The following is a 72,089-nucleotide window of genomic DNA, read 5'->3' on the forward strand; positions in this document are numbered from 1 at the left end:
GCATGTCTTGACGGCTCCTGCCAGCTATCCCGTGGATGGTATCACGGAGTCTCAAAATTGCCACATAATGGCGCGATGGATGACTTTGAAGGTCAAGGCGGCTGTTGGCCAAGTTTATCCTAGTGGACCCGGCACAACTTATCATTGCCACCCGATTCCAAAAGGATATGCTAAGGTGATGGTGGATGAAATAATGGAGGGATTTGAGGACCTCGTGCTTGACCACCCTACCGGTGAAGGGGAGACTAGGCTGGGTTCTGCTCTGAAGACTCCATGCCTATGGAAGAAGGAGCTCATCAACCTTTTGAACTGGACGCCTCCGCCTCCTCCTCCTGCTCCGGCGAGTCAGGGCACTCCGCCTCCTCCACCGCCTCCTCCTCCGGTGAGTGACGATCAGGGCACGCGTGGCGGCACTCCGCCTCCTTCTCCGGTGCATGGAGGCACTCCGCCTCCTTCTTCGCCTGCGCCGGCGCTCCCGAGCAGCCAGCAGCATCCTCCTTCTCCGCCTCGCCAGCAAGGGTGGAAGAGACCCGCCGCCGCCCCGGCTGCTCCGGCGCGTCGTACTCCTTCTCCTCCGCCTCGTAAGCAAGCACGAAAGAAGACAGACGCCGCAGCCGCTCCGTCTGCTCCGGCGTCTAGCAGCACAACCAGAGGCGGGAGGCAATACAAATATGGTCCATCCTCTCTCAAGCCTCTAGAGAAGTTACCGTACGAGAGGTCCGAGGAGGAAAACGATACGATTGTGCGGACCCACGTGAAGGAGTTCTTTGAAGGGGTGAAAGCAAAGAGACATCCACCTCCGGAGGAGAAGGTAGATCCGGTGAAAGCAAAGCGCACTATCGATGCCCTGAGGAAACCACCAAAATCTCCGTCGAGAACCAACTATGAGCGCATTACTGAACAGACATATCTCCAAGCCCAGCGGTCGGGAACTACTATCAGTGCTAAAAGGTCAAAAGAACGAGCAAAGGTCAAAAGACAATATGAAGTGCGTAAGCAATAATATTCACAATTTCATTTTATTACACCATCATTTCTGTTGAGTTTCATTCATATATATGTATTAATTAACCCCCTTCTTCAAATTAGACGTGGCAGATGCGGAATGAACTCCTAGAACCAGATCGCATGAAAGCAATTCAAGAGGAATTGGCGGGATTCTTTCTTGACCACGTCATCAATAAAGCCGGAGAATACCATGTGAAAATTGATTTCAAATGCTAGGGGTTTGTAATTAAGAGATCTTATACATATTGTACATGTATGTAGCCAGTAGCGTCGGATACATGATACGCAAACTTGTTGTTCGACCAATCTCTCGGAGAAGGAGAGGTCGATCGATCACTTCTCTCGGTATGCATGACGAACTTCTGTACTGAATGGTTCTCTTGATCACTTATATAGTACGTAGCGTCGACCAAGCACGGACATAAGAAAGAACACTTCTCTCTATTAATTAGCTAGCTAACACAATATATGAAACACCTAAATTAACCCCCCAAAACCCCCAGCCTCCCCTCCTTTAAAAAAAAACCCAGCCACTGGAATGCTGACGCGTGGATGCCTTTTGGTCCCGGTTGGAGCCACCAACCGGGACCAAAGATCCCCTCACTGGGCTCGGCGCATAGGGCCACGTGGAGGCACATTGGTCCCGGATCTGGATTGAACTGGGACTAATGGGTGGAGGTATTAGTAACGGCCCATTAGTCCCGGTTCATGAACCGGGACTAAAGGCCCTTTCGAACCGGGACTATTAGGTGTTTTTCTACTAGTGAAAGGTGGCGGTCTAGATATGTAGAGCAGGGCGAGCTGGCTATGAAGCTATGTAGTAGAGCAGTTCATGGACCTCGCTATGAAGCTAGCTAGGGAGTCGTACTCGGATCGAGGTCGCTGTAGTTCCGATGGAGAGTACTACCAGCGAGCGCGCGCGGTCTCGACGAGCATGCATATGTGCACACTATGGTTTCCTTTTTCGTGTGTGGTACTAGCATCGCTTTTCCATCTACCCCTGCCATCACCATAGCTGCCAACGGGAAACAACCGCCAGATCCATCTCACCCGTCTTGCATCTCTGCGGCTCAGTAAATCGATTGGGAAAACTACAAGCACCAGGTGGCTGGTACGAATGCGCGTGCGTCCACGAAAATAACCGTTTCAGCACGTCAACACTAATGGTAAATCGACCGGTCTGGCGTGAAGCAACCAAAAGCACTTTGTGCAAAACCGTGCTGGCAATTAAGGTCTGAAAATGGCATCAGAGGAACCCCCACACGGCTCGCCGGGGTCGAGTCGCCGTGTTAATCAAAACGCGGGGATGAGATGCGATGGATGTCGCCAAGACGGAGCAACGGGACGACCGTCGAGGCCGGGCCGTCGCTTTCCGTTTTCGACGGCGACAACGAGGCGGTGCTCCAACGGGCTGTGCCGTGTAGCACCAACGCTGACGTTTTTAACGTTGGTGGGAGAGGCTCGTACGTAGTACGACGACGGCGACATGGCCTGATCATCCACGCACGCAAGCTCACCCTGGGATTTCCGTGGCAGACCAAGCATGAACCGGGGTGGGTACCACAAAGCAAAGAGACTCGTGTGACCATCGATTTTGAGCGGCCCATGTGAATGAATGAACAACGGAGATGCTCATTGGTGGATGAGGGTCAACACATACAGATCACATGATAGATGCTCTCCAGCTACCAACATTAGGGCCAGTTTTATTTGCTGGTTTCTAAAATAAGCTCGAATAAACTACCCCTTACCTAGCTTATTTTAAACAAAATATGTAAGTGGCAACCGTGTGGCAGATTGCAAAACTGCCACAAGCATCCAGCAACGTCAGTTTCGGCCGCCCTCCCGATCTCCTTCCTTTCGTGCACGTCCTTGCGATCTCCTTTCTTTTTCGCACATCCTCCCGATCTCCTTCCTTTCCTCGTGATCTCCTTCCTTTCCTGCATGTCCTCCTCGCCTATGACACTCATTGTTGAACAAGCTAAGAAAAATACTGTTTTTGACATGTTTTGCCTTTAATATTTTAGCACTGAAAAACCTTTGTTTCTCCTATCAAACCTGGCACATAAACTTTTCCCGTGATAAATTCTCCATCACCACCACGACAAATGACGCGCCACCAACATGATAACTTTTGTATACCATGCAATACATTATGTGTAAGTAGCATGGTCATAAGCATTGAAGGCGTGATAACTTTGGTGAAAGCATCGTGGTAACTTTGATCATTGGGAAGAAATTTGTTGAACCCCGACCCCCGGTAATTTCTGTAAATAGCATGATAACATTCACGCCATAGACCTGATAATTTAGATACAAACATCGTGGTAACTTTAACCATTGGGAAAGAAAAATGTGAAAAGATGCCAGATAATTTATATGTAAATAGATGGTAATATACGCAGTGCACATCTGATAACTGAGGTAGAAACACCATGGTAACTTTGACCATAGGGAAGATTTTTTTTTGAAAAGATACTCCGGTATCTTCTGTGTAAATAGCACGGTACTATACCTCCCTCCCCTGATATTTTATGTGTAAATAGCATGAAAACATATGCATCACGATAACTAAACACCATGATAAGTTTTTGACCGTGGGGGGAAATTTTGCTGAAACATACCCCTGATAAATTTTGTGTAAATAGCATGATATTTTAAGCACTGCGGGCTTGATAGGTTACCAAGAATCACCATGATAGCCTTTTGTCCCGGGAAAGAGTTGTTCAAAACATCCCCGATAATTTTTGTGTGAATAACATGATAATATAAGCACCGCATAACCGATAACTTACAATATAAACATGATGGTAACTTTTTACCAAAGGAAAACAAGTTATTAAAAATATACACTCGCCTCGCAGGGCCTCTTAGATGAACACAACACATTATGTGGTACGGAAAAGCCACATAATATTTAGTGTCATGAGGGGCACACGTGCTCGTGGGTTGGCCCAAAAAAACGGCCCACTTTGACCCGCTATAGGCGTGATAATTTACGCAAAAACATCATGTTAATTTTTGACCTATGAAAAAAGTTACCGAAACACACCCAGGTTTTGGGTGTAAGTACCATGATAATATACGAACTGTAGACCCGGTAACTCATGTACAATCCCCCATGGTAACTTTTACCAGGGGCGAGGTTGATGTACACATACCCTGATAACTTATGTGTAAGTACCACAATATTTTACACATCGAAGATCTTATAACTTGTGTACAAAACACAGTGGTAACTTTGAAAGGGGTGGTGTTGTTGAAACATAGTACCCGGTAAGTTCTATGTAAATAGCACGGTAATTGATGCAACACAAGCCTGATAAATTGCATGCGAATACCATGGTAACTTTGTCCTAAGGGAAAATATTGGTAATTTTCTGTACTTTCTTTGTAGTAATACAATTGTAAAAAAAGGGATCAAAACGATTAGTTTCTTTAGTTTGAGCAACAAATACCTGAGGGTGATTTGGTTGTGGTGGCACGCTTTGGTGCCAAGGAGGTGTGGGTTTGAATCCCACATGCACAATTTTTTATCATGTGGTAGACGTGAAGAAGTGCCAGTTTTCTCAGGGGTGGGCGCGCGAGATGTGTGGGAGAAGCAGGTTTCTCGGGCGAGCCTGCAGGGTTGTTCGGGAGAAGGTGGGGTCGAAGGAAGGGGAATTGGGTGGTACTTTAAAGTGAAAGAAGTAGAGGTGTGGCAGTTTTGCTTATATGGCACACATGTGCCAAATATCACAGTCATATTTTAAAAACCCAACCAAAATTTAGGCTTCTAAAAATAAGCTGGGTAGGTAGCAACTTATTCTAGAAGCCCAAAAAAACTATCAAAAGAACCGGCCTTTAGTCGTTGACACATGAGACCCACTGGTCAGAGCGATGCGTCGAGGGAGGAGAATATCGACGCGTATTTTCGATACCTCCTAGAGGAGATAAGAGAAGATTCCCGGAAGCATTGGTCGGACAATGCGAGCCAAATATCTGAAATCTGAAACACTGTAGGTGATCTGGACTAGAAATTATGGCTGTCCTTGTCTTGATAGCTGGACATGTCATGAAAAATGGAACCGAGTACTGGCCTGATACATGGTTCTTATGGAGTACCGATCGGTACATGCACGTAGCCAAATTGCTGGCTCTCAGCGATCGGTCAGACACGTATATGTGGGTGCAATGAAGATAAATGAAAGTTATAGCATGGAGGATTGCAATGTGTCGATGTACAAAAGTAAGGGCTTTCGTTTTGATCACTTTACCTGTGCACAGGCAGTCAGAACCACGCGCCATGACCACACATAGCAGGGCAAAGGAGGGAGCCTGGAGAGAAGCCGAAGGCACAAAAGCAATCAGCGCAACACCAGAGACCGAGACCATAGAGAGCAGATGGACGAAGCATGTTTCCTTGGCAAGTCCCTTGCCGGGGCAGCTCGCCCACACCAGCGGAGTGAGCCACCCTCAAACCCACGGTCTCCAACACCATCGACCACGTTGGGACAGGGCTCGGGAGGCACCTCCATGGTGGCATGCAGATCTTTGTGAAGATAAAGAATATTCCAGATCAGATGAGGATTGGAAGGCAACGATCCTCGACAAGGTTCTTGCCGATGAAACCCATAAGACACCCGACAAGATCCTTGTCGGGGACGACAGCACGCCACGGCAAGACCCTTGCCGGGCCACCCGACAAGACCCTTGCCAAGGGCGTCAGCGGGGCCACTGTCAGGCTCGCACCAACCAAGTCTCCACCGTCGTTCACATGCAGCTGCCAGCCCAACCAGCTGGGCAGGCACCTGCGTGGCAAGATGCAGCTTCCAGGCCAACTCAGCACGCGCCTGCGTGGCGGCATGCAGATCTTCGTGATGGCTCCACCACCGCGCCACCTCAGCTGCTTGCCTGCCTACATGGCACTGCATGCATCGCTGGCCAGGACGCGTGTCGAAGCGAGGAGGAGCGGCGACGGACGGGACGGGCCTCGCTCCCGTCCCCGATAAAGTAAGAGGACACCTAAGCTACACATTAAATACGTCTTGTCGTGTAATACGAGCGATAAGCTGGTAGCACTGTAGGCCTTTCCACCTCCTGTGTGCCACAGTGGCAGCCCCTTTCGACTATAAAAGGAGGCCCATGGCGTACTGGAGGGGGATTCGGCTCTTTTGAACCACGCAACCACCATAGCGTTCAAGAGGTCAAGAACACTCAATACATCCACCAAAGCAGGACTAGGATTTTACGCGGTCCTCGCGGCCCGAACCTGGGTAAACGATCCTTGTGCTGGTTACTAATCATGCTCTTCTCACAATCCCGCACCCCGCAACCATAGAAGGAATCCTCGTGATCCCGTAGGTGTCGTTTTCCACCGACATCTTTGGCGCGCCAGGTAGGGGGCGCAATTGTGAGAATCTGGTCTAGTAGTTGGCCTAGCAGTTCTTCATCGCCACGGCTCCCGCGAAGAAGGCGGCCAAGATAGTGGCGCTGCCTGGGAGCGCGAAGGATGCCAGGCGGCGACGAGAAAGCTAAGTCATGCCAAACTTTAAACTTTTCTCCTTAATATAAGGTTATCGTCCTCGGAGATTCTGCCTATGTATGGAGAACCTGTACGCAGAGGGGCCCTCCCGCAATTGGCAACACCCTTGTTCTGTTTTGAGTCCTCTCAACAGCTCAAGCGGCCGCGTCGAGAGCGGCAGGGTAGCCTTCCGCAATTAGCAACGTTAAGGGCGGTAAGGTTGTTCATCCGGCAGCAAGCACACCCGACAGGCCAATGGGGATCCGTCCTCAAGACGCCGCCCTGGGTTTACGTGCCGGCAAGCCTACCCAGTTAGCGTAGGGTGGATATACAAGGGAAAACCGAACATGAAAATAACATGTATAATGTCAGAAGTACTGCAGAGTTATATTACAGAAATTGCCGCCGCGGTTCTAACTAGAGATAGCAATTGTCTTGGTCATGAACCTGCAGCGGCGATAAGAAACAGGGTGCTGATGACCCACAAGTGTAGAGAATCTATCGTAGCCTTTCGATAAGTAAGAGTGTCAAACCCAACGAGGAGCAGAAGGAAATGATAAGCGGTTTTCAGTAAGGTTTTCTCTGCAAGCACTGAAATTGTAGGTAACAGATAATTTTGTGATAAGATAAATAGTAATGAGCAACAAGTAAATAAAGTAAATAAAGTGTAGCAAGGTGGCCCAATCCTTTATGTAGCAAAGGATAAGCCTGGACAATTTCTAATAATGAGAAAGGAGCTCCCGAGGATACATTGGGAATTATCGTCAAGCTAGTTTTCATCACGCTCAAATGATTCGCGTTCGGTACTTTGATAATTTGACATGTGGGTGGACCGGTACTTGGGTACTGCCCTAACTTGGACAAGCATCCCACTTATGATTAACCCCTATTGCAAGCATCCGCAACTACAAAAGAAGTATTAAGGTAAACCTAACCACAATATTAAACATATGGATCCATATCAACCCCTAACGAAGCAACACATAAACTAGGGTTTAAGCTTTTGTCACTCTAGCAACACATCATCTACTTATTACTTCCCCATGCCTTCCTCTAGGCCCAAATAATGGTGAAGTGTCATGTAGTCGACGTTCACATAACACCACTAGAGGAAAAGACTACATACATCTCATCAAAATATCGAACGAATACCAAATTCACATGACTACTAATAGCAAGACTTCTCCCATGTCCTTAGGAACAAACGTAACTACTCACAAAGCATATTCATGTTCATAATCAGAGGAGTAATAATATGCATAAAGGATCTGAACATATGATCTTCCACCAAGTAAACCGATTAGCATCAACTACAAGGAGTAATCAACACTACTAGCAACCCACAGGTACCAATTTGTGGTTTTGATACAAGATTGGATACAAGAGATGAATTAGGGTTTTGAGAGGAGATGGTGCTGGTGAAGATGTTGATGGAGATTGACCCCCTCCCGATGAGAGGATCGTTGGTGATGATTTCCCCCTCCCGGAGGGAAGTGTCCCTGTCAGAACAGCTCCGCCAGATCCCTAGAGTGATTCCGCCAAGGTTCCGCCTCATGGCGGTGGAGTTTCGTCCCGTAAGCTTGCCCACGATTTTTTTCAGCGTAAAAGTGATGATATAGCAGAAGATGGACGCCGGAGGCCCACCAGGGGGCCCAGGAGATAGGGGGGCGCTCCCTATAGGGAGGGGGGCGCCCCCCTGTCTCCTGGACATGGTGTGGGCCCCCTGGCCTATTTCTTTCGCTCAGAAATTCTTATTAATTCCAAAAAGTTGTTTCGTCAAGTTTCAGGACTTTTGGAGCTGTGCAGAATAGGTTTCCAACGTTTGCTCCTTTTCCAGCCAGAATTCCAGCTGCCGGCATTCCCCCTCTTCATGGTAAACCTTGTAAAATAAGAGAGAATAGCCATAAGTATTGAGATATAATGTGTAATAACAGCCCATAATGCAATAAATATTGATATAAAAGCATGATGCAAAATGGACGTATGAACTCCCCCAAGCTTAGACCTTGCTTGTCCTCAAGCGGAAGCCGAAATCGAAAAATATGTCCACATGTTTAGAGATAGAGGTGTCGATAAAAATAAAATACAGACATGAGGGCATCATGATCATTCTAATAACAGCAACATATATAGATTTTGTCATATGATTTCCTATGCTCAAGTAACAAGCAACTCACAATGTCAAGTATGATTGGAAAACTTCATTGGGAGGTAACAAACTATAATCTAAGTCATTGAAACAATTGCAATTTATCGTAACATCAGAAAGATTCAATAAAAGAGCTTTTCAGCAAGCTCACATACTCAATATCTCGTAGTCTTCTACAATTGCTAACACTCACGCAATACTTGTGGTTATAGAGTTTCAGCCGGACACTGAGAAAGATAGGGGCTTATTGTGTTGCCTCCCAACGTATTCACCTTTAGGTGAGGTCAACAATAATAGCCCATGCTAACTCACATCCAATTGGATATATATCATGATCTTTCAAACACGAGGAGCTTGCCAAAGGATAAAATGAAAAAGGGAAAGGTGAGGATCACCTTGACTCAAGCATAAAGTAAAAACATAAAGTAAAAGATAGGCCCTTCGCAGAGGGAAGCAGAGGTTGTTATGCGCATTTAGGGTTGATGCGTAAAATCTTAATGAAAAAGAACGCCACTTTATATTGCCCCTTGTATGTGGACCTTTATTATGCAGTCCATCGCTTTTATTACTTCCACAACAAGTTCGTCCAAAGCTTATTTTCCCTGCACTAATAGGTCATACATAATTAGAGGGCAATTTTTATTGCTTGCATGGATGACAACTTACTTGAAGGATCTTACTCAATCCATAGGTAGGTATGGTGGACTCTCATGGCAAAACTGGGTTTAAGGATATTTGGAAGCACAAGTAGTATCTCTACTTGGTGCAAGGAATTTGGCTATCATGAGGGGGAAAGGCAAGCTAAACATGTTTGGAAGGTCAATGACAATATACTTTAACTGAGGTGTCGGAAAACATAAACCATTACGTTGTCTTCCTTGTCCAGCATCAACTCTTTTAGCATGTCATACTTAATGAGTGCTTCACAATCATAAAAGATGTCCAAGATAATATATTTATATGTGAACCCCTCTTTCCTTATCACTTCCTATTAATTGCAACGATGACCAAGGCTACGTTCATCAACTCTCAACAATTTTTTATGCCTCATACTTTCTATGTTTGATGTTATCACTATCCATAAGATCAATATGAACTCTTTTATTCTTTCTACTTTCTCAAGATCATAACACATAGCAAAGCCCTTGACTCAGCTCTAATCTTTATTATAGATAGCTCACGGACTCGAATACATAAAGAGATCACAAAGCAAAACTCAAACTACTTGATATCAAAACTACTAGATCAAGATACTACTAAAAGGATTGAACTAAATAAAGCGGTAAAGATAGGAGTGTGATGGTGATACGATACCGGGGCACATCCCCCAAGCTTGGCAGTTGCCAAGGGGAGTGCCCATACCCATGTGATTATGTCGGAGGTGGTGAAGTAGGAGTTGTTGATGACGGTGAATAATCGCACATTGAGCGTAAAAGTTCCTCCAACTTGCGGATAATGCCCTTAAGCCCAGCAATATGATCCTTCAACAGAATATTCTCCTATGTGAGATACTTGTTCTGTATGCGAGCTAACTCAATCATCTTGAAAGCTTCAATCTCTGTTGGAGTAAAGAGGTTAGGTAAAGGTTGAGGGATATCTTCTCCTTTCACCGCCGGAGCTTGAACCTCCATGGCTTTCTTGATCCCTTCATCCTTGTTGATCTCTTCTGGTTCTTCTCTTTTCAGCTCTATCTTCAAAAGCCAAGCATACTTGTCTTCATGGTTGAAGGAGGGTGAAGTCATGGTGCTATAAATCTACAACAGAAACAACTCGAAACAAAAACAGAGGATATTGGCGTGATACGGTGGTCAGAACCTTCGGGAGTATATATAATGAATTTTTACCGACCAAAATACGTAACGTGCAAGAAAACGGAGTCTGGGAGGCACACGAGGTGCCCATGAGATAGGGGGGCGCACCCTATAGGGGGGGCGCGCCCTCCACTCTTGTGGGAGCCTCGTGTCCCTTTCGGACTACTTCTTTCTTCCTAAAATTCTTAAATATTCCAAAACTGATAAAAATTGCCATTGGAGTTATTTTGGAGTCGGTTTACTTACCGTACCACATACCTATGCCTTTTTGGAGTCTGGAACGTTCTGGAAAGTGTCCCTTATGTATTCCTCATGGGTTACGGTTTTAATAATATTAGTTTCAACATTGATAGGATTACCTGACATAGAGTGTTTAATTCTTTGACCGTTTACCACCCTCGGACTTGTGCCTTTGAAGTTGTTGATTTTTATAGCACCAGAATGATAGACCTCCTCGATAACGTAGGGACCTTCCCATTTTGAGAGAAGTTTTTCTGCAAAAAATCTTAAACGAGAGTTGAATAATAACACATAATCTCCTACGTTAAACTCACGCTTTTGTATCCTCTTATCATGCCAGTGTTTGACTTTTTCTTTGAAAAGCTTGGCATTCTCATATGCTTGGGTTCTCCATTTATCAAGTGAGCTAATATCAAATAACCTCTTCTCACCGGCAAGTTTGAAGTCATAATTAAGCTCTTTAATAGCCCAATATGCTTTATGTTCAAGTTCAAGAGGTAAATGACACGCTTTTCCATAAACCATCTTATAAGGAGACATACCCATAGGATTTTTGTATGCAGTTCTATAGGCCCATAATGCATCATCAAGTTTTTTGGACCAATTCTTTCTAGATCTATTCACAGTCTTTTGCAAAATTAATTTGAGCTCTCTATTGCTCAACTCTACTTGACCACTAGACTGCGGATGATAAGGAGATGCTATTCTATGATTGACATCATACTTAGCAAGCATCTCACGGAAAGCACCATGAATAAAATGTGAACCACCATCAGTCATAAGATATCTAGGGACTCCAAACCCCGGAAAAATAACTTCTTTAAGCATTTTAATAGACGTGTTATGATCAGCACTACTAGTTGGAATAGCTTCTACCCACTTGGTAACGTAATCAACAGAAACTAAAATATGTGTATAACCATTAGAGGCAGGAAAAGGTCCCATATAATCAAAGCCCCAAACATCAAACAGTTCAATAACAAGAGAATAATTCATAGGCATTTCTCGACGTCTACTAATGTTACCTATTCTTTGACATTCATCACAAGATAAGACAAACTTACGAGCATCTTTGAAGAGAGTAGGCCAATAAAAACCAGATTGTAGTACCTTGTGTGCAGTTCTATCTCCAGCGTGGTGTCCTCCATAAGATTCAGAGTGACACTTACATAGAATCTGTTCCTGTTTATGCTCAGGCACACAACGTCTAATAACACCATCTACTCCTTCTTTATAAAGGTGTGGATCATCCCAGAAGTAATGTCTTAAATCATAAAAGATCTTTTTCTTTTGCTGGTATGTGAAACTAGGCGGTAAATATTTAGCAACAATGTAATTAGCATAATCAGCATACCAAGGAGTAGTACGAGAAGCATTGATGACCGCTAATTGTTCATCAGGAAAGCTATCATTAATTGGCAGTGGGTCATCAATAACATTCTCTAACCTAGACAAGTTATCTGCAACAGGGTTCTCAGCTCCCTTTCTATCAATAATATGCAAGTCAAATTCTTGGAGAAAGAGAACCCATCTAATGAGTCTAGGATTAGCATCTTTCTTTTCCATAAGATAATTAATAGCAGCATAATCAGTGTGAATAGTGACTTTGGAATCAACAATATAAGGTCTGAACTTATCACATACAAACACAACTGCTAAGAACTCTTTTTCAGTAGTAGCATAATTTCTCTGGGCAGCATCAAGAGTCTTACTAGCATACTGGATAACATTCAATTTCTTATCAACTCTTTGCCCTAAAACAACACCTACAGCATAATCACTAGCATCGCACATAATTTCAAAAGGTAAATTACAATCAGGTGGCTTAACAATAGGTGCAGTGATCAAAGCTTTCTCAAGCACTTCAAACGCTGCTACACAATCATCATCAAAAACAAAAGGAATATCTTTTTGCAATAAATTAGTCAGAGGCCTAGAGATTTTAGAAAATTCCTTAATGAACCTCCTATAAAAACCGACATGACCAAGGAAACTTCTTATACCTTTTATGTCCTTGGGACATGGCATCTTTTCAATAGCATCAACTTTCGCTTTATCAACTTCAATAACGCTCTCGGAGAATAATTCATAGGCATTTATTGCTTGCACCGATGACAACTTACTTGAAGGATATTACTCAATCGATAGGTAGGTATGGTGGACTCTCATGGCAAAACTGGGTTTAATGATATTTGGAAGCACAAGTAGTATCTCTACTTGGTGCAAGGAATTTGGCTAGCATGAGGGGGAAAGGCAAGCTCAACATGTTTGGAGGGTGAAGTTATGGTGCTCTAAATCTGCAACAGAAACAGCTCGAAACAAAAACAGAGGATATTTGCGTGATACGGTGGTCAAAACCTTCGGGAGTATGTATAATGAATTTTTACCAACCAAAATACGTAACGTGCAAGAAAACGGAGTCCGGGAGGCACACGAAACTAGTGCAGAACCGGGCAATAGCACCGGTTCGTAAGGCCCTTTAGTGCCAGTTCCATAACCGGCACTAAAGTGTGGGCACTAAAGGCCCCCCCTTTAGTACCGGTTCAGCACGAACCGGTGGTAAAGGGCAACCATGTGGCACGAGCCAGCTCCGGGGGGCTGGAGCCCTTTAGTACCGGTTGGTAATACCAACCGGTACTATAAGGTTTGGTTTTTTTAGTTTTATGATTTCTTTTTCATTTAATTTTGTGTTTCCATTTTAATTCTTTTTTGTTTGCTGGTATTTTACGATACTACACATTGTACACGTTATGCATATATATATATATATATATATATATATATATATATATATATATATATATATATATATATATATAAACAGAATTTCTAGTAGAACCAATCATGCATATATATATCATCAATGTCTCATAAACCACCATATTAATTAATTCACACATACACAAATGTATAGCTATATACAATTTCTCCTACATATGCATGTTGCCTTCGGAGCCAATGTCATTAGCCTAATTGGTGCCTTCGGAGCACGATGACAATTGGAAGTGGTTTTCATGGGGGCGGTAGCGGGTAATAGTATTCTCCCTTCGGATTTATGACCTGGTCGAGCAAAAATCCCGCTATTTCCTCTTGAAGTGCTTCTACGCGCTCCGTTTCTAGGAGCTTCTCCCACACCTCTCTGAATTGTTAAGAAGGATATCAATATGCATGTGTATTAGTTGTGTGACTAGATATCGATAATGGTGTAAACATTGTGAATAGTGTTCTGACAAGCGTACCCATTCCTGTCTTTGAGATATGCTCCTTTTGGACGCCATCATGCGAATGTTCTCGCAAACGCAGAATGCACACAGATCAGTCCCCTGCGCCTGCTTCAGGGCCTTTACAAGAATGGAATTTGATTAGATAACAATTAATCAAGCATGATAATTAATTAAAGAGATGGCAGCTAGCTAGCTAGCTAGTACTACTTAATTACTTACCTTGGGTCGAAACCATTGAAGCTTTTTTTCCATTCGCCTTCCGTGACGCTGATGAACCTTGCCCAAGCCCTGCCCGCCGACAAAGAAAATGAATAAAGGGGTTATTAAATAGTTCATATCATGAAATGACGAACTAAATAGCCCAAGATATATAGTTAATAATGATTGAAATTACCTGTTGACTATCCCAAACAACATGTTATAGTCAGTTTTTGCTTTGAGTAGTGAGTCCAGTATTTCAACTGTTCCGTCGTCAACTTTAATGATACACAAGACCCAGTGAAATCTGCATGCACACACGTTTGCATGTCTTAATTAAGCGGGCATATGTAAGCAAAAACATGTAGCTAGCTAGTAGGCAAAAACAGAGAATTTGTAGTACAAGACAGTGTGACTCACTAGAAGTTGTAAGGAAGTAGTATATCTTCATTGTATTTGAGGCGCTTCAAGAACTCTAGCATGTTGTCCTCTACGTCCTTTTGATGATGTGGATTTATCCGCCATGTGTATTCATTAACGGTGTTTGGGTCAATGAACCCAATGCCATAGCGTCCACCTTTTCTCATTTCATACATCTTCATCCTGCATAATACCACAGAAAAGAATATAGTGAGGATAATTACAGGTAATGATTGATCAAAAGGATCACTACAGCTAGCTTGAGACTTAAATTACAGAAAGAAATCACTTACAGACAATAGCAACTGACGATAGATTTGTCGAGTGCGTCTTGATTGTATAACTGAAACAGTTCAGAATACTCAACGGACAGAGCTTTCTCATGGAAGTAATGCTCCTCCTTGACATTCACCATGAGGGACAATCGATCTGAAATCTTGGTAATGTTCATGTACCATTGATGCAATTCATACATTCTCGTTGGGAGGTTCTTGACCTTGTCTGGCTCGACCAAAGGTTGGCCCCGGACATATTTCCGTTTTATTTCATCCTCTCTAAGCACAGGCATGGGCTCGATCTCGAGGAGTTGTCCAACAGTGATGTTGAGAACTTCAGCCTGCATTATATGGTCCTTGGTTATTACCACATTGCCCACCTCGGGAACGTAAACTGTTTGCCCACAATAATATTGGGCGCGCGTACTGTCACGTGTTGTTGGCACAACAAGCGAGGGGATCGATTGCGCCGCCTGTTCTCCCAGCTGGGGAATGGTTTTCCCGCATTTTTTGACAGCTGCTTGTTGTTTGCTCGATCCCGAGCTCGCCTCCTTACGTAGACGTGCTCGATTTAACTTCCTGATGTGGCGCTCATAGTCTGTGTCAACAGGCTTGGGAGCTGGTGGTTGAGCCATACGAATGAAGTGGTCAATCGTTTCCTCAGGCACTTTCTCCCTTGGCGGTGGTGGCGGTTTCGGTGCAAAATGGGCTTCCACCTCGGCCTTCGATATGGCTGCGTTTTCCTCCTCGGACTTGTCATAAGCCCTCTGCGGAAGAGGCGTGAGGCTTGGACCATATTTATATCGCTTGCCTCCGCCTGTACTTCCTGTACTACCTCGACTCGTACCGCTACGCACCATAGCTGCGGGGTGTCTCTTCTGCGATTGCTGAGGCGGCGGAGACGGCTGACGGGGCTGAGTTGGACGAGGAGTGGCCTGAAGCTGTGCCAGACTTGGAGGAGTGGCCTGAGGTTGTGCCGGACTTGGAGGAGGAGTGGACGTCTGACGCTGTGGCGGACTTGGAGGAGGAGGAGTGGCCTGACACTTTGCCGGACTTGGAGGAGGAGTGGCCTGACACTTTGCCGGACTTGCAGGAGCGGGAGTCTGCTGACTCGATGGCGGACTTCGACGAGGAGTCGGCTGACGCGGTGTCGGTGGCCTTCGAAAGATGATGCAATCCTTTTTCCATAGGATGATACAATGTTTGGCCTCTCCGAGAAAGCGCTCGTCGTCACCTCCAGGAATGTCAAGCTGTAGCTCCGAATATGGTGGGTCCACCACCTCATCAACCAAGACATGAGCATAGCCCGCTGGAATCGGGTTGCAATGGAAGGTTGCCTCGGGGGGATTTGTAAAAGCAACGGCGTCCGCCACCTTCATGGATATGTTCGTTATTTTGACGTGTAGCTCGCATTTAGTGTTCTCCGTGATGTCATCCACGAGGTATCTACCCAGCATTGCGTCGTCCGGGGCGGAACCCACGCTGCTTCTCGGCATGGATGGGGCGGTGCTATCCAATGCTAGATCATCCGCTAGAAGCTGCAGCTGCTGAGACCCCCTTTGCTGGGTAAGTGAGTCGATCTGCTCCTGCTGCCGCTGGAATTTGACTGCCAATTCCGCTTGACTTGCTTCTAGGCCTTGAAGGCGTTCATAGTCCCGCTTCCTCTGCTCCTCCTCCATCTTCCTCTTCTTCTCCTCCGCAATCTTCTTTCTCGCACAGGTTCTGTAGTCGGTGTTCCAGTCTGAAAACCCCTCATACCACGGAATAGTGCCCTTGCCTCGTGTTCTTCCCGGGTGTTCAGGATTTCCCAGGGCACGCGTAAGCTCGTCGTTCTCTCTGTTGGGCTGGAACACCCCCGATCGTGCCTCTTCTATTGCAACAAGTATCGCATCGTCGGCTCCCTTCAGACTTGCCTTCGTCGAAACATTGCCTGTCTTCGGGTCCAACTCCCCCCCATGCGCATAGAACCAAGTCCTGCACCTGGGGGGCCAGCTCTTAGTAACCGGAGTGACACCTGCATCCTCCATCTCTTTCTCAGACTTATCCCACTTAGGCATTGCCACCGCATAGCCACCTGGCCCCAGCTTATGGAACTTATCCTTTTTTTCGGCATTCTTCTTGTTTATTCTCGACCGTTCCTTAGCTAATTCCGAATCCTTGAATTTCACGAAATCGTCCCAATGAGCACGTTGGTTCTCTAGTGTTCCCTCGAATACTGGAGTCTTCCTTCCTCCCTTGACGTACTTGTCCCATTCACGATTCTTGTGGTTCTTGAATGCAACCGCCATCTTCCTAAGAGCAGCGTCCTTGACTTTCTGCACATCTGCTTTTGTGAAATGATCTGGTAGGGTGAAATGTTCCATGAGAGTATCCCAAAGCAGATCTTTTTGATTCTTGTCGACAAAAGTAACATCTGGACGTGGCTTTGCTGGCTCTCTCCATTCTTGAAGTTTGATCGGGAGTTGGTCCTTCACAAGAACTCCGCACTGACGAATGAACTTGTCCGCAATCTTCTTAGGCGCTAATGGTTCGCCATTAGGTCTGACTGCCTCGATATTGTACTTTACGCCCTCCTTCAACTTTTTGTTCGGGCCTCGTTTCGTCCTTTTGCCTGAAGATTTGCTCGATCCGGATGGCTGAAAGAACAAAGATCCATTCGTTAATATATCTTCAAGTCATTTAAAACATGTGATGATCACCAGATGCCTGCTTATATAAATATACCTCGCCGGTCTTTGTTGTTTCAGGATCAACATGTTCTTCGTCATCGTCATAATCATAGTTCATGACTTCATCAATTCGGTCGTCGCGATCGAATATAATATCACCCTCTCCGGTGCTGTTTAGAAATTCGGAGCCGTCATAATCTTCTTCTTCATTCTGATCATCATCTGGCCCGCGTATCATATCGAACATGGTCTGTTCTCCCTCTCTGTCGGTATTGTCTGCCATAGCTTTTATTTAACTAATCCAAAAGAAATATAAAACAATTTAGTATTCAAATTACATCGTCTCGAATAATAGATATAATCTCGAATACATCGTCTAGAATAATAGATATAATCTCGAATACATCGTCTCGAATAATATATAATATTGAATAGTACATCACTGGCTAGGTAGCTAATTAAAGATCGAATACTACAGAAGAATCTCGGACACTCGTGGTTCCTGCGGCGCGGGCGGTGGACACCCAAAGAGAAGGAACCCTCACAGGATCATAGCTGAAGTGAGATCCCCGAAGAAACTGCCAGGTATTGGAGAACCTTCCGCCTTCTAATGCAACCATGTAGCGATGGACGTGCTCGTCCTCCTCCCTGACACGGCGACGTACCACCTCCGGCGGGGCCGGGTCCCTCCGCACCGAAACTGGCCCACGCGAACGCCACCAAACGAGATCAGGGCCGACAACGGGACCCGGGGCCGGGTTCCTCATCAAGCGGCGTGCCCCTCCAGGCAGCACCTCCCAGTGCCAGCCCGGCGGAGCCCAGTCCCGGACATGGGTCAGTCGAACGTCGTCGCGGATGGGTCGACGGCGAGGATGTGGGCCGGGCATCGTTGAGAACAAATACTAGCTATATGCCCGCAAAAAGTAACATTTTTTTAATGATTGGATTTTGATAACTAAAATTTCTAACATTTCTATATAACACTAATTATGCTATCATCGCATATGTCAAAAATCTATATACTATTTCATACTAATTAAGCATCTAACACTAAAAACAGAAAACACAACTTCTATACATCCATTAAAAAACTGAAAAACAACATTATATAAAAAATTTCCATACTAATTAAACACTAATTATATCCATCTAACATGCATTCATACATATATAATAGTGAAAAAATAATAATCTAAATAATCTAAACTAATTAAACATACAAAATATGTATATACATGCATTAATTCATACATATGTACGTGTGTGTGTGTGTGTTCATCATGCTTGTGTGTGTGTATGGGCTCGGGGAGGGGCGGCGCCCATGGTGGCCGCCGGGGGCGAGGGAGAGAGGTTAGAGGGGGAGAGCTCATAGCGGGGCGACGGCGACGGCGAGGCGACGGCCGGGGGCGGTGACGGGCCAGGGCGTGACGCGGGGGCGGCGACGCGGGGACGGCGCGACAGGGACGGGCCCGGGGCGGCAACGGAGACGAGGGCGGTGACGGGGACTGGGGCGGCGACGGCGACGGGGGCGGCGATGGCGACGGGGGCGGCGACGGTGACAGCGTCGACCGAATGTGGAAACAGAGGAAGAAATGAAATTTTCGCAACTGTTGTATATGTAGGAGAGGCTTTTAGTACCGGTTGGAGCCACCAACCGGTACTAAAGGCCAACTTTGGCCAGGCGAAGAGGCGGGAAGACGAGGCCTTTAGTACCGGTTGGAGCCACCAACCGGTACTAAAGGGTGGTCTTTAGTACCGGTTGGAGCCACCAACCGGTACTAAAGGCCTCGCGCTGCCACCCCAAAGTTTAGTCCCACCTCGCCGGGCGAAGGGCAGCCGCACTGGTTTATAAACCCAGCCGCGGCTACCACTTCGAACTCCTCTATATAGCAGGCTTGTGGGCCTAAACTCTGCGCGCTGCCCTGTGAGTCTGCTGGGCCTTTAAGGCCTGTAATTACACACCTGTGGCCTATCAAGCCCACAGGGCAGCGCCCCAATTTTTTTTATAGTTTTTTCTTTTCTGCTTTATTTTCTTCTATTTATTTTTGCGTAGTTTTTTGTATAGTTTTTTATTTTCTGTTATATTTATTTTCTTCTATTTATTTGTGAGTAGTTTTTCATCTAGTTTGCCAAAATTCAACATTTTCAGAGTTCATTTTGTAGTGATTTTCAATTTCACGGTCATTTTGTAAAGGATTGAAAAATAGCAAATATAATTTTTTTCTTTTCTGATTTATTTTTTTTTCTTTTTATTTCTGAGTAGTTTTTTCTTTTCTGCTATATTTATTTTCTTCTATTTATTTCTGAGTAGTTTTTTATATAGTTTTTTTTCTTTTCAGCTATAGTTTTTCTTCTTTTCTGCTATTTTTTCTTTTCTGCAAAACTTGATGGTCAAAGTCTGGAGTTATAACTTAAAAAAAGAAATGTCGACGTGCAATTAGTTTTTGCCATAACAAAGAAGTCCGGAGTTGTAATAAGTTATTAAAAATAAAAAAGAGGTGCAATGCTCATTAATTTGCTTCAAGCCTTTCGGAATAGTGTAAACTACACTGCGCATAGCTCCGTGCAGTCTACCATATTCCTGAAGGCTTGAAGCTAAGCAACGTGAGCATTAAGCCTCTTCTTCATCGTCTCTGCACTCAGGGCTTATAAACCGCTCCTAGTCCCTCTCACTTCGCGAGGTGGGACTAAAAAAACAGCTTATGTCTGGTTCATCCATGAACCGGTACTAAAGGTGCTCATGGGGCCCCAGCCTTACCTGACACAACCTCATTAGTACCGGTTCGTGGTACAAACCGGCACTAAATGGTGATGGTGGGGCCATAGCCTGACCGGAGGCTGACACAGCCTCTTTAGTACCGGTTCGTGGCATGAATCGGTACTAAAGGTTCGCCACGAACCGGTGCTATTGATCGCCGCCATGAACCGGCACTAGTGTACACATTAGTGCCGGCTGAAATTCCAACCGGCACTATTGTGCTTCACATTTGACCCTTCGCCACGACCCGGTACTACTGGGCCTACGTGTTCTTTGCTGCCCTGTGGGCCCACTTGGCCTTTGCAGGCCTGCATCTTGGCCCAACAACAGGTTGGGTTTCTAGTCGTATGTAGGCCGCTCTGGCCTAGTAGGCGGGTTTTTTTTTTGCTTTATTTTTTTTTGTGTTGTTTTTTTGCTTTAGGTACAAAAAATTACAAACTTTTTGTTAGTGCCCGTAGTTTTCAAATTTGAATAGTTTAAATTTTGAATTATTTGAAATTAGTGTGAATCACTAGTTTGTGAATAACTTAACTTTAAAAATTAGTGAAGGCATGAAAGAATTTGTTTGCACATAAAATTTCTTCGCGTTTCAAATGCCGAAACACATAACTTCCCTAACTATTACAGAGATTCCCCTCTGGGTGTGAAACATAGAAGAGAGTGATGATAGTGAAGCCGATCACATCCCAGATCTTTGGGTGTGAAACTTTTTCTTCGCGTGTGTCCCTTTGCGCCTCAACGATGGAAAATCTTCATCATTTAACGGGATGCTCGGGTCAATATTCACTGTGAATGGAGTAATTTCATCAAACTTTTCATAATCTTCTAACTTGTCTGTCTTGTCATCCACTCCCACGATGTTTCTCTTCCCAAAAAGAACTATGTGCCGCTTTGGCTCATCGTACGATGCATTCGCTTCCTTATCTTTTCTTTTTCTTGGCTTGGTAGACATGTCCTTCACATAGAAAACCTGTGCCACATCATTGGCTAAGACGAATGGTTCGTCTGCATACGCAAGATTGTTGAGATCCACTGTTGTCATTCCGTACTGCGGGTCTTCCGTTACCCCGCCTCGTGTCATATTGACCCATTTGCACCAAAACAAAGGGACCTTTAAACCACGTCGATAGTCAAGTTCCCATATGTCCTGTATATAATCATAATATGTTTCCTTTCCCGTCTTGGTTTCTGCATCAAAGCGGACACCACTGTTTTGGTTGGTGCTCTTCTTATCTTGGGCGATCATTTAAAATGTATTAACATTTATCTCGTACCCTTTGAAAGTCATTATATTCAAAGATGGTAACTGGGACAGCAAGTACAGGTCATCTTCAATAGAGGTGTCATGCATGGTACGTGTCTGCAACCAGTTGGCGAAACTCCTGGTTTGTTCACGTGTAATCCAGTCATCAGACCGCTCCGGGTGTTTGGAGCGTAGCAAATTCTTGTGTTCATCCATATACGGAGCCACCAAGGCGGAATTCTGTAGAACTGTGTAGTGTGCTTCAGTGAGAGAATGTCCGTCCATACATATTATTTGTTCCCCTCCTAGCGTGCCTTTTCCATCTAGTCTGCCCTTATGCCGTGATTCAGGAACACCAATCAGCTTAAGGTCAGGAATAAAGTCAATACAAAACTCAATGACCTCCTCATTTTGATGGCCCTTGGAGATGCTTCCTTCTGGCCTAGCACGGTTATGAACATATTTCTTTAAGACTCCCATGAACCTCTCAAAGGGGAACATATTGTGTAGAAATACAGGACCCAAAACGTTAATCTCTTCGCATAGGTGAACTAGGACGTGCGTCATGATGTTGAAGAAGGATGGTGGGAACACCAACTCGAAACTGACAAGACATTGCACCAAATCATTTTGTAACCTTGGTATGATTTCTGGATCGATTACCTTCTGAGAGATTGCATTGAGAAATGCACATAGCTTCACAATGGCTAGTTGAACGTTTTCCGGTAGAAGCCCCCTCAATGCAACCGGAAGCAGTTGCATCATAATCACGTGGCAGTCATGAGACTTTAGGTTCTGGAACTTTTTCTCTGCCATGTTTATTATTCCCTTTATATTTGACGAGAAGCCAGACGGTACCTTAATACTGAGCAGGCATTCAAAGAAGATTTCCTTCTCTTCTTTGGTAAGAGCGTAGCTTGCATGACCCTGATGTATGCCGTCTTCTCCGTGCATATGTTGCTGGTCCTCCCGTGCCTCAGGTGTATCTTTTGTATTCCTATACACGCCCAAGAAGCCAAGAAGGGTCACGCAAAGATTCTTCGTCACGTGCATCACGTCGATTGCGGAGCGGACCTCTAGGTCTTTCCAATATGGCAGGTCCCAAAATATAGATTTCTTCTTCCACATGGGTGCGCGTCCGTCAGCGTCCTTCGGAACAGGTTGTCCACCAGGACCCTTTCCAAATATCACCTTCAAATCCTTGACCATATCATGTACATCAGCACCAGTACGGTGGCGTGGCTTCGTCCGGTGATCCGCCTCACCTTTGAAATGCTTGCCTTTCTTTCTTATGGGATGTCTGCTCGAAAGAAATCGACGATGTCCCAGGTACACATTCTTCTTACAACTATACAAATATATACTGTCGGTATCATCCAAACAGTGCGTGCATCCGCGGTATCCCTTGTTTGTCTGTCCTGAAAGGTTACTGAGAGCAGGCCAATCATTGATGGTCACGAACAGCAACGCCTTTAGGTCAAATTCTTCCCCCATGTGCTCATCCCACGCACGTACACCTGTTCCATTCCACAGTTGTAAGAGTTCTTCAACTAATGGCCTTAGGTACACATCAATGTCGTTGCCGGGTTGCTTAGGGCCTTGGATGAGCACTGGCATCATAATGAACTTCCGCTTCATGCACAACCAAGGAGGAAGGTTATACAAACATAGAGTCACAGGCCAGGTGCTATGGTTGCTGCTCTGCTCCCCAAAAGGATTAATGCCATCTGCGCTTAGACCAAACCATACGCTCCTTGCGTCATCTGCAAACTCCTTCCCGTACTTTCTTTTGATTTTTCTCCACTGTGACCCGTCAGCGGGTACTCTCAACTTTCCGTCTTTCTTACGGTCTTCTGTGTGCCATCGCATCACCTTGGCATGCTCTTTGTTTTGGAACAAACGTTTCAACCGTGGTATTATAGGAGAATACCACATCACCTTGGTAGGAATCTTCTTCCTGGGGCGCTCGCCCTCGACATCACCATGCTCATCGCGGCTGATCTTATAGCACAATGCACCACATACCGGGCAAGCGTTCAAATCCTCGTACTCACCGCGGTAGAGGATGCAATCATTAGGGCATGCATGTATCTTCTGTACCTCTAACCCTAGAGGGCAGACAGCCTTCTTTGCTTCGTACGTACTCTCGGCCAATTCGTTGTCCTTTGGAAGCATATCCTTTATCATTACCAGCAACTTTCCAAATCCCTTGTCAGATACACCATTCTCTGCCTTCCATTGCAGCAATTCCAGTGTGGTGCCCAGCTTTTTCTTGTCACCTACGCAATTCGGGTACAACAATTTTTGTGATCCTCTAACATGCGCTACAACTTCTTCTTCTCCAAATCACTTGCGTAGTTTCTCTTTGCATCGGCAATGGCCCGACCTAGATCATCAACGGGCTCATCTGATGCCTCTTCTTCAGCTTCTTCCCGCATTCCCGGCTCAGCTTCTTCCCGCATTACCGGCTCAGCTTCTTCCCCCATTGTTGTATCATCGTATTCAGGGAACCCATGGCCAGGATAGCTATCGTCGTCCTCTTCTTCTTCATTGTCTTCCATCATAACCCCTCTTTCTCCGTGCTTGGTCCAAACAATATAGTGGGGCATGAAACCAGACTCAAACAGGTGGACGTGAATGGTTCTTGACGTAGAGTAATTGCGACCATTCTTACAGCCAGCACATGGACAAGGCATAAAACCATCCGCCCGCTTGTTTGCCTCAGCCGCAAGCAGAAAAGTATGCACGCCCTCAACGAACTGGGGGGAGCATCGGTCATCGTACATCCATTACCGGCTCATCTTCATTACACAACACCGAATAGACCAAATTAATACAAGTTCATACATAAAGTTCATACAACACTTAAATGCAACAAACAAATAACTCTCTAGCTAAAGCATTTAAATGCAACAACAAATGCGATCAAGATCGCAACTAAGGTAACAATTGATCCAACAGCATAATGATACCAAGCCTCACTATCGATGGCATATTTTCTAATCTTTCTAATCTTCAAGTGCATTTTCTCCATCTTGATCTTGTGATCATCGATGACATCGGCAACATGCAACTCCAATTCCATCTTCTCCCCCTCAATTCTTTTCAATTTTTCTTTCAAGTACTCGTTTTCTCTTTCAACTAAATTTAACCTCTCGACAATAGGGTCGGTTGGAATTTCCGGTTCACATACCTCCTAGATAAAAATATCTATGTCAACTTGATGGGCATAATTTGTCATAAACACGAAATGCAACAAATAGTTAAAAGAGAATATACCACATCCGAATCATAACAAGGACGAGGGCCGACGGGGACGGATATCAAAACCATGGCACTATGTATAACAAACAACGTACGGGTAAGATAATTATTATACGAGTAACTATATATCCAAATCACACAAACATGAATTTTTTATATAAAATTTCATGAACAAGAGGCTCACCACAAGGTGGTGCCGGCGATGGGACGGTGGGGGCGATCGACGGTGGTTACGACGGAGATTTCGAAGGCACTAAGTAAACCACACCTACATATGCAAACTAAGTGTTATTTTGACCTCAAATTGCATATAAATCAAATACTACCACATATAATTCCTCCCAAATTACTAAAACCCACAATTAATCACTATATAAACCAATGCAAGAGCTAATCTAGCAATGAGAGATGAAAGGACAAAGTTGCTAACCTTGGTGATCATTTGAATGGATGAGGGCCTGCAAATCTTGACAAATTTGGGAAAATTTTGTGATGAACTCGAGAGGAAGAAGGGAAGAACAGAGGAGAGGGAGAGGGGAAAGGGGGAAGAACAGAGTGCGGGTGGACGAAGGGTTTATATAGGACGACCTTTAGTACCGGTTCGTGCCACGAACCGGTACTAAATGTGCTGGAAGGGCCCCACTCTGACAACATCCTGCCACCACTTTCTTTAGTACAGGTTCGTGGCACGAACCGGTGCTAAAGGTTTGCCACGAACCGGTACTAAAGAGCTCCTCCTGCCTAGCCGTTGGAACCGGCACTAATGGACACATTAGTGCCGGTTCTGTTACAAACCGGGACTAATGTGTCTCACATTTGACCCTTTTTCTACTAGTGCGAGGTGCCCACGAGACAGGAGGCGCGCCCTACAGGGGGGGGGGCGCCCTCCACTCTTGTGGGAGCCTCGTGTCCCTTTCGGACTACTTCTTTCTTCCAAAAATTCTTAAATATTCCACAACTGATAAAAATTGCCATTGGAGTTGTTTTGGAGTCGGTTTACTTACCGTACCACATACCTATACATTTTCGGATTCTGGAATGTTCTGGAAAGTGTCCCTTATGTATTCCTCAGGGGTTATGGTTTCAATAATATTAGTTTCAACATTGATAGGATTACCTAAAATATAGTGTTTAATTTAATTCTTTGACCGTTTACCACCCTCGGATTTGTGCCTTCGAAGTTGTTGATTTTTATAGCACCAGAATGATAGACCTCCTCGATAACGTAGGGACCTTCCCATTTTGAGAGAAGTTTTCCTGCAAAAAATCTTAAACGAGAGTTGAATAATAACACATAAACTCCTACGTTAAACTCACGGTTTTGTATCCTCTTATCATGCCAGCGTTTGACTTTTTCTTTGAAAAGCTTGGCATTCTCATATGCTTGGGTTCTCCATTCATCAAGTGAGCTAATATCAAATAACCTCTTCTCACCGGCAAGTTTGAAGTCATAATTAAGCTCTTTAATAGCCCAATATGCTTTATGTTCAAGTTCAAGAGGTACATGACACGCTTTTCCATAAACCATCTTATAAGGAGACATATCCATAGGATTTTTGTATGCAGTTCTATAGGCCCATAATGCATCATCAAGTTTTTTGGACCAATTCTTTCTAGATCTATTCACAGTCTTTTGCAAAATTAATTTGAGCTCTCTATTGCTCAACTCTACTTGACCACTAGACTGCGGATGATAAGGAGATGCTATTATATGATTGACATCATACTTAGCAAGCATCTTACGGAAAGCACCATGAAAAAAATGTGAACCACCATCAGTCATAAGATATCTAGGGACTCCAAACCTCAGAAAAATAACTTCTTTAAGCATTTTAATAGTAGTGTTATGATCAGCACTACTAGTTGGAATAGCTTCTACCCACTTAGTAACGTAATCAACAACAACTAAAATATGTGTATAACCATTAGAGGCAAGAAAAGGTCCCATATAATCAAAGCCCCAAACATCAAACGGTTCAATAACAAGAGAATAATTCATAGGCATTTCTTGACGTCTACTAATGTTACCTATTCTTTGACATTCATCACAAGATAAGACAAACTCACGAGCATCTTTGAACAGAGTAGGCCAATAAAAACCAGATTGTAGTACCTTGTGTGCAGGTCTATCTCCAGCATGGTGTCCTCCATAAGATTTAGAGTGACACTTACCTAGAATCTATTCCTATTCATGCTCAGGCACATAACGTCTAATAACACCATCTACTCCTTCTTTATAAAGGTGTGGATCATCCCAGAAGTAATGTCTTAAATCATAAAAGAACTTTTTCTTTTGCTGGTATGTGAAACTAGGCGGTAAATATTTAGCAACAATGTAATTAGCATAATCAGCATACCAAGGAGCAGTACGAGAAGCATTGACGACCGATAATTGTTCATCAGGAAAGCTATCATTAATAGGCAGTGGGTCATCAAGAACATTCTCTAACCTAGACAGGTTATCTGCAACGGGGTTCTCAGCTCCCTTTCTATCAATAATATGCAAGTCAAATTCTTGGTGCAAGATAACCCATCTAATGAGTCTAGGCTTAGCATCTTTATTTTCCATAAGATATTTAATAGCAGCATGATCAGTGTGAATAGTAACTTTGGAATCAACAATATAAGGTCTGAACTTATCACATGCAAACACAACTGCTAAGAACTCTTTTTCAGTAGTAGCATAATTTCTCTGGGCAGTATCAAGAGTCTTACTAGCATACTGGATAACATTCAATTTCTTATCAACTCTTTGCCCTAAAACAACACCTACATCATAATCACTAGCATCACACATAATTTCAAAAGGTAAATTCCAATCAGGCGGCTGAACAATAGGTGCAGTGATCAAAGCTTTCTTAAGCACTTCAAGCACTTCTACACAATCATCATCAAATACAAAAGGAATATCTTTTTGCAATAAATTAGTCAAAGGCCTAGAGATTTTAGAAAATTCCTTAATGAACCTCCTATAAAAACCGACATGACCAAGGAAACTTCTTATACCTTTTATGTCCTTGGGACATGGCATCTTTTCAATAGCATCAACTTTGGCTTTATCAACTTCAATACCTCTCTCAGAGAATAATTCATAGGCATTTATTGCTTGCACCGATGACAACTTACTTGAAGGATCTTACTCAATCTATAGGTAGGTATGGTGGACTCTCATGGCAAAACTGGGTTTAAGGATATTTGGAAGCACAAGTAGTATCTCTACTTGGTGCAAGGAATTTGGCTAGCATGAGGGGGAAAGGCAAGCTCAACATGTTTGGAAGGTCAATGACAATATACTTTAACTGAGATGTCGGAAAACGTAAACCATTACGTTGTCTTCCTTGTCCAACATCAACTCTTTTAGCATGTCATACTTAATGAGTGCTTCACAATCATAAAAGATGTCCAAGATAATATATTTATATGTGAACCCCTCTTTCCTTATCACTTCCTATTAATTGCAACGATGACCAAGGCTACCTTCATCAACTCCCAACAATTTTTATGCCTCATACTTTCTATGTGTGAAGTTATCACTATCCGTAAGATCAATATGAACTCTTTTATTCGTTCTACTTTCTCAAGATCATAGCACATAGAAAATCCCTTGACTCAACACTAATCTTTATTATAGATAGCTCACGAACTCGAATACAAAAAGAGATCACAATGCAAAAGTCAAAACTACTTGATATGAAAACTTCAAACTACTAGATCAAGATACTACTAAAAGGATCGAACTAAATAAAGCGGTAAAGATAGGATTGTGATGGTGATACGATACCTGGGCGCCTCCCCCAAGCTTGGCAGTTGCCAAGGGGAGTGCCCATACCCATGTAATTATTTCCTCGGAGGTGGTGAAGTAGGAGTTGTTGTTGATCTCTTCTGGTTCTTCTCTTTTCAGCTCTATCTTCAAAAGCCAAGCATCCTTGTCTTCATGGTTGAAGGAGGGTGAAGTCATGGTGCTCTAAATCTACAACAGAAACAACTCGAAATGAAAAGAGAGGATATTTGTGCGATACGGTGGTCAAAACCTTCGGGAGTATATATAATGAATTTCTGCCGACCAAAATACATAACTTGCAAGAAAATGGAGTCCGAGGGGCACACGAGGTGCCCACGAGACATGTTGGCGCGCCCTACAGGGGGGCGCCCTCCACTCTCGTGGGAGCCTCGTGTCCCTTTCGGACTACTTCTTTCTTCCTAAAATTCTTAAATATTCCAAAACTGATAAAAATTGCCATTGGAGTTGTTTTGGAGTCGGTTTACTTACCGTACCACATACCTATGCCTTTTCGGAGTCTGGAACGTTCTGGAAAGTGCCCCTTATGTATTCCCTGGGGGTTACGGTTTTAATAATATTAGTTTCAACATTGATAGGATTACCTGAAATATAGTGTTTAATTCTTTGACCGTTTACCACCCTCGGATTTGTGCCTTCGAAGTTGTTGATCTTTATAGCACCAGAATGATAGACCTCCTCGATAACGTAGGTACCTTCCCATTTTGAGAGAAGTTTTCCTGCAAAAAGTCTTAAACGAGAGTTGAATAATAACACATAATGTCCTACGTTAAACTCACGCTTTTGTATCCTCTTATCATGCCAGCGTTTGACTTTTTCTTTGAAAAGCTTGGCATTCTGATATGCTTGGGTTCTCCATTCATCAAGTGAGCTAATATCAAATAACCTCTTCTCACCGGCAAGGTTGAAGTCATAATTAAGCTCTTTAATAGCCCAATATGCTTTATGTTCAAGTTCAAGAGGTAAATGACACGCTTTTCCATAAACCATCTTATAAGGAGACGTACCCATAGGATTTTTGTATGCAGTTCTATAGGCCCATAATGCATCATCAAGTTTTTTGGACCAATTCTTTCTAGATCTATTCACAGTCTTTCGCAAAATTAATTTGAGCTCTCTATTGCTCAACTCTACTTGACCACTAGACTGCGGATGATAAGGAGATGCTATTCTATGATTAACATCATACTTAGCAAGCATCTTACGGAAAGCACCATGAATAAAATGTGAACTACCATCAGTCATAAGATATCTAGGGACTCCAAACCTCTGAAAAATAACTTCTTTAAGCATTTTAATAGAAGTGTTATGATCAGCACTACTAGTTGGAATAGCTTCTACCCAGTTAGTAACGTAACCAACAACAACTAAAATATGTGTATAACCATTAGAGGCAGGAAAAGGTCCCATATAATCAAATCCGCAAACATCAAATGGTTCAATAACAAGAGAGTAATTCATAGGAATTTCTCGACGTCTACTAATGTTACCTATTCTCTGACATTCATCACAGGATAAGACAAACTTACGAGCATCTTTGAAAAGAGTAGGCCAATAAAAACCAGATTGTAGTACCTTGTGTGCAGTTCTATCTCCAGCGTGGTGTCCTCCATAAGATTCAGAGTGACACTTACGTAGAATCTGTTCCTGTTCATGCTCAGGCACAGAATGTCTAATAACACCATCTACTCATTTTTTATAAAGGTGTGGATCATCCCAGAAGTAATGTCTTAAATCATAAAAGAACTTTTTCTTTTGCTGGTATGTGAAACTAGGCGGTATAAATTTAGCAACAATGTAATTAGCATAATCAGCATACCAAGGAGCAGTACGAGAAGCATTGACGACCGCTAATTGTTCATCAGGAAAGCTATCATTAATAGGCAGTGGGTCATCAAGAACATTCTCTAACCTAGACAAGTTATCCGCAACGGGGTTCTCAGCTCCTTTTCTAACAATAATATGCAAGTCAAATTCTTGGAGCAAGAGAACCCATCTAATGAGTCTAGGCTTAGCATCTTTCTTTTCCATAAGATATTTAATAGTAGCATGATCAGTGTGAATAGTAACTTTGGAATCAACAATATAAGGTCTAAACTTATCACATGCGAATGCAACTGCTAAGAACTGCTAAGAATAATATCAGGTCTAAACTTATTTCTCTGGGTAGTATCAAGAGTCTTACTAGCATACTGGATACCATTCAATTTCTTATCAACTCTTTGCCCAAGAACAGCACCTACAACATAATCTCTAGCATCACACATAATTTCAAAAGGTAAATTCCAATCAGGTGGCTGAACAATAGGTGCGGTGATCAAAGCTTTCTTAAGTGTTACAAAAGCTTCTACATAATCATAATCAAAGACAAAAGGAATATCTTTTTGCAGTAAATTAGTCAGAGGCCTAGAGATTTTAGAAAAGTCCTTAATGAACCTCCTATAAAAACTGGCATGACCAAGGAAACTTCTTATACCTTTTATGTCCTTGGGACATGGCATCTTTTCAATAGCATTAACTTTGGCTTTATCAACTTCAATACCTCTCTAGGAGATCTTGTGCCCCAAGACAATGCCTTCATTAACCATAAAGTGACACTTTTCCCAATTCAGGACAAGACTAGTGTCTTCGCATCTCTGCAAAACTCGATCAAGGTTTCTCAAACAATCATCAAAAGAGGATCCATAGACGGAGAGGTCATCCATGAATACCTCACAAATGTTTTCACAAAAATAAGAGAATATATCCATCATGCATCTTTGAAAGGTAGCAGGTGCATTACATAAACGAAAAGGCATACGTCTATAAGCAAAAGTACCAAAAGGGCAATTAAATGTAGTTTTAGATTGATCCTTCGCGGACACAGGTATTTGAGAGAAGCCAGAATAACCATCTAGAAAGCAAAAATGTGTGTGTTTGGATAGCCTTTCTAGCATTTGATCAATAAAAGGTAAAGGTAATGATCTTTCTTAGTAGCTTTATTTAACTTACGGAAATCAATTACCATCCTATAACCTGTAATAATTCTTTGCGGGATCAATTCATCTTTATCATTAGGAATTACGGCAATACCTCCCTTTTTAGGGACACAATGGACAGGTCTTACCCATTCACTATCAGCAACGGGATAAATAATACCTGCCTCGAGGAGCTTTAGTATCTCCTTTCTTACCAGTTCCTTCATCTTGGGATTTAATTGTCTTGGAGGATCTCTAACTGGTTTGGCATCGTCCTCCATATTAATTTTGTTTGACATAACATGGGACTAACGCCCTTAAGATCATCCAGAGTATATCCAATAGCAGCTCGGTGCTTCTTCATAGTTTTCAATAGTCTTTCTTCTTCTTTCTCTGAAAGGTTAGCACTAATAATAACAAGATATATTTCTTTTTCATCAAGATAAGCATACTTAAGATTATCAGGTAATGGTTTAAGTTCAAACATGGGATCACCCTTGGGTGGAGGGGGATCCCCAAGAATTTCAATGGGAAGGTTATGTTTCAGCATATGTTCCTGTTTAAGGAATATTTCATCTATTTCTTCCCTTTCCCTCATAAACATATCGTTTTCATGGTCTAGCAAATATTGTTCTAACGGATCAGTTGGAGGAACAACAATGGAAGCAAGACCAATAATCTCATCCGTACTAGGTGGTTCCCTTTCACGAGGTTGTCTACTAAACTTAGCGAAATTAAACTCATGAGACATACCATCTATGCCAACAGTGACAATATTCTTTTCACAATTAATCTTAGCACTAGCAGTATTGAAGAAGGGTCTACCAAAAATAATGGGACAAAAGGCATCTTGTGGGGAAGCAAGAACAAGAAAATCAGCAGGGTGTTTAACCTCCCCACACAAAACTTCAACATCTCTAACAATCCCAATAGGTTTAATGGTATCCCTATTAGCAATCTTAATAGTAACATCAATGTCTTCTAATTCAACGGGTGCAACGTCATGCATAATTTCTTTATAAAGATCATAAGGTATCACACTAGCACTAGCACACATATCACATAAGCCATGATAACAATGATCTCCTATTTTAATAGAAATAACAGGCATGCGTACGACAGGTCTACGTGTCTTAGTATCAGGTCTAGCAATATTAGTAGTCTCACCCAAGAAAGAAATAACATGCCCATCTAAGTCCTCTCCAAGAGATCTTTAACCATAGCAATACTAGGTTCAACATTAATTTCTTCAGGAGGTGTATAAGTCCTAGTATTACTCTTACGAACAACAGTCGAAGATTTAGCATGTTCCTTTATCCTAACAGGAAAATGAGGTTTTTCAACATAAGCAGTAGGAATAATAGGATCACTATAGGTAATAGTCTATTCTTCGACTGTAATAGGTGCAACTACTTTCACTTCAATAGGAGGATTATATTTAAACCACTTCTCCTTAGGGAGATCAACGTGAGTAGCAAAAGATTCACAAAAAGTAGCTACTATCTCAGAGTCAAGTCCATACTTAGCGCTAAATCCACGAAAAACATCGGTACCCATAAAAGATTTAACACAATCGAACTTGGGTGTCATACCTGACTCCTTACCATCGTCGGAACCCCAATCTTCAGAGTTGCGTTTAATTCTTTCCAATAAATCCCATTTGAAATCAACAGTCTTCAGCATATAAGAACCAGCACAGGAAGTATCGAGCATGTTGCGATTATCAAGAGAAAGCCGAGCATAGGAATTCTGAATAATCATTTCCCAAGAGAGCTCATGATTGGGGCATGAATATAACATTGACTTAAGCCTCCCCCAAGATTGAGCGATGCTTTCTCCTTCACGAGGCCAGAAATTATATATGTAATTACGATCACGATGAACAAGATGCATAGGATAGAACTTTTGGTGAAATTCCAACTTCAATCGCTTATAATTCCAAGATCTTGTATCATCACATAGCCTATACCATGTCATTGCATCTCCCTTCAAAGATAAAGGGAAAACCTGCAAGCTTAAATAATCCACAAACTTCATCCACAAAGATAAGGTGTAAATCGGGATGCAATGTTCCATCTCCTGCAAATGGATTAGCTAGCAGTTTCTCTATCATACTCGAAGGAATCTCAAAGTAAATATTTTCATCAAGTTCAGTAGGTTGAGGAGCAAATCTTTGCTCTTCTGGTTGGGGTGAAGATACCCCAAACAAGCCCCTCAAAGGATTAGTTTCCATAGTGACAAGTAGCAGAAAATTTCAGCACACTATATAAATGTTTCCTTACCAAGTTCCACTCACAAAAAGAGCTACACTCCCTAGCAACGGTGCCAGAAAAGAGACTTGATGACTCACAAGTGTAGAGGATCTATCGTAGTCCTTTCGAAAAGTAAGATTGTCGAACCCAACGAGGAGCAGAAGGAAATGATAAGCGGTTTTCAGTAAGGTTTTCTCTACAAGCACTGAAATTTTAGGTAATAGATAGTTTTGTGATAGATAAATAGTAACGAGTAACAAGTAAATAAAGTAAATAAAGTGCAGCAAGGTGGCCCAATCCTTTATGTAGCAAAGGTTAAGCCTGGACAATTTCTAATAATGAGAAAGGAGCTCCCGAGGACACATTGGGAATTATCGTCAAGCTAGTTTTCATCACGCTCAAATGATTCACGTTCGCTACTTTGATAATTTGATATGTGGGTGGACCGGTACTTGGGTACTGCCCTAACTTGGACAAGCATCCCACTTATGATTAACCCCTATTGCAAGCATCCGCAACTACAAAAGAAGTATTAAGGTAAACCTAACCACAACATTAAACATATGGATCCATATCAACCCCTAAGGAAGCAACGCATAAACTAGGGTTTAAGCTTATGTCACTCTAGCAACCCATCGTCTACTTATTATTTCCCATGCCTTCCTCTAGGCCCAAATAATGGTGAAGTGTCATGTAGTCAACGTTCACATAACACCACTAGAGGAAAAGACAACATACATCTCATCAAAATATCGAACGAATACCAAATTCACATGACTACTAATAGCAAGACATCTCCCATGTCCTCAGGAACAAACGTAACTACTCACAAAGCACATTCATGTTCATAATCAGAGGAGGAATAATATGCATAAAGGATCTGAACATATGATCTTCCACCAAGTAAACCAATTAGCATCAACTACAAGGAGTAATCAACACTACTAGCAACCCACAGGTACCAATTTGTGGTTTTGATACAAGATTGGATACAAGATATGAACTAGGGTTTTGAGAGGAGATGGTGCTGGTGAAGATGTTGATGGAGATTGACCCCCTCCCGATGAGAGGATCGTTGGTGATGACGTTGGTGATGATTTACCCCTCCCAGAGGGAAGTGTCCCCGGCAGAACAGCTCCGCCAGAGCCCTAGATTGGTTCCGCCAAGGTTCCGCCTCATGGTGGCGGAGTTTCGTCCTGTAAGCTTGCCAACGATTTTTTCCAGGGTAAAAGTGATGATATAGCAGAAGATGGACGCCGGAGGCCCACCAGGGGGCCCAGGAGATAGGGGGGCATGCCCTATAGGGGGGGGGGGCGCCCCCCTATCTCCTGGACTGGGTGTGGCCTCCCTGGCCTATTTATTTCGCTCAGAAATTCTTTAATTCCAAAAAGTTGTTTCGTGGAGTTTCAGGACTTTTGGAGCTGTGTAGAATAGGTTTCCAACGTTTGCTCCTTTTCTAGCCAGAATTCCAGCTGTCGGCATTCCCCCTCTTCATGGTAAACCTTGTAAAATAAGAGATAATAGCCATAAGTATTGAGATATAATGTGTAATAACAACCCATAATGCAATAAATATTGATATAAAAGCATGATGCAAAATGGACGTATCAACTCCCCCAAGCTTAGACCTTGCTTGTCCTCAAGCGGAAGCCGAAATCGAAAATTATGTCCACATTTTTAGAGATAGAGGTGTCGATAAAAATAAAATACGGACATGAGGGCATCATGATCATTCTAATAACAGCAACATATATAGATTTTGTCATATGATTTCCTATGCTCAAGTAACAAGCAATTCACAATGTCAAGTATGGTTCAAAAACTTCATTGGGAGCTAACAAACTATAATCTCAGTCATTGAAACAACTGCAATTTATCGAAACATCAGAAAGAGTCAATAAAAGAGATTTTCAGCAACTCACATACTCAACTATCTCGTAGTCTTCTACAATTGCTAACACTCACGCATTACTTGTGGTTATGTAGTTTCAGCCGGACACTGAGAAAGATAGGGGCTTATTGTGTTGCCTCCCAACGTATTCACCTTTAGGTGATGTTAACAATAATAGCCCATGCTAACTTACATCCAATTGGATATATATATATATATATATATATATCATGATCTTTCAAACACGAGGAGCTTTCCAGAGGATAAAATGAAAAAGGGAAAGGTGAGGATCACCTTGACTCAAGCATAAAGTAAAAACATAAAGTAAAAGATAGGCCCTTCGCAGAGGGAAGCAGAGGTTGCGCATTTAGGGTTGATGCATAAAATCTTAATGCAAAAGAACGTCACTTTATATTGCCCCTTGTATGTGGACCTTTATTATGCAGTCCGTCACTTTTATTACTTCCACAACAAGTTCGTACAAAGCTTATTTTCTCCGCACTAATAAGTCATACATAATTAGAGAGAAATTTTTATTGCTTGCACTGATGACAACTTACTTGAAGGATCTTACTCAATCCATAGGTAGGTATGGTGGACTCTCATGGCAAAACTGGGTCTAAGGATATTTGGAAGCACAAGTAGTATCTGTACTTGGTGCAAGGAATTTGGCTAGCATGAGGGGGAAAGGCAGCCTCAACATGTTTGGAAGGTCAATGACAATATACTTTAACTGAGATGTCGAAAAACATAAACCATTATGTTGTCTTCCTTGTCCAGCATCAACTCTTTTAGCATGTCATACTTAATGAGTGCTTCACAATCATAAAGGATTTCCAAGATAATATATTTATATGTGAACCCCTCTTTCCTTATCACTTCCTATTAATTGCAACGATGACCAAGGCTATGTTCATCAACTCTCAACATTTTTTTATGCCTCATACTTTCTATATGTCAAGTTATCACTGTCCATAAGATCAATATGAACTCTTTTATTCTTTCTATTTTCTCAAGATCATAGCACATAGCAAAGCCCTTGACTCAGAACTAATCTTTATTATAGATAGCTCACGAACTCGAATACATAAAGAGATCACAAAGCAAAACTCAAACTACTTGATATCAAAACTACTAGATCAAGATACTACTAAAAGGATCGAACTAAATAAAGCGGTAAAGATAGGAGTGTGATGGTGATACGATACCGGGGCACCTCCCCCAAGCTTGGCAGTTGCCAAGGGGAGTGCCCATACCCATGCGATTATCTCGGAGGTGGTGAAGTAGGAGTTGTTGATGACGGTGAATAATCGCACATTGAGCGTAAAAGTTCCTCCAACTTGCGGATAATGCCCTTAAGCCCAGCAATATGATCCTTCAACAGAATATTCTCATGTGTGAGATACTTGTTTTGTATGCGAGCTAACCCAATCATCTTGAAAGCTTCAATCTCTGTTGGAGTAAAGAGGTTAGGTAAAGGTTGAGGGATATCTTCTCCTTTCACCGCCGGAGATTGAACCTCCATGGCTTTCTTGATCCCTTCATCCTTGTTGATCTCTTCTGGTTCTTCTCTTTTCAGCTCTATCTTCAAAAGCCAAGCATCCTTGTCTTCATGGTTGAAGGAGGGTGAAGTCATGGTGCTCTAAATCTGTAACAGAAACAGCTCGAAACGAAAACAGAGGATATTTGCGTGATACGGTGGTCAAAACCTTCGGGAGTATACATAATGAATTTTTATCGACCAAAATACGTAACATGCAAGAAAACGGAGTCCGGGAGGCACACGAGGTGCCCACGAGACAGGGGGCGCGCCCTACAGGGGTGGCGCGCCCTCCACTCTTGTGGGAGCCTCGTGTCCCTTTTGGACTACTTCTTTCTTCCTATAATTCTTAAATATTCCAAAACTGATAAAAATTGCCATTAGGGCTGTTTTGGAGTCGGTTTACTTACCGTACCACATACCTATACCTTTTCGGAGTCTGGAACGTTCTAGAAAGTGTTCCTTATGTATTCCTCAGGGGTTACGGTTTCAATAATATTAGATTCAACATTGATAGGATTACCTGAAATATAGTTTTTAATTCTTTGACCGTTTACCACCCTCGGATTTGTGCGTTCGAAGTTGTTGATTTTTATAGCACCAAAACGATAGACCTCCTCGATAACGTAGGGACCTTCCCATTTTGAGAGAAGTTTTCCTGCAAAAAATCTTAAACGAGAGTTGAATAATAACACATAATCTCCTATGTTAAACTCACGGTTTTGTATCCTCTTATCATGCCAGCATTTGACTTTTTCTTTGAAAAGCTTGGCATTCTCATATGCTTGGGTTCTCCATTCATCAAGTGAGCTAATATCAAATAACCTCTTCTCACCGGCAAGTTCGAAGTCATAATTAAGCTCTTTAATAGCCCAATATGCTTTATGTTCAAGTTCAAGAGGTAAATGACACACTTTTCCATAAACCATCTTATAAGGAGACATACCCATAGGATTTTTGTATGCAGTTCTATAGGCACATAATGCATCATCATGATTTTTGGACCAATTCTTTCTAGATCTATTCATAGTCTTTTGCAAAATTAATTTGAGCTCTCTATTGCTCAACTCTACTTGACCACTAGACTGCGGATGATAAGGAGATGCTATTATATGATTGACATCATACTTAGCAAGCATCTTACATAAAGCACCTTGAATAAAATGTGAACCACCATCAGTCATAAGATATCTAGGGACTCCAAACCTCAGAAAAATAACTTCTTAAAGCATTTTAACAGAAGTGTTATGATCAGCACTACTAGTTGGAATAGTTTCTACCCACTTAGTAATGTAATCAACAACAACTAAAATATATGTATAACCATTAGAGGCGGGAAAAGGTCCCATATAATCAAAGCCCCAAACATCAAACGATTCAATAACAAGAGAATAATTCATAGCCATTTCTTGACGTCTACTAATGTTACCTATTCTTTTATTGGAAATATGCCCTAGAGGCTATAATAAAAGGATTATTATTATATTTCTTGTTCATGATAATTGTCTTTATTCATGCTATAATTGTATTATCCGAAAATCGTAATACACATGTGAATACATAGGCCATAATATGTCCCTAGTAAGCCTCTAGTTGACTAGCTCGTTGATCAACAGATAGTCATGGTTTCCTGACTATGGACATTAGATGTCGTTGATAACGGGATCACATCATTAGGATAATGATGTGATGGACAAAACCCAATCCCAAGCATAGCACAAGATCGTGTAGTTCATTTTGCTAGAGCTTTTCCAATGTCAAGTATCTTTTCCTTAGACCATGAGATCTTGTAACTCCCGGATACCGTAGGAGTGCTTTGGGTGTACCAAACGTCACAACGTAACTGGGTGACTATAAAGGTGCACTACAGGTATCTCTGAAAGTGTCTGTTGGGTTGACACGGATCGAGACTGGGATTTGTCACTCCGTATGACGGAGAGGTATCTCTGGGCCCACTCGGTAATGCATCCTCATATTGAGCTCAAAGTGACCAAGTGTCTGGTCACAGGATCATGCATTATGGTACGAGTAAAGTGACTTGCCGGTAACGAGACTGAACGAGGTATTGGGATACCGACGATCGAGTCTCGGGCAAGTAACGTACCGATTGACGAAGGGAATTGTATACGGGGTTGAGTGAATCCTCGACATCGTGGTTCATCCGATGAGATCATCGAGGAGCATGTGGGAGCCAACATGGGTATCCAGATCCCGCTGTTGGTTATTGACCGGAGAGCCGTCTCGGTCATGTCTACATGTCTCCCGAACCCGTAGGGTCCACACACTTAAGGTTCAGTGACGCTAGGGTTGTTGAGATATGAGTATGCAACAAACCGAAAGTTGTTCAGAGTCCCGGATGAGATCCTGGACGTCACGAGGAGTTCCGGAATGGTCCGAAGGTAAAGAATTATATATAGGAAGTGCAGTTTCGGCCATCGGGAGAGTTTCGGGGGTCACCGGTATTGTACCGGGACCACCGAATGGGTCCCGGGGGTCCACCGAATGGGTCCCGGGGGTCCACCGGGTGGGACCACCTATCCCGGAGGGCCCCGTGGGCTGAAGTAGTGAGGGGACCAGCCCCTGGTGGGCTGGTGCGCACCCCCTTGGGCCCCCCCTGCGCCTAGGGTTGGAAACCCTAGGGTGGGGGGGCACCTCCACTTGCCTTGGGGGGCACTCCACCCCCCTTGGCCACCGCCCCCCTAGAGATCCCATCTCTCGGGCCGGCGCCCCCCCTGGGGGCCTATATAAAGGAGGGGGGAGGGAGGGCAGCCGCACCCTGAAGTCTTGGCGCCTCCCTCTCCCCTGCTACACCTCTCCCTCTCGCAGAAGCTCGGTGAAGCTCTGCCGGAACTCTGCTGCATCCACCACCACGCCGTCGTGACGCTGGATCTTCCTCAACCTCTCGCTCCTCCTTGCTGGATCAAGGTGAGGGAGACGTCATCCACTCCGTACGTGTGTTAAACGCGGAGGTGCTGTCCGTTCGGCACTTGGTCATCGGTGATTTGGATCACGACGAGTACGACTCCCTCAACCCCGTTCTCTTGAACGCTTCCGCTCGCAATCTACAAAGGTATGTAGATGCACTCCTATCACTCATTGCTAGATGAACTCATAGATGGATCTTGGTGAAACCGTAGGAATTTTTTTATTTTCTGCAACGTTCCCCAACAGTGGCATCATGAGCTAGGTCTATGCGTAGTTCTCTATTGCACGAGTAGAACACAAATTTGTTGTGGGCGTAGATGTTGTCAACTTTCTTGCCGCTACTAGTCTTATTTTGCTTCAGCGGTATTGTGGGATGAAGCGGCCCGGACCGACCTTACACGTACGCTTACGTGAGATAGGTTCCACCAACTGACATGCACTAGTTGCATAAGGTGTCTAGCGGGTGTCTGTCTCTCCCACTTTAGTTGGAGAGGATTCGATGAAAAGGGTCCTTATGAAGGGTAAATAGAAGTTGAAAAATCACGTTATGGCTTTTTCGTAGGTAAGAAAACATTCTTGCTAGAACCCTATTGCAGCCACGTAAAAGATGCAACAACAATTAGAGGACGTCTAACTTGTTTTTGCATCAATTGCTTTGTGATGTGATATGGCCAAAAGTTGTGATGAATGATGAATGATATATTGTGATGTATGAGATCAAGTTCTTGTAATAGGAATCACAACTTGCATGTCGATGAGTATGACAACCGGCAGGAGCTATAGGAGTTGTCTTAATTATTGTATGACCTGCTTGTCAATGATTTAATGCCATGTAATTACTTTACTTTATTGCTAAACCGTTAGCCATAGTAGTAGAAGTAATAGTTGGCGAGCAACTTCATGGAGACACGATGATGGAGATCATGGTGATGGAGATCATGGTGTCATGCCGGTGACGAAGATGATCATGGAGCCCCGAAGATGGAGATCAAAGGAGCTATATGATATTGGCCATATCATGTCACTACTATATAATTGCATGTGATGTTTATTATGTTTATGCATCTTGTTTACTTAGAACGATGGTAGTAAATAAGATGATCCCTCATAATAATTTCAAGAAAGTGTTCCCCCTAACTGTGCGCCATTGCTAAAGTTCGTCGTTTCGAAGCACCACGTGATGATCGGGTGTGATAGATTCCTACGTTCACATACAACGGGTGTGAGACTGTTTTACACATGCAAAACACTTAGGGTTAACTTGATGAGCCTAGCATGTACAGACATGGCCTTGGAACACAGAGACCGAAAGGTCGAACATGAGTCGTATGGAAGATACGATCAACATGGAGATGTTCATCGATGATGACTAGTCCATCTCACGTGATGATCGGACACGGCCTAGTCGACTCGGATCGTGTAACACTTAGATGACTAGAGGGATGTCTAATCTAAGTGGGAGTTCATTAGATAATTTGATTAGATGAACTTAGTCTAAAACCTTTGCAAATATGTCTTGTAGATCAAATGGCCAACGCTCATGTCAACATGAACTTCAACGCGTTCCTAGAGAAAACCAAGCTGAAAGATGATGGCAGCAACTATATGGACTGGGTCCGGAACCTGAGGATCATCCTCATAGCTGCCAAGAAAGCATATGTCCTAGAAGGACCGCTAGGTGAAGCACCCATCCCAGAGAACCAAGAGTTATGAACGCTTGGCAGTCACGTGCTGATGATTACTCCCTCGTTCAGTGCGGCATGCTTTACAGCTTAGAACCGGGGCTCCAAAAGCGTTTTGAGCAACACGGAGCATATGAGATGTTCGAGGAGCTGAAAATGGTTTTCCAAGCTCATGCCCGGGTCGAGAGATATGAAGTCTCCGACAAGTTCTATAGTTGTAAGATGGAGGAAAATAGTTCTGTCAGTGAGCACATACTCAAAATGTCTGGGTTGCACAACCGCCTGTCCCAGCTGGACATTAACCTCCCGGACGAGGCGGCCATTGACAGAATCCTTCAGTCGCTCCCACCGAGCTACAAGAGCTTTGTGATGAACTACAATATGCAGGGGATGGTGAAAACTATTCCTGAAGTATTTTCAATGCTGAAGTCAGCAGAGGTAGAAATCAAGAAAGGAACATCAAGTGTTGATGGTCAATAAAACCACTAAGTTCAAGAAGGGCAAGGGTAAGAAGAACTTCAAGAAGGACGGCAAGGATGTTGCCGCACCGGTAAGCCAGTTGCCGGGAAGAAGTCAAAGAATGGACCCAAGCCTGAGACTGAGTGCTTTTATTGCAAAGGGAAGGGTCACTGGAAGCGGAACTGCCCCAAATACTTAGCAGACAAGAAGGCCGGCAACACTAAAGGTATATTTGATATACATGTAATTGATGTGTACCTTACCAGTACTCGTAGTAACTCCTGGGTATTTGATACCGGTGTCGTTGCTCATATTTGTAACTCACAGCAGGAGCTGCGGAATAAGCGGAGACTGGCGAAGGACGAGGTGACGATGCGCGTCGGGAATGGTTCCAAGGTCGATGTGATCGCCGTCGGCACGCTACCTCTACATTTACCTACGGGATTAGTTTTAAACCTCAATAATTGTTATTTAGTGCCAAGTTTGAGCATGAACATTGTATCTGGATCTCGTTTGATACGAGATGGCTACTCATTTAAATCCGAGAATAATGGTTGTTCTATTTATATGAGAGATATGTTTTATGGTCATGCCCCGATGGTCAATGGTTTATTCTTAATGAATCTCGAACGTAATGTTACACATATTCATAGTGTGAATACCAAAAGATGTAAAGTTGATAACGATAGTCCCACATACTTGTGGCACTGCCGCCTTGGTCACATTGGTGTCAAGCGCATGAAGAAGCTCCATGCTGATGGACTTTTAGAGTCTCTCGATTATGAATCATTTGACACATGCGAACCATGCCTCATGGGCAAAATGACCAAGACTCCGTTCTCCGGAATAATGGAGCGAGCAACCAACTTATTGGAAATCATACATACCGATGTGTGCGGTCCAATGAGCGTTGAGGCTCGTGGAGGATATCGTTATGTTCTCACTCTCACTGATGACTTGAGTAGATATGGGTATGTCTACTTGATGAAACACAAGTCTGAGACCTTTGAAAAGTTCAAGGAATTTCAGAATGAGGTAGAGAATCAACGTGACCAAAAGATAAAGTTCCTACGATCAGATCATGGAGGAGAATATTTAAGTCATGAATTTGGTACACACTTAAGGAAATGTGGAATCGTTTCACAACTCACACCGCCTGGAACACCTCAGTGTAACGGTGTGTCCGAACATCGTAACCGCACTCTATTGGATATGGTGCGGTCTATGATGTCTCTTACCGATTTACTGCTATCATTTTGGGGATACGCTCTTGAGACAGCTACATTCACTTTAAATAGGGCTCCATCTAAATCCGTTGATGCGACACCGTATGAATTATGGTTTGGGAAGAAACCTAAGCTGTCGTTTCTAAAAGTTCGGGGATGCGATGCTTATGTCAAGAAACTTCAACCTGAAAAGCTCGAACCCAAGTCGGAAAAATGCGTCTTCATAGGATACCCTAAGGAAACCATTGGGTATACCTTCTAATTAAGATCTGAGGGCAAGATATTTGTTGCCAAGAACGGATCCTTTCTGGAAAAGGAGTTTCTCTCGAAAGGAATAAGTGGGAGGAAAGTAGAACTCGATGAAGTACTACCTCTTGAACCGGAAAGTAGTGCAGCTCAGGAAAATGTTCCTGTGGTGCCTACGCCGACTGGAGAGGAAATTAATGATGATGATCAAGGTACTTCGGATCAAGTTGCTACTGAACTTCGTAGGTCCACAAGGACACGTTCCACACCAGAGTGGTATGGCAACCCTATCCTGGAAATCATGTTGTTAGACAACGGTGAACCTTCGAACTATGAAGAAGCGATGGCGGGCCCAGATTCCAACAAATGGCTTGAAGCCATGCAATCCGAGATAGAATCCATGTATGAAAACAATGTATGGACTTTTACAGACTTGCCCGATGATCGGCGAGCAATAGAAAACAAATGGATCTTTAAGAAGAAGACGGACGCGGATGGTAATATTACCATCTATAAAGCTCGACTTGTCGCTAAGGGTTATCGACAAGTTCAAGGGGTTGACTACGATGAGACTTTCCCTCCCGTAGCGAAGCTGAAGTCCGTCCGAATCATGTTAGCAATTGCCGCATACTATGATTATGAGATATGGCAGATGGACGTCAAAACGGCATTCCTTAACGGACATCTTAAGGAAGAACTGTATATGATGCAGCCGGAAGGTTTTGTCGATCCTAAGAATGCTAACAAGGTGTGCAAGCTCCAGCGATCCATTTATGGGCTGGTGCAAGCATCTCGGAGTTGGAACATTCGCTTTGACGAGATGATCAAAGCGTTTGGGTTTATGCAGACTTATGGAGAAGCCTGCGTTTACAAGAAAGTGAGTGGGGCTCTGTAGCATTTCTCATATTATATGTAGATGACATACTTTTGATGGGAAATGATATATAACTTCTAGACAGCAATAAGGCCTACTTGAATAAGTGTTTTTCAATGAAGGACCTTGGAGAAGCTGCTTACATATTAGGCATCAAGATCTATAGGGATAGATCGAGACGCCTCATAGGTCTTTCACAAAGCACATACCTTGATAAGATTTTGAAGAAGTTCAAAATGGATCAGTCCAAGAAAAGGTTCTTGCCTGTATTGCAAGGTGTGAGATTGAGCTCGGCTCAATGCCCGACCACGGCAAAAGATAAAGAAGAGATGAGTGTCATCCCCTATGCTTCAGCCATAGGATCTATTATGTATGCCATGCTGTGTACCAGACCTGATGTAAACCTTGCCATAAGTTTGGTAGGAAGGTACCAAAGTAATCCGGCAAGGAACACTGGACATCGGTCAAGAATATCCTGAAGTACCTGAAAAGGACAAAGGACATGTTTCTCGTTTATGGAAGTGACGAAGAGCTCGCCGTAAAGGGTTACGTCGATGCTAGCTTCGACACAGATCTGGATGACTCTAAGTCAAAAACCGAATATGTGTATATGTTGAATGGTGGAGCAGTAAGCTGGTGCAGCTGCAAGCAGAGCGTCGTGGCGGGATCTACATGTGAAGCGGAGTACATGGCAGCCTCGGAGGCAACGCATGAAGCAATTTGGGAGAAGGAGTTCATCACCGACCTAGGAGTCATACCCAATTCGCCGGGGCCGATCAAACTCTTCTGTGACAACACTGGAGCTATTGCCCTTGCCAAGGAGCCCAGGTTTCACAAGAAGACCAGGCACATCAAGCGTCGTTTCAATTCCATCCGTGAAAATGTTCAAAATGGAGACATAGATATTCGCAAAGTACATACGGATCTGAATGTCGCAGATCCATTGACTAAACCTCTTTCGCGAGCAAAACATGATCAACACCAGAACTCTATGGGTGTTCGATTCATCACAATGTAACTAGATTATTGACTCTAGTGCAAGTGGGAGACTATTGGAAATATGCCCTAGAGGCAATAATAAAAGGATTATTATTATATTTCCTTGTTCATGATAATTGTCTTTATTCATGCTATAATTGTATTATCCAGAAATCGTAATACACGTGTGAACACATAGACCATAATATGTCCCTAGTAAGCCTCTAGTTGACTAGCTCGTTGATCAATAGATAGTCATGGTTTCCTGACTATGGATATTAGATGTCGTTGATAACGGGATCACATCATTTGGATAATGACGTGATGGACAAGACCCAATCCTAAGCATAGCACAAGATCGTGTAGTTCATTTTGCTAGATCTTTTCCAATGTCAAGTATCTTTTCCTTAGACCATAAGATCGTGTAACTCCCGGATACCATAGGAGTGCTTTGGGTGTACCAAACGTCACAACGTAACTCGGTGACTATAAAGGTGCACTACAGGTATCTCCGAAAGTGTCTGTTGGGTTGACACGGATCGAGACTGGGATTTGTCACTCCGTATGACGGAGAGGTATCTCTGGGCCCACTCGGTAATGCATCATCATATTGAGCTCAAAGTGACCAAGTGTCTGGTCACGGGATCATGCATTATGGTACGAGTAAAGTGACTTGCCGGTAACGAGACTGAACGAGGTATTGGGATACCAACGATCGAGTCTCGGGCAAGTAATGTACCGATTGACAAAGGGAATTGTATACGGGGTTGAGTGAATCCTCGACATCGTGGTTCATCGGATGAGACCATCGAGGAGCATGTGGGAGCCAACATGGGTATCCAGATCCCGCTGTTGGTTATTGACCGGAGAGCCGTCTCGGTCATGTCTACATGTCTCCCGAACCCGTAGGGTCTACACACTTAAGGTTTGGTGATGCTAGGGTTGTAGAGATATGAGTATGCAGCAAACCGAAAGTTGTTCGGAGTCCCGGATGAGATCTCGGACGTCACGAGGAGTTCCGGAATGGTCCAGAGGTAAAGAATTATATATAGGAAGTGCACTTTCGGCCATCGGGAGAGTTTCGGGGGTCACCGATATTGTACCGGGACCACCGGATGGGTCCCGGGGGTCCACCGGGTGGGGCCACCTATCCCGGAGGGCCCTGTGGGATGAAGTGGGGAGGGTACCAGCCCCTGGTGGGCTGGTAAGCCTCCCCTTGGGCCCCCTTGTGCCTAGGGTTGGAAACCCTAGGGTGGGGGGGGGGGCGCCTCCACTTGCCTTGGGGGGCACTCCACCCCCCTTGGCCGCCGCCCCCCTAGAGATCCCATCTCTAGGGCCAGCGCCCCCCCTGGGGGCCTTTATAAAGGAGGGGGGAGGGAGGGCAGCCGCACCCTGAAGTCTTGGCGCATCCCTCTCCTCTACTACACGTCTCCCTCTCGCAGAAGCTCGGCGAAGCTCTGCCTGAACTCTGTTGCATCCACCACCACACCGTCGTGCTGCTGGATCTTCCTCAACCTCTCCCTCCTCCTTGCTTGATCAAGGTGCAGGAGACTACATCCGCTCCGTACGTGTGTTGAACACGGAGGTGCTGTCCGTTCGGCACTTGGTCATCGGTGATTTGGATCACGACGAGTACGATTCCCTCAACCCCGTTCTCTTGAACGCTTCCGCTCGCGATCTACAAAGGTATGTAGATGCACTCGTATCACTCGTTGCTAGATGAACTCATAGATGGATCTTGGTGAAACCGTAGGAAAAATTTTATTTTCTCCAACGTTCCCCAACATCTTTGACATTCATCACAAGATAAGACAAACTTACGAGCATCTTTGAAGAGAGTAGGCCAATAAAAACCAGATTGTAGTACCTTGTGTGCAGTTCTATCTCCAGCATGGTGTCCTCCATAAGATTCAGAGTGACACTTACATAGAATCTGTCCTTGTTCATGCTCAGGCATATAACGTCTAATAACACCATCTACTCCTTCTTTATAAAGGTGTGGATCATCCCAAAAGTAATGTCTTAAATCATAAAAGAACTTTTTCTTTTGCTGGAATGTGAAACTAGGCATTAAATATTTAGCAACAATGTAATTAGCATAATCAGCATACCAAGGAGCAGTACGAGAAGTATTGACGACCGCTAATTGTTCATCAGGAAAGCTATCATTAATAGGCAGTGGGTCATCAAGAACGTTCTCTAACCTAGACAAGTTATCTGCAACGGCGTTCTCAGCTCCCTTTCTATCAATAATATGCAAGTCAAATTCTTGTAGCAAGAGAACCCATCTGATGAGTCTAGGCTTAGCATCTTTATTTTCCATATGTTTAATAGCAGCATGATCAGTATGAATAGTAACTTTGGAATCAACAATATAAGGTCTAAACTTATCACATGCAAACACAACTGCTAAGAACTCTTTTTCAGTAGTAGCACAATTTCTCTAGGCAGTATCAAGAGTCTTACTAGCATACTAGACAACATTCAATTTCTTATCAACTCTTTGCCCTAAAACAACACCTACAGCATAATCACTAGCATCGCACATAATTTCAAAAGGTAAATTCCAATCAGGTGGCTGAACAATAGGTGCAGTGATCAAAGCTTTCTTAAGCACTTCAAACACTTCTACACAATCATCATCAAAGACAAAAGGAATATCTTTTTGCAACAAATTAGTCAGAGGCATAGAGATTTTAGAAAAGTCCTTAATGAACCTCCTATAAAAACCGGCATGACCAAGGAAACTTCTTATACCTTTTATGTCCTTGGGACATGGCATCTTTTCAATAGCATCAACTTTGGCTTTATCAACTTCAATACCTCTCTCGAAGATCTTTTGCCCCAAGACAATGCCTTCATTAACCATAAAGTGACACCTTTCCCAATTCAGGACGAGACTAGTGTCTTCGCATCTCTGCAAAACTCGATTAAGGTTGCTCAAACAATCATAAAAAGAGGATCCATAGATGGAGAAGTCATCCATGAATACCTAACAAATCTTTTCACAAAAATGAGAGAATATAGCCACCATGCATCTTTGAAAGGTAGCAGGTGCATTACATAAACCAAAAGGCATACGTCTATAAGAAAAAGTACCAAAAGGCAAGTAAAAGTAGTTTTAGATTGATCCTTCGCTGACATAGGTATCTGAGAGAAACCAGAATACCCATCTAGAAAGCAAAAATGTGTGTGTTTGGATAGCCTTTCTAGCATTTGATCAATAAAAGGTAAAGGGTAATGATCTTTCTTAGTAGCTTTATTTAACTTACGAAAATCAATTACCATCCTATAACCTGTAATAATTTTTTGCGGGATCAATTCATCTTTATCATTAGGAACGACGGTAATACCTCCCTTTTTAGGGACACAATTGACAGGGCTTACCCATTCACTTTCAGCAACGGGATAAATAATACCTGCCTCAAGGAGCTTTAGTATCTCCTTTCTTACCACTTCCTTCATCTTGGGATTTAATCGTCTTTGAGGATCTCTAACTGGTTTGGCATCTTTCTCCACTGAAATCTTGTGTTGACATAATGTGGGACTAATGCCCTTAAGATCATCCAGAGTATATCCAATAGCTGCTCAGTGCTTCTTCAGAGTTTTCAATAATCTTTCTTCTTCTTTATCTGAAAGGTTAGCACTAATAATAACAGGATATATTTCTTTTTCATCAAGATAAGCATACTTAAGATTATCAGGTAATGGTTTGAGTTCAAACATGGGATCACCCTTGGGTGGAGGGGGATCCCCAAGAATTTCAACGGGAAGGTTATGTTTCAACATAGGTTCCTGTTTAAGGAACACTTCATCTATTTCTTCCCTTTCCTTCATAAACATATCATTTTCATGGTCTAGCAAATATTGTTCTAACGGATTAGTTGAGGAACAACAATGGAAGCAAGACCAATAATCTCATCCTTACTAGGTGGTTCCCTTTCACGAGGTTGTCTACAAAACCTAGCGAAGTTAAACTCATGAGACATACCATCTATACCAACAGTGACAATATTCTTTTCACAATTAATCTTAGCACTAGCGGTATTCAAGAAGGCTCTACCAAAAATAATGGGACAAAAATCATCTTGTGGGGAGCCAAGAACAAGAAAATCAGCAGGGTATTTAACCTTCCCACACAAAACTACAACATCTCTAACAATCCCAATAGGTTTAATGGTATCCCTATTAGCAAGATTAATAGTAACATCAATGTCTTCTAATTCAACGGGTGCAATGTCATGCATAATTTCTTTATAAAGATCATAAGGTATCGCACTAGCACTGGCATACATATCACATAAGCCATGATAACAATGATCTCCTATTTTAACAAAAATAACATGCATGCCTACGACAGGTCTACGTGTCTTAGTATCAGGTCTAGCAATATTAGCAGTCTCACCCAAGAAAGAAATAACATGCCCATCTAAGTCCTCATCCAAGAGATCTTTAACAATAGCAATACTAGGTTCAACATTAATTTGCTCAGGAGGTGTATAAATCCTAGTATTACTCTTACGAATAACAGTCGAAGCTTTAGCATGATCCTTTATCCTAACAGGAAAAGGAGGGTTTTCAACATAAGGAGTAGGAACAATAGGATCACTATAGGTAATAGTCTTTTCTTCGACTGTAATAGGTGGAACTACTTTCACTTTAATAGGAGGATTATATTTAAACCACTTCTCTTTAGGGAGATCAACGTGAGTAGCAAAATATTCACAAAAAGTAGCTACTATCTCAGAGTCAAGTCCATACTTAGCGCTAAATCCACGAAAAGCATCGGTATCCATAAAAGATTTAACACAATCGAACTTAGGTGTCATACCTGACTCCTTACCATCGTCGGAACCCCAATCTTCAGAGTTGCGTTTAATTCTTTCCAATAAGTCCCATTTGAAATCAATAGTCTTCAACATATAAGAACCAACACAGGAAGTATCGAGCATGTTGCAATTATCAAGAGAAATCCTAGCATAAAAATTCTGAATAATCATTTCCCGAGAGAGCTCATGATTGGGGCATGAATATAACATTGACTTAAGCCTCCCCCAAGCTTGAGCGATGCTTTCTCCTTCACGAGGCCAGAAATTATATATGTAATTTTGATCAAGATAAACAAGATGCATAGGATAGAACTTCAGGTGAAATTCCAACTCCAATCGCTTATAATTCCAAGATCTCGTATCATCACATAGCCTATACCATGTAAATGCATCTCCCTTCAAAGATAAAGGGAAGACCTTCCTTTTGACAACATCATGGGGAATACCTGCAAGCTTAAATAATCCACAAACTTCATCCACAAAGATAAGGTTTAAATCGGGATGCAATGTTCCATCTCCTGCAAATGGATTAGCTAGCAGTTTCTCTATCATACCCGAAGGAATCTCAAAGTAAATATTTTCATAAAGTTCAGTAGGTTGAGGAGCAACTCTTTGCTCTTCTGGTTGGGGTGAAGATACCCCAAACAAGCCCTTCAAAGGATTAGTTTCGATAGTGATAAGTAACAGAAAATTTCAGCACACTATATAAATGTTTCCTTACCAAGTTCCACTCACCAAAAGCGCTACACTCCCCGGCAACGGCGCCATAAAAGAGTCTTGATGACCCACAAGTGTAGGGGATTTATCGTAGTCCTTTCGATAAGTAAGAATGTCGAACCCAATGAGGAGCAGAAGGCAATGATAAGTGGTTTTCAGTAAGGTTTTCTCTACAAGCACTGAAATTGTAGGTAATAGATAGTTTTGTTATAAGATAAATAGTAACGAGCAACAAGTAAGTAAAGTAAATAAAGTGCAGCAAGGTGGCCCAATACTTTATGTAGCAAAGGATAAGCCTGGACAATTTATAATAATAATAAAGGAGCTCCCGAGGACACATTGGGAATTATCGTCAAGCTAGTTTTCATCACTTTCATATGATTCTCGTTCGGTACTTCGATAATTTGATATGTGGGTGGACTGGTACTTGGGTACTGCCCTAACTTGGACAAGCATCCCACTTATGATTAACCCCTATTACAAGCATCCACAACTACAAAACGAGTATTAAGGTAAACCTAACCACAACATTAAACATATGGATCCATATCAGCCCCTAACGAAGCAACACATAAAGTAGGGTTTAAGCTTCTGTCACTCTAGCAACCCATCATCTACTTATTACTTCCCCATGCCTTCCTCTAGGCCCAAATAATGGTGAAGTGTCATGTAGTCAACGTTCACATAACACCACTAGCGTAAAAAACAACATACATCTCAGGAAAATATCGAACGAATACCAAATTCACATGACTACTAATAGCAAGACTTCTCCCACGTCCTCAGGAACAAATGTAACTACTCACAAAGCATATTTATGTTCATAATCAAAGGAGTAATAATATGCATAAAGGATCTGAACATATGATCTTCCACCAAGTAAACCAATTAGCATCAACTACAAGGAGTAATCAACACTACTAGCAACCCACATATACCAATTTGTGGTTTTGATACAAGATTGGATACAAGAGATGAACTAGGGTTTTGAGAGGAGATGGTGCTGGTGAAGATGTTGATGGAGATTGACCCCCTCCCGATGAGAGGATCGTTGGTGATGACGTTGGTGATGATTTACCCCTCCCAGAGGGAAGTGTCCCCGGCAGAACAGCTCCGCCAGAGCCCTAGATTGGTTCCGCCAAGGTTCCGCCTTGTGGCGGCGGAGTTTCGTCCCGTAAGCTTGCCCAAGATTTTTTCCATGGTAAAAGTGATGATATAGCAGAAGATGGACGCTGGAGGCCCACCAGGGGGCCTAGGTGATAGGGGGCGCGCCCTATAGGGGGGGCACCCCCTGTCTCCTGGGCAGGGTGTGGGGCCCGTGGCCTATTTATTTCGCTCAAAAATTCTTATTAATTCCAAAAAGTTGTTTCGTGGAGTTTCAGGACTTCTAGAGCTGTGCAAAATAGGTTTCCAATGTTTGCTCCTTTTCCAGCCAGAATTCCAGCTGCCGGCTTTCCCCCTCTTCATGGTAAACCTTGTAAAATAAGAGAGAATAGCCATAAGTATTGAGATATAATGTGTAATAACAGCCCATAATGCAATAAATATTGATATAAAAGCATGATGCAAAATGGACGTATCACCGACAACTTCAAAACGGGCTCTTTGGCAACCTTGCCGGCATTCGCGGTAGCCCTCGAAGCCTTGCCGGACCGCTCAACCTCGCCATCGCTATTGACCTCGAGCTGGAAGATCCATTGGAAGAGATGGGCGTGCCTCAACACCGTCAGGTTGTGGTCGAGGCCGGGGCGGAGCCTCATGATGTCAGCAACATTCGTGAAAAGCCAGGCCGGCCTCCCCTTGTTGTGCAGAGGAGCGATTCGGCGGCGGATGAATTCCGCCCCTATCATTTCGAGGGTGAGCGCGGCCTCGGTGAGCCGGAGGATCCTGGTGGTGGCAATCGTGAGCTTCTCATCGTCGGTGTCGACGTCGCCCCAGTCTTTTCCACGGACTGGCGGCTCCCGGCGAACCTCGCAGAATGCTGACGGGTTCTCCTCCTCAATCCAGCACCACCGGCCCCGCCACTCTTCCCACTTCTCCTTCGTGGCACCCTCCGGGTACGTCCCCTTGGCCCTCGGAATCCAGGCGATGCAACCGGAGATGGCGCACCCCTTTGGGATCCGAGGGGAGAAGTAGTGGTGGAAGAGCGCCGTGTTGGGGTGCACCCCGATGAAGCCCTCGCAGAGGTGTGCGAAGAGAGCCATGCATGCCATGACATTTGGAGTGAAATCCAGAAGGCGGAAGCTGTAGGTGTGCATGATGTCGTTGAAGAAATTAGAGAAGGGGGGGGGGGCAAAGCCCGCAGGAGAAGTATTCGACAAAGAAGGGGTACCGATTTGGGGCGGCCCCAGCGTAGGCAGGGATGACACGCGTGGCTGGATGCCTCGTAGTTTCTCCCCCCGTCTTCACCCCCCCACAAAGGTTTGAAGAACTCTCCCGGAGCTCGGACACGTCGACCGTCAATGGGAAGTAGGCGAACTGCACCCGTCGCGCCACCAGCTCGCTCTCCGGCTGCTCCATCGCCCCGGCATCTTTGGACACTCCCTTGCCTTTGGTGGATTTGGGCGCCATGGCGGCTACGAGAAGCAAGTGGGCAGAGGATGGCGGAAGCACAGCGACGGTGGACGAAGACAGGGGGCTCGGGAAGGAGGAAGAAAGGGGGCGGTGGTTCCAAGATTGGAGAAGACGCAGGGAAGGGGTAAAGTGAGCAGCGCGCCTGTGGTTATTCCCTTTTACGGGGAAGGCGCAGGCCGCCTCCTTTCCCATTAACTGCAATACGACGCATGCATGCGAAAACCGCCCCGCGCATGCCCCCCACGTCACGCATGACCTCCCCCACGACGTGCAGGTCATGGGGAAGCACAGCGGACGAAACAGTTACCGCGGTAAAATCCACCCCGCCTGCCCGCGCACCGTTCTGGGCCTGGCCCAACAACGTGTCGCGCTTATGTGTGGCCCAGGCCCGGGGGCTCCTATCGGTGTACACAAGTAGGGGCTCTCCTTTTGACCCCTTTACCTGTGCACGGGCAGTCAGAGCCACGTGCCACGACCACACATAGCAGGGCAAAGGAGGGAAGCCGGAGAGAATCCTAAGGCACAAAAGCAATCATCGCAACACCACAGACCGAGACCCAGAGAGCAGATGGATGAAGCAGGTTTCCCCGGCAAGTCCCTTGCCGGGGCAGCCTCAGCAGCCCCGGCAAGCCCCTTGCCGGGGCAGCCCGCCCAAACCAGCGGAGTGAGCCACCCTCGAACCCACGGTCTCCAACACCATCGACCACATTAGGACAGGGCTCGGGAGGCACCTACATGGTGGCATGCAAATCTTTGTGAAGACAAAGAATATTCAAGATCAGATGAGGATTGGAAGGCAATGATCCTCGACAAGGTTCTTGCCGAGGAAACCCACAAGACCCCCGGCAAGATCCTTGTCGGGGACGACAGCGTGCCACGACAAGACCCTTGCCGGGCCACCCGGCAAGACCCTTGCCAGGCCACCCGGCAAGACCCTTGCTAAGGGCATCAGCGGGGCCACTGCCAGTCCTGCACCAAGTAAGTCTCCACCGCCGTTCACATGCAGCTGCTAGCCCAACCAGCTAGGCAGGCACCTGCGTGGCAACATGCAGCTTCCAGGCCAACTCAGCACACGCCTGCGTGGCGACATGCAGATCTTCGTGATGGCTCCACCACGGCGCCACCTCCGCTGCTTGCCTGCCTACATGGCGTCGCATGCATCGCTGGCCAGGGCGCGTGTCGAAGCGAGGAGGAGCGGGGATGGATGGGACGGGCCTCGCTCCTATCCCCGATAAAGCAAGAGGACACCTAAGCTACGCATTGAATGCGCCTTGTCCTGTAATACAAGCGATAAGCTCGTAGCACTGTAGGCATTTCCACCTCGTGTGTGCCATTGTGGCAGCCCCTTTCGACTATAAAAGGAGGCCCATGGCGTATTGGAGGGGGATTCGGCTCTTTTGTACCACGCAGCCACCATAGCTAGTTCAAGAGCTCAAGAACACTCAATACATCCACCAAAGCAGGACTAGGGTTTTACGCGGTCCTCGCGGCCCGAACCTGGGTAAACGATCCTTGTGCTGGTTACTAATCCTACTCTTCTCACAATCCCGCGCCCCACAACCGCAGTAGGGAGCTTCGTGATCCCATAGGTGTCGTTTCCCACCGACACAACGCAACTTATGTTTCAATGAAGCCTCTACTTAAACTTAGCAAGAGGACTGAAGCACCTGCGGTTGATGCGATAGAGTACAGAAGTGTGGCAGGAAGCTTTAGGTATCTTGTGAATACATGACCAAACTTGTCCTATTTCATTAGCATTCTGAGTTGCTTCATGAAAGTACCCACAAGGGAACATTGGACAACTGTGAAAAATATACTTAGGTACGTTAAGGGGATAAATAACTTTGTTGTCCCTATGCGAGAGAGAAGGAGATGGTGGAGCTACTAGACTATAGTGATAGCGACATGCTAGGAGATATTGACGACCGTAAAATTACCTCGGACGTGACATATTTCTTGAGAAGAAGAAGAATGAGTTGGCTAACACAAAAGCAGAAACTGGTCACATTATCCTTCCATGAAGCCGAGTATATTGCAGCTGCAATCGTGGTGTGTCAAGGCATGTGCCTAGGAAGACTACTTGGTGACCTCACCGACAAAAGAAACAGGAAGGAGTGGTGCTCAACGTTGAAGACAAGTCTATAATTTCTCTATGGATGAATTTGATGCATCATGGTAGATTCAAGCACACTGATACGAGGTATCGACACCTAAGCGAGTGCGTGGAAGAAACAAGATTGACGCCAACCAAGTCTTGAGGATGACAGAAGAAGTTCATGAAGACGCGGAGAAGGATCGACGTCCAAGCTGTGAGGACATCGTGTTTATAGGGGGACACTAGTAGAAAACAGGACTTCATTCCATGCCTGAAGAGGGTATTAATCCTGGTTCTCCTATGAACAGGGATCAATGGGCGCATTAGTCCCGGTTCGTGAGGCCAGGGGGCCGGCCGGGCCTTGGGGGCCATTGATCCCGGTTCGTCTGACCCCTTTGGTCCCGGTTCCAGACATGAACCAGGACCAATAGGCCTCACTCCTGGCCCACAACCTTCAGTCCCGGTTTGTGTCTAGAACCGGGAGCATATGTAGTCCTTTAGTCCCGGTTTTAGTCACAAACCGGGACTAAAGAGAGGCCTATATATACACCTTGCCCGCAAGCAGAGCAGTTCACTGCTCTGTTTTATTTTGGCCGGTTGTGGGAGAGCTTTGTGGTTCTCTAGCTCACCTCCTATGCACATGAGATGTTTGATGGAATGCCCGAGCCACACTTAAGATTTCTCCTCTCGAAGCTCCTTGTCCAAATTCCATTTTCCTCAGGATTTGTCTGGGTTTGGCGCTCCGTCCTGTTCCGTCCCTATCCTCACCGCCCTCGATCGCCCGCGCCGATCTCGTTGCCGACACCACTGTGGTGAGCCTCTTGTTCTTATCTTCTTTCTAAAAGAAAAAAAATGATGTTCTATTAATTTGGTTTTAATGTGATGAACTTCTATTAATTTGGTCACTTCTCTATTCATGATGTTCTGTAATGGTTTTTGCCATACTTAATTATATATAGTGCACGCAGATGAACCGGCAATGGATGTACGGCGATAGACGCATCAACGAGTACATTAAGGGTGTGCATTATTTTCTCGAAGTGGCTGAGGCAAACAAGCTGAATGGTTTTATGTGTTGTCATGCCCTATTTGTGAGAATATGAAGTCTTACTCTAACCGGAAAACCCTTCACATCCACCTTCTTGAGAAGGGTTTCATGCCACACTATAATGTTTGGACCAAGCATGGAGAAAGAGGGGTTATGATGGAAGACAACAAAGAAGAAGAGGATGATGACAACTATGTGCCCCCTGAATACGGTGATGATGCAACATGGGAGGCTAAAGATCAAGAGGAACCAGGCGATGTGCCCGATGATGATCTTCGTCGGGTCATTGTTGATGACAAGAGACAATGCGAAAGTGAAAAGGAGAAGTTGAAGTTCGATACCATGTTAGAGGATCACCAAAAAGGGTTGTACCCCAATTGCGAAGATGGCAACACAAAGCTCAGTACCACAGTGGAATTGCTGCAATGGAAGCCAGGCAATGGTGTATCTAACAACGGATTTGAAAAGCTACTGAAAATATTGAAGAAGAAGCTTCCAAAGGATAATGAATTGCCTGACAGTACATATAGATCAAAGACGGTTGTATGCCCTCTAGGATTGGAGGTGCAGAAGATACATGCATGCCCTAATGACTGCATCCTCTACCGTGGTGCGTACGAGGATTTGAACGCATGCCCGGTATGCGGTGCATTGCAGTATAAGATCAGACTAGATGACCCTAGTGATGTTGACGCCAAGCGCCCCAGGAAGAGGGTTCCTGCCAAGGTGATGGTGTATGCTCCTATAATACCACGATTGAAACATCTATTCAAAAACAAAGAGCATGCCAAGTGGATGCGATGGCACAAAGAGGACCGTAAGAAAGACGGGAAGTTGAGAGCACCCGCGGACGGGTCATAGTGGAGAAAAATCAAGAGAAAGTGGGGGGATTTTGCAGGTGATGCAAGGAATGTATGGTTTGGTTTAAGTGCGGATGACATTAATCCTTTTGGGGAGAAGAGCAGCAATCATAGCACCTGGCCCATGACTCTATGTATATATAACCTTCCTCCTTGGTTGTGCATGAAGCGGAAGGTCATTATGATGCTAGTGCTCATCCAACGCCCTAAGCAACCCGGCAACGACATTGATGTTTACCTAAGGCCATTAGTTGAAGAACTTTTACAGCTGTGGAATGGAAAAGTGTTGGGAAATGTAGCATGTAATTTCAAAACATTTCCTACGAACAAGCAAGATCTATCTAGGAGATGCATAGCAACAACAGGGGGAGAGTGTGTCCATGCACCCTCGTAGACCGAATGCGGAAGTGTTAACTTAACGCGGTTGATGTAGTCAAACGTCTTCTCAAATTAACCGATCAAGTACCGAACGCACGTCACCTCCGAGTTCTGCACAAGTTTAGCTCGATGATGTCCCTCGAACTCTTGATCTAGTAGAGGTACGAAGGAGTAGATGAGTTCCGTCAGCACGACGGCGTGGTGACGGTGTTGGTGATGTGATCCGCGCAGGGCGTCACCTAAGCACTAAGAAAATATGATCAAAGGAGTAAACGGTGGAGGGGGCACCGCACACGACTAAGAAACAACTGTTGTGCATTGGGGTGCCCCCTTCCCCCGTATAGAAAGGAGGAGAGGGGAGGAGGCCAGCCCTAGGGGGCGCGCCAAGTGGTGGGGAGTCCCATTAAGACTCCTAGTCTTAGTCCGCTGCCCCCTTCCTTCCAACGGAGGGGAACAAGGAAAGAGATGGATAGGGAGAGGGAAAGGGGGGTAGCGCCCCCTCCCCTAGTCCAATTCGGACTCCCCATGGGGGGGGCACCACCTCCTCGTGGCCTGCCTCTCCTCTCCCCTATGGCCCATTAAGGCCCAATACTTTCCAGGGGGTTCCGGTAACCCCTCGGTACTCCGATATTTATCCGAAACGCTCCGGAACTATTCCAATGTCTGTATATAACCTTACAATATATCAATCTTTACCTCTCAACCAGTTTGAGACTGCTCGTCATGTCTATGATCTCATCTGAGACTCCGAACAACCTTCGGTCACCAGAACACATAACTCATGTAATTCATATCGTCATCGAACGTTAAGCGTGCGGACCCTACGAGTTCGAGAACTATGTAGACATGACTGAAGCACCTCTCCGGTCAATAACCAATAGCGGAACCTAGATATTGGTTCCCACATATTCTAAGAAGATCTTTATCAGTCGACCCGCAATGTCAACATACGGTATTCCCTTTGTCATCGGTATTTTACTTGCCCGAGATTCGATCGTTGGTATCTTCATACCTAGTTCAATCTCATTACCGGCAAGTCTCTTTACTCGTTCCGTAGTGCATCATCCCATAACTAACTCATTAGTCACATTGCTTGCAAGGCTTCATACGATGTGCATTACCGAGAGGGCCAGAGATACCTCTCTGATACTCGGAGTGACAAATCCTAATCTTGATATATGCCAACCCAACAAACACCTTCGAAGATACCTGTAGAGCATCTTTATAATCACCCAGTTACATTGTGACGTACGATAGAACACAAGGTATTCCCGCTGTGTCCGGGAGTTGCATTATCTCATAGTCGGAGGAATATATATTTGACACGAAGAAAGCAGTAGCAATAAAACTGAACGATCATTATGCAAAGCTAATAGATGGGTCTTGTCCATCACATCATTCCACTAATGATGTGATCCCGTTTATCAAATGACAACTCCTGTCCATGGCTGGGAAACTTAACCATCTTTGATCAACGAGCTAGTCTAGTAGAGGCATACTAGGGACACCATGTTTTGTCTATGTATTCACACATGTATCAAGTTTCCGGTTAATACAATTCTAGCATGAATAATAAACATTTATCATGAATAAATAAATATAAAATAACAACTTTATTATTGCCTCTAGGGCATATTTCCTTCAGTCTCCAACTTGCACTAGAGTTAATAATCTAGATTACATTGTATTGAATCTAACACCCATGGATTCTTGGTGCTGATCATGTTTTGCTCGTGGAAGAGGCTTAGTCAATGGGTGTGCAACATTTAGATCCATATGTATTTTGCAAATCTCTATGTCTCCCTCCTTGACCAAATTTCGTATTGAGTTGAAGCGTCTCTTGATGTGTTCGGTCTTTTTGTGAAATTTTGATTACTTCGCCTAGGCAATTGCTCCAGTATTGTCACAAAAGATTTTCATTGGACCCAATGCACTAGGTATTACACCTAGATCAGATATGAACTCCTTCATCCAGACTCCTTCATTTGCTGCTCTCCGCTCCACACGTAGATCCCGCCACGACGCTCTGCTTGGAACTGCACCAACTGACAGCTCCACCATTCAATAAAATACGTATCCGGTTTGCGATTTAGAGTCATTCGGGTCAGTGTCAAAGCTTGCATCGACGTAACCACTTATGACAAGCTCTTTGTCACCTCCATAAACAAGAAACATATCCCTAGTCCTTGTTAGGTACTTCAGGATGTTCTTGACCGATGTCTAGTGATCCACTCCTGGATTATTTTGGTACCTCCCTACTAAGCTTATAGCAAGGCACACATCAGGTCTGGCACAAAGCATAGCATAAATGATAGAACCTATAGTTGAGGCATAGGGAATGACTTTCATTCTCTCTCTATCTGCTGAAGTGATCGGGCATTGAGTCTGACTCAACTTCACACCTTGTAACACAGGCAAGAACCCTTTCTTTTACTGATCCATTTTGAACTTCTTCAGAACTTTGTGCTTTGTGAAAGTCCTATCAAGCGTCTGGATCTATCTCCATAGATCTTGATGCCCAATATATAAGCAGCTTCACCGAGGTCTTTCATTGAAAAACTCTTTTTCGAGTATCCTTTTATGCTATTCAGAAATTCTACATCATTTCCAATCAACAATATGTCATCCACATATAATATTAGAAATGCTAGAGAGCTCCCACTCACTTTCTTGTAAATACAGGCTTCTCGAAAAGTCCATATAAACCATATGCTTTGATCAGCTCATCAAAGCGTATATTCCAACTCCCAAATGCTTGCACCAGTCCATAAATGGATCTTTGGAGCTTGCACACTTTGGTAGCACCTTTAGGATCGACAAAACCTTCTGGTTGCATCATATACAACTCTTCTTTAAGAAATCCATTAAGGAATGTAGTTTTGACATCCATTTGCTAGATTTCATATCATAAAATGCGGCAATTGCTAACATGATTCAGACAGACTTAAGCATCTCTACGGGTGAGAAAGTCTGATCGTAGTCAACTCCTTGATATCGTGGAAAACCCTTTGCAATAAGTTGAGCTTTATAGGCAGTAACATTACCAACAACATCAATCTTCTTCTTGAAGATCCATTTATTCTCTATGGGTCGCTGATCATCAGGTAGATCCACTAAAGTCCATACTTTGTTCTCATACATGGATCCTATCTCAGATTTTATGGCCTCAAGCCATTTTTCGGAATCTGGGCTCATCATAGTTTCTTCATCATTCGTAGGTTCGTCATGGTCAAGTAACATGACCTCCAGAACAGGATTACCATACAAGTCTGGTGCGGATCATGCTCTGCCAGACCTACAAGGTTCTGTAGCAACTTGATCTGGAGTTTCATGATCTTTATCATTAGCTTCCTCTCTAGTTGGTGTAGGCATCATGGGAACAAATTTCTCGGATGAACTACTTTCCAAATTGAGAGCAGGTATAATTACCTTTTCAAGTTCTACTTTCCTCCCACTAACTTCTTTCGAGAGAAACTCCTTCTCTAGAAAGGTTCCGTTCTTAGCAACAAAGATCTTGTCTTCGGACTTGTGGTAGAAGGTGTACCCAATTGTTTTCTTAGGGTATCCTATGAAGACGCACTTCTCCGATTTGGGTTCGAGCTTATCTGGCTTAAGCCTTTTGACATAAGCATCACATTCCCAAACTTTAAGAAATTACAACTTAGGTTTGTTGCCAAACGACAGTTCATACGGTGTCATCTCAACGGACTTGTTGGTGCCCTGTTTAAAGTGAATGCAGTTGTTTCTAATGCATAACCCCAAAACTATAGTGGTAAATCAGTAAGAGGCATCATAGATCGCACCATATCCAATAAAGTGCGGGCACGACATTCGGACACACCATTACGCTATGGTGTTCCACGCGGCGTGAGTTGTGAAACTATTCCACATTGTTTTAAATGAAGGCCAAACTCGTAACTCAAATATGCTCCTCCAGGATCAGATCGTAGAAACTTTATTTTCTTGTTACGATGATTCTCCACTTCACTCTAAAATTCTTTGAACTTTTCAAATGTTTCAAACTTGTGTTTCATTAAGTAGATATACCCATATCTTCTTAAATCATCTATGAAGGTCAAAGAATAACGATACCCGCCACGAGCATCAACACTCATCGGACCGCATACATTGGTATGTATTATTTCCAATAAGTCATTAGCTCGTTCCATTGTTCCGGAGAACGGATTTTTAGTCATCATGCCCATAAGGCACGGTTCGCAAGTATCAAATGATTCATAATCAAGTGATTCCAAAAGTCCATCTTTGTGGAGTTTGTGCTTGCGCTTTTCACCGATATGACCCAAACGGCAGTGCCACAAATTAGTTGCACTACCATTATCAACTTTGCATCTTTTGGCATCAATATTATGAATATGTGTATCATCACGATCAAGATTCAACAGAAATAGACCACCCTTCAAGGGTGCATGACCATAAAAGATATTACTCGTATAAATAGAACAACCATTATTCTCTGATTTAAATGAATAATCGTGTCGCACTAAACAAGATCCAGATATAATGTTCATGCTCAACGCTGGCACCAAATAACAATTATTTAGGTATAAAACTAATTCCGAAGGTAGATGTAGATGTAGCGTGCCGACGGCGATAACATCGACCTTGGAACCATTTCCGACGCGCATCGTCACCTCGTCCTTAGCCAATCTTCGTTTAATCTGTAGTCCCTGCTTCGAGTTACAAATATGAGCAACCGAACCGGTATCAAATACCCAGGCACTACTACAATAATTAGTAAGGTACACATGAGTAACATGTATATCAAATATACCTTTGTTCACATTGCCATCCTTCTTATTCGCCAAATACTTGGGGCAATTCCGCTTCCAGTGACCAGTCCCTTTGCAGTAGAAGCACTCAGTTTGAGGCTTGAGGTCCAGCTTTGGGTTTCTTCCCAGGAGTGAAAACTTGCTTGTCATTCTTCTTGAAGTTCCCCTTCTTTTTACCCTTGACCTTCTTCTTGAAACTAGTGGTCTTGTTAACCATCAACAGTTGATGCTCCTTTTTGATTTCTACCTTCGCAGCCTTTAGCATCGCGAAGAGCTCAGGAATTCTTTTCCATACCTTGCATATTGTAGTTCATCATGAAGCCTTTGTAGCTTGGTGGCAGTGATTGAGGAACTCTGTCAACGACACAATCATCTGGAAGATTAACTCCCAGGTGAGTCAAGTGATTATGGTACCCAGACATTCGGAGTATGTGCTCACTAACAGAGTTGTTCTCCTCCATCTTGCAGCTATAGAACTTGTTGGATACTTCATATCTCTCAACCCGGGCATTTGCTTGAAATATTAACTTCAACTCCTGGAACATCTCATATGGTCCATGATGTTCAAAATGTCTTCGAAGTCCCGATTCTAAGCCATAAAGCATGGCATAACTAAGAGTAGTCATCCACACGCGATTGCCAGGCATTCACAATGTATGTAGTTGCTGGGGCAGGTGGTACACCTAGCGGTGCATCAAGGACATAATTCTTCTTTGCAGCAATGAGGATAATCCTCAAGTTACGGACCCAGACCGTGTTTTTGCTACCATCATCTTTCAACTTAGCTTTCTCTAGGAACGCATTAAAATTCAAAGGAACAGTAGAATGGGCCATTGATCTACAACATAGATATGCAAAAACTATCAGGACTAAGTTCATGATAAATTAAGTTCAATTAATCATATTACTTAAGAACTCCCACTTAGATAGACATCCCTCTAGTCATCTAAATGCTACGTGATCCAAATCAACTAAACCATGTCCAATCATCACGTGAGATGGAGTAGTCTTCATTGGTGAACATCACTATGTTGATCATATATACTATATGATTCACGTTCGAACTTTTGGTCTCTAGTGTTCCGAGGCCATATCTGTCTATGCTAGGCTCGTCAAGTTTAACCCGAGTATTCCGCATGTGCAAAACTGGCTTGCACCCATTGTATATGAACGTAGAGCTTATCACACCCAATCATCACGTGGTGCCTCACCATGAAGAACTTTTGCAATGGTGCATACTCGGGGAGAACACTTATACCTTGAAATTTAGTAAGGGATCATCTTATAATGCTACCGTCGTACTAAGCAAAATAAGATGCATCAAAGATAAACATCACATGCAATCAAAAAATGTGACATGATATGGCCATCATCATCTTGTGATTTTGATCTCCATCACCAAAGCAACGTCATGATCTCCATCATCACCGGCTTGACACCTTGATCTCCATCATAGTGTCGTGGTCATCTCTCCAACCATTTCTTCTACGACTATTGCTGCCGCTTTGTGATAAAGTAAAGCAATTACATAGCGTTTGTATTTCATAAAATAAAGTGAAAACCATATGGCTCCTGCCAGTTGCCGATAAATTTTACAAAACATGATCATCTCATACAACAATCTTATATCACATCATGCCTTGACCATATCACATCACAACATGCCCTGCATAAACAAGTTAGACGTGCTCTACTTTGTTTGTTGCAATTTTTACATGGCTACTACAAGCTTCTAGCATGAACTATACATACCTACAGCACAAAAACCACAACGGTGATTTATCAAGTTAGTTGTTTTATCCTTCACAAGGACCGGCCGCAGTGAAATTCGATTCAACTAAAGTTGGAGGAATAGACACCCGCCAGCCACCTTTATGAAAAAGTAGTTGCATGTCTGTCGGTGGAACCAGTCTCATGAACGCGGTCATGTAAGCTTGGTCCGGGTCGCTTCATCCAACAATACCGCCGAATCAAAATAAGACATTGGTGGTAAGAAGTATGACGATCACCACCCACAACTCTTTGTGTTCTACTTGAGCATATCATCTACGCGTAGACCTGGCTCGTATGCCACTGTTGGGAAATGTAACATGCAATTTCAAAAAATTCCTACGCTTACGCAAGATCTATCTAGGAGATGCATAACAACAAGAGAGGGAGAGTGTGTCACGTACCCACGCAGAGATGAAAGCGGAAGCATTAACTTAACACAGTTGATGTAGTCGAATGTCCTAACGAATCAACCAATGAAGTACCGAACGTATGACACCTACAAGTTCTGCACACGTTTAGCTCAATGAGATCCCTCAAACTCTTGATCCAGTAGAGGTACGAATGAGACGATGAGTTTTGTCAGCACGACGGCGTGGTGATGGTGTTGGTGATGTGATCCGCGCAGGGCATCACCTAAGCACTATGATAATATGACGGGAGGAGTAAACGCAGGATGGGGGCACCACACAAGACTAAGAAACAACTACTATGCTTTGGGGTGCCCCCTGCCCCCGTATATTAAGGAGGAGAGGGGAGGAGTCCGGCCCTAGGGGGCGCGCCAAGTGGGGGAGTCCCACTAGGACTCCTAGTCCTAGTCGGCTCCCCCCTTCCTTCCAGCGAAGGGGGAAATGGGAAAGAGAGGGAGAGGGAGAGGGAAAGGGGGGCCACGCCCCCTCCCCTAGTCCAATTCAGATTCCCCATGGGGGGGGGAGCCACCTCCTCGTGGCCCGCCTCTCCTCTCCCCCATGGCCCATTAAGGCACAATACTTCCCCGGGGGGTTCCGGTAACCGCTCGGTACTCCGATATTTATCCGAAACACTCCGGAACTATTCCAATGTCCAAATCTAACCTTCCAGTATATCAATCTTTACCTCTCAACCATTTAGAGACTCATTGTCATGTCCGTGATCTCATCCGAGACTCTAAATAACCTTCGGTCACCAAAACACATAACTCATGTAATACATATTGTCATCGAACGTTAAGCGTGCGGACCCTATGTCGGTGTCAAAACCGGCAGATCTCTGGTAGGTGGTCCCGAACTGTGCGTGTAAGGCTAATGGTAATAGGAGGCGGGGGACACAATGTTTACCCAGGTTCGGGCCCTCTCAATGGAGGTAATACCCTACTTCCTGCTTGATTGATCTTGATGATATGAGTATTACAAGAGTTGATCTACCACGAGATCGCAGAGCCTAAACCCTAGAAGCTAGCCTATGATTATGATTGTTGTTGTCCTACGGACTAAACCCTCCGGTTTATATGGTCACCGGAGGGGGCTAGGGTTACACAGAGTCGATTTCAAAGAAAGGAATCTTCATATCCAAATCGCCAAGCTTGCCTTCCATGCAAAGGAGAGTCCCATCCGGAAACGGGACGAAGTCTTCTATATTGTATCTTCATAGCCCAACAGTCCGGCATATGCATATAGTCCAGCTGTCCGAGGACCCCTTAATCCAGGACTCCCTCAGTAGCCCTTGAACCAGGCTTCAATGACAATGAGTCTGGCGCGCAGATTGTCTTCGGCATTGCAAGGCGGGTTCCTTCTCCGAATACGCCAAAATTGATCTTGAACATAAGAATCGTGTCCCGCTCTGCAAAATAAATTCCATATACCACCATGGAGAACATAATGTTTCACGAGTCCAATCCAATGACAACTTTTACGACACGACATTACGTCATTATCCAACCATTATTTCGTTTTTCCGGCCTGCTGCTTCACGCTTCACGAGGCGGTTTTATTGGCATGTCTTGTCAAAGCGGAGATCGTGTCCCTTATTATGGGATTCTCATCAACACGGGCATGGGTAACCCAACCGTTCCGTTGGTATGATTTCTTGGGAATAGGCATATTTTAACGCCACGTAGGGGACGTTTGATATTCGTCACCTCTATAAAGAGGCCAAAATCTCTCCTCTTTTCCTCTATGCTAGTCCCTTCATCCCCTCCTACCTCAAGTTCCAACACCCAAGGGTTAATCCGGTCGCTTCGAGCTTCCAGCCATGTCCGAACACATCCTTCAAGGCCGGTGGATGGCCTCTTCTGTCACAGAGGAAGACATCTCGAAGCTCAGGGAGGCAATATTTTTTACTGCGGAGATCTACCATAGGCTTCCCGCTCAAGGGCAGGTTATTCCTACTCCCAGATCCAATGAGAGGGTCGTGTTTATCTCTCACTTCCTTCGAGGGCTTGGGTTTGCTCTTCATCCCTTTATTCGAGGGTCATGTTTTATTACGGGCTAGATTTCCATGATCTAGCCCCGGACTCCCTTCTCCACATTTCGGTGTTCATCACCATATGCGAGGGTTTCCTCTATATTTCCCCTCACTTCGTCTTATGGCTGAAGATGTTTAAAGTGAAACCGAAGGTAATCAACAGGGAACAAGCAGAGTGCGGAGGCTCTTCAATAAGCAAGCTTATCAAATCCACTTGGCCAAAGGGCTCCTTTGTAGAATCTTCTGACCTATGGCAACGGGAGTGGTTTTACATCACCGAACCCCGCGGTACAAAGCAGGTTGCCACTCCTACGTTTCGGTCTAGCCCTCTGCCGTAGCTCGCATCGTGTCAACAAGGGGCTGGACTGGAGATCTACAGATGAAGTATGGACACTGCAAAGCCGCATCCGGAACCTTATTGAGAAGGACACTGGTCTCATTGATGTAATCCAAGTAATGCTACTCCGCCGGATCCTGCCCTGTCAGCGGCGCCGTCTCCGCATGTGGGAATTTAATCCTGAAGGTCCACATACTCTTCAACACTTCTCCGGCATGATGCTCAGGGAGATGTGGAAATTATTCTTCGGCGCATGAAAACAGTGGCCGGATACTACAGAAGACATCGGTCTTGACTGCAACCATCCGGATACTCCGGTAAGTACTGGGGGATTCCTGGATAGGGGGGTATCCGGACAGCCGGACTATGTACTTTGGCCAGACTGTTGGACTATGAAGATACAAGATTGAAGACTTCGTCCCGTGTCCGGATGGGACTCTCCTTTGCGTGGAAGGCAAGCTTGGCGATTCGGATGATAGATCTCCTTCTCTGTAACCGACTCTGTGTAACCCTAGCCCCCTTCGGTGTCTATATAAACCGGAGGGTTTAGTCCGTAGGACAACAACAATCATACCATAGGCTAGCTTCTAGGGTTTAGCCTCTACAATCTCGTGGTAGATCAATTCTTGTAATACTCATATCATCAAGATCAATCAAGCAGGAAGTAGGGTATTACCTCCATCGAGAGGGCCCAAACCTGGGTAAAACATCGTGTACCCAGTCTCATGTTACCATTAGCCTTAGATGGATAGTTCGGGACCCTCTACCCGAGATCCACCGGTTTTGACACCGACATTGGTGCTTTCATTGAGAGTTCCTCTGTGCCGTCGCTGCAAGGCTCGATGGCTCCCCCAACCTTCAACAACGCAGTCCAGGGTGAGATTTTTCTCCCCGGACAGATCTTCGTGTTCGGCAGCTTCACACTGCGGGCCAACTCACTTGGCCATCTGGAGCAGATCGACAGCTAGGCCCCTGGCCATCAGGTCAGGTTTGGGAACTTGAATTACGCGGTCGATATCCACGGAGACTTGATCTTCGATGTATTTGGGCCCACATCCGGAGTGCTAGATAGTCATGACGAGCACGACTTAAATCTGCTGTCCGACAGTATTCAGGATATCGCCCCTGGTGCGGCCCCGGACCTAAATCCGGGGCAGATCGCGTCGTCCGAGTATGGGTGGATGGACCCCGCCTCGGAGGCCGAATACTCTTCGGTGGTAGAGCCGAACACAGACTTCGCCGTTAAGGAAATCTGCGTCATCGCACCCCCGGACTTGTGTCCGGATGTGGGTTCCAAACCGCGCGCGCCCGGACCAATCGAGTCCAATTGGGCTCCAGTAATGGAGTTCACCGCCGCGGATATCTTTCAGCACTCCCCCTGGGGCGAAGCACTTAATCCATTAAAGTCTCTCTCCTTGACAGAAGACTCTTGGATGAACTATGTCCGGTCTGAGTGGGACATGGAAGACGAAGAAAATCGCCCCCCACCCACCACCCACTTCATAGCCACTGTCGATGACCTAACAGACATGCTTGATTTCGACTCCGACGACATCGACGGTATTGACGTCGACGCAGGGGACGATCTGGAACACCACCCACGGGTCGCTGGTCCGCCACTTCATCATATGACATCTACATGGTGGACACGCCTAAGGAAGACAACGATGACAAAAAGGACACAACAGAGGATAAACCCCCCAGATAGAAAGAAAAACGACGGCGCGGGCGCCGCTCTAAGTCTAGTCACAGTAAAAATAGCGATAACAGCGCGAGGAAAAATGACACTCCGGTTGACTCCGAAGGCAACAATATGAACCCATCAATGGAGCAAGAAGAGCCAGACCACGCCGAACAAACGCCCGACCACAGCGACCCCGAGGGCCGAATTCATCAAACTACCCACGGAGGGGAGGATAGTCTGGTTGACGATGCATTTATCATCCTGGAAAAACGCTTGAAACAAGATAACCTCCGCAGAAGGCTCATGGCCATGCCGAGGAGCCTAAATAAGCAGAAGCAAATGCCTAAATCTGCGTAGGATACGCTCAACTGAAGATGGAATAAGGTGCTAGACAGTGAAGGAAAATGTGGAAACGATCGCCACACAAAGAGCTACCCAAAACGTAAGCTACTGCCCGAATTTGACGACGAGGCCGCAGCGCCCATTCCGCCAAAGAACAATACGGCCACTCGGCCGGACCAACCACTTCATGGCCGGGATAGAGCAGCCACTGATACCGCACATGATTTACGTGAGCTCCTGGACAAAAAGTCCGGTGCGGCCAGGTCCATCTACGGATCCACAGGACATGCTCCGACGCAGGATTATGGTCACCACAATGATCACACTGATCAAATACCAGTTCGGAATCAACACCGGGCGCAACAACAGCCGACAGCATGCCGTGACATGTCCAGATACAGAGGGGTTGTGCACCCTCTATGCTTCACCGATGAGGTGCTGGATCATGAATTTCCATAGGGATTCAAACCCGTGAACATAGAGGCATACGACAGAACGACAGACCCTGGGGTCTGGATTGAGGATTTTATCCTTCACATACAAATGGCTTGCGGGGATGACCTCCACACCATCAAATACCTTCCTCTCAAGTTGAAAGGACCAGCTCGGCATTGGCCGAAGAGCCTCCCCGAAAACTCAATTGGAAGTTGGGAGGAACTTGAGGATGCTTTCAGGGCCAATTTTCAAGGGACCTATGTCCGACCTCCGGATGCAGACGATTTAAGTCACATAATACACCAGCCCAGAGAGTCAGCCCATAAGCTTTGGAACAGATTTCTCACTAAGAAGAATCAAATTGTTGACTGTCCGGATGCTGAAGCCTTAGCGGCCTTCAAACATAGTATCCGGGATGAGTGGCTTGCCTGATACCTCGGCCAAGAAAATCCATGGACGATGGCTGGTTTAACAAGCTTGATGACCCGCTTTTATGCGGGCAAAGATAGCTGGTTGGCCCGTAGAGGCACCAGTGACCCAGGCACATCCGAAATTCGAGATGGCAACGGGAAGCCACGATGCACTAAGCACAAGCGTCGGAACAACGATGATAGTCCGGACAACACGACGGTCAATGCTGGATTCAGGGGCTCTCGACCCAGTCAAGGAAAGAGGCCATTTAAGGGCAGTAAAGAGGGACCATCCGGCCTGAATAAAGTCCTGGACAGATTGTGCTAAATCCATGGCACCTCCGAAAAACCTACAAATCACACTCACAGAGAATGTTGGGTCTTCAAGCAGACCAACAAGTTAAACGCCGAACACAAGGGAAGGGAAACACCAAGTGAAGACGAGGATGAGCCTCGCCAGCCGAACACGGGGGGACAGAAAAAATTCCCACTAGAGGTCACAACAGTAAACATGGTCCACGCAACCCGCACAGAGTTCGTTGCCCCCAAATTCAACCCCTGGGCGGCCTACCCGATCACTTTTGATCACATGGACCACCCGGCCAGTATCCGGCACGGAGGATCGGCTTCCTTGGTGCTGACCCAATAATTGATGGATACCATCTCACTCGAGTCCTAATGGATGGCGACAGTAGTCTTAATCTGATATATCAGGACACCGTCCGCAAGATGGGGATAGACCCATCCAGAATAAGCCAAAGTAACACCACATTTAACGGAGTGATACCAGGCATTGAGGCCCACTGCTGGGGCTCCCTTGTATTAGAGGTGACATACGGTTCTCCCGACAACTTTAGAAGTGAGGAACTACTCTTCGACATTGCTCCCTTCAGCAGCGGTTATCATGCATTACTCGGAAGAACGACCTTCGCTTGCTTTAACGCAATACCGAACTACACCTGCCTTAAACTTAAGATGCCCGGTCCACATGGCGTCATAACCGATAGCGGAAACACAGAGCAGTATGCGGCGGCTCTGGTAGCCGGACATTAAGGGGCCTCTCCCACCAGAATGCATGATCGGTTGTCGAGACCACAGACACGGTTAGAAGAGTCCAGTACACCATCTTCAACAACAGCACGAATAAATCTGAGCTGGGTGTCAGTGTCAAAACCGGCGGATCTCGGGTAGGGGGTCCCGATCTGTGCCTCTCAGAATGATGGTAACAGGAAGCAAGGGACACAATGTTTACCCAGGTTTGGGCCCTCTCGATGGAGGTAAAACCCTACTTCCTGCTTGCTTAATATTGAAGATATGAGTAGTACAAGAGTAGATCTACCATGAGATCGTAGAGGCTAAACCCTAGAAGCTAGCCTATGATGGTATGATTGTAATTGTGATCAGCCTTCTAAGGACCATCCCCTCCGGTTTATATAGACACCGGAGAGGGCTAGGGTTTACATGGAGTCGGTTACAAGGAAGGAAATACAATATCCGGATCGCCAAGCTTGTCTTCCACGCAAAGGAGAGTTCCATCCTGACACGGGACGGAGTCTTGAGTCTTGTATCTTCATAGTCCAACAGTCCGGACGATGTATATAGTCCGACTGTCCGGATACCCCCTAATCCAGGACTCCCTCAGTAGCCCCTGAACTAGGCTTCAATGACGATGAGTCCGGCGCGCAGTCCTGTCTGAGAACTCACCTGAATAGGACACCGTGCCGCATGGAGCCCGCGGTCCTCGGATATGGGAGGAGGAACTTCAGAGGCCTTCAACAACGCCTTCC

Source organism: Triticum aestivum, chromosome 2B, assembly GCF_018294505.1.
Source record: "Triticum aestivum cultivar Chinese Spring chromosome 2B, IWGSC CS RefSeq v2.1, whole genome shotgun sequence".
NCBI lineage: Eukaryota > Viridiplantae > Streptophyta > Magnoliopsida > Poales > Poaceae > Triticum > Triticum aestivum.